We start from the raw sequence: 72,089 nt of genomic DNA, 5'->3' as shown, positions 1-72,089 counted from the left end.
TGCAGTTGATGTGGAAATTGATTTCTGTTTCTTGCTAAACCAAGAAACCAATCTGCCTCCAAGAAATTGGCAGCTTCCACTAGTGCTTTTCCTGTCTATTTTGCATCCTGCAAAATCTGCATCAGAGTAACCTATTAGCTTAAAATATGATTCCCTAGGATACCACAATCCTAGATCAGCTGTACCCTTGAGGTACTTGAAAATTCTTTTCACAGCTATTAGATGAGGTTCTCTTGGATCAGCCTGAAATTTTGTACAAAGACAGGTAGCATACATGATAACAGGTCTACTTGCAGTCAAATATAGAAGTGAGCCAATCATACCTCTGTAGTTAGTAATATCTACTGATGCTTCAGTGTCTTTATTTAACTTTGTGGCTGTGGCCATGGGAGTGGATGCACTTGAACTGTCTTGCATTCCAAATTTCTTGAGTAAATTTCTGGTGTACTTGGATTGATTTATGAAAGTACCTTCTTCAGTTTGCTTGACTTGCAGTCCCAGAAAATAGCTAAGTTCCCCCATCATACTCATTTGATAACTTGACTGCATTAGCTTTGAAAACTTTTCACAGAGTTTGGCATTTGTAGAACCAAAAATGATATCATCAACATAAATTTGGACTAAAAGTAAGTCATTGCCATGGTTAATATAGAACAGAGTTTTATCAATTATTCCTTTGGTAAATCCACTTTCCAGAAGAAATTGTGCCAGAGTTTCATACCATGCTCTTGGAGCTTGCTTTAAGCCATATAGTGTTTTATCAAGTCTGTAGACATGATTAGGAAATTTTGGATCTGCAAATCCTGGAGGTTGTTGAACATATACCTCTTCCTCTAATTCTCCATTTAGAAATACACTCTTTACATCCATTTGAAAGACTTTAAACCTCTTGTGAGCAGCATAATCCAAAAAGATTCTTATGGCTTCCAATCTAGCAACTGGAGCATATGTTTCATCATAATCAATACCCTCCTGTTGAGAGTAACCTTTAGCAACCAGCCTTGCTTTATTCCTTGTTATTATTCCATCACTGTTAGTTTTGTTTCTGAACACCCATTTTGTGCCAACAATGGATCTGTTCTTTGGTCTTGGCACTAGGGTCCAGACTTTATTTCTTTCAAATTCATTTAACTCTTCCTGCATTGCTTGCACCCAATCAACATCTTGATGAGCTTCTTCCACTTTTTTTGGTTCAGTCTGAGATAGAAAGGAATGATAGAGACATTCATTTGTTGTTGCTGTTCTATTTCTAACACCTGCTTTAGGATCTCCAATTATTAGTTAGGTGTGTGTGATTTAGTCCACTTCCTTGCGGATGGAAGTTGATCTCTAGAACTGGATCCTCCCCCATGATCCATGCTATCTCCATCAGTATTTTCTGATGCTCCCCCTGAAGTTATTCTCTCTGAGATTCCAGAATTTGAGTTGGATCCTTCAGGAATTGAAGAATTAGAGTTTCCAGAATTGTCAAAATTTGGCTCATCAGAACTTGATGAATCAGAACTTGACGAGCCAGTGACTGGTTCTGATGCTTCCTGAGAATCTTGAGGTGTGGTATGATCATCAGCTTGCTCCTCCTGAATAGGTGCATTTTCCTTCAGAGCAGTTACCACAGTTTCAATGACATCGGAATTTAACCCGTCAGAACTTACAGGATCAGGATTTAGGTCATCAGAATTTACAGAATCAGAATTTACATCTTCATTTTCAAATCTCAGCTGATCATGATCATTGAATCTTCAAGTCCAGTAATCTTTTTATCATCAAAAGATACATTGATAGATTCCATGACAACCCTTGTTCTTAAATTGTAGACTCTAAAGGCTTTTGTGGAAAGTGGATATCCAAAAAAAATTCCTTCATCAGCTTTTAGATCAAATTTTGACACATGTTCAGGATGAGTCTTAAGAACAAAACACTTGCATCCAAATACATGAAAGTATTTCAGATTTGGCTTCTTTTTCTTCACCATCTCATATGGTGTTTTTCCATGCTTGTTTATGGGTGTAGCATTCTGTGTAAAACAAACAGTCTGCACAGCTCCAGCCCAAAAATAGGTTGGTAGCTTTGCTTCATCAAGCATAGTTCGTGTAGCTTCAATAAGAGTCATGTTCTTTCTTTCTACAACTCCATTCTACTGTGGAGTTCCAGGTGCAGAAAATTCTTGCTTTATTCCATGCTCTTTGCAGAACTCTTCTATGATTGAATTCTTGAACTCAGTGCCATTATCACTTCTTATTACTTTAACAGAATCTTTGACTAACTTATCCAGCTGTCTGACATGATCAGTTAGAGTAGATGCAGTTTCATTCTTTTTGTGCAAGAAATACACCCAAGTGTATCTTGTGAACTCATCCACTATAACCATAGCATATTTCTTCTTTGCAATAGACATGACATTGACTGGACCAAATAGATCAACATGCAGTAAGTGATAAGGCTCAAGTATTGAGGATTCAGTTTTGCTCTTGAATGAAGATTTTCTTTGTTTTTCCTTTTGACATGAGTCACAAAGACCATCAGGAGCAAATATTGATTTTGGCAGTCCTCTCACAAGATCTTTCTTTACTAGCTCATTTATGTTGTTGAAATTTAAATGAGAGAGTCTCTTGTGCCAATTCCAGCTTTCTTCAATTAATGTTCTGCTTAACAGACAGCTTGCAGAACCATCAGAATTTGTTGAAAGTCTGGCTTCATATATGTTACCATGTCTATAACCTTTCAGAACCACTTTGCCTGTAGAATTTCTTACAACTTCACAGTGTTCTTCAAGGAAATCCATATGATAACCTCTGTCACAGATTTAACTCACACTTAGCAGATTGTGTTTAAGTCTTGAGACAAGAGTTACTGATTCAATTATGACATTCCCAAGATTGATATTGCCATATCCCAGAGTCTTTCCCATGTTGCCATCTCCATAAGAAACTCCTGGGCCAGCTTTATCCACAAAGTCTGATAGCAGGGCTTTATTTCCAGTCATATGTCCTGAACATCCACTGTCCAGAACCAGGACGTTTTTCCTGTTACCCTACAATCACAAAGACCACTATTGGTTAGTTTTAAGGACCCGGACTTGCTTGGATCCTTTGGCCTTGTTAAGTTTGTTAGCATTTGCAGCGAATTTAGTTTCAGAGTTTATGCTAACATGCTTTTTATCAGACTTTATATCAGACTTTGCATCAGAATTTACACTAGAAGGAATTACACTAACTTTCTTTAAAGAAGGTTTTATTTCATAAAAATCATAGTATAAACTATGATATTCCTTACAAGTATAAATAGAATGCCATAAACTACCACAATGAAAATAAGGATTTTGTGGTTTAAACCTAATAGACTGACTCTTAACTTCTGATCTAGGAGGTAGAGAGTTTATATCTTTATTTTTCCTGCAAAAAGAAGAAAGATGGTTAGAGTTTCCACAATCATAGCATTTCTTTCTAAGAGCATTAGGAACAGGCATATAATTATTATTTTTATTCACACCTTCCTTTCCATTCCTATTTTTCCTAGCTTTTTTTACCTTGTTCACATTTTTAATCTCTTTCAGCTTATACTTAAGCTGCTTCTTTGTCATTAAGCCAATGTTTACCAAAGCTGCTTTATCTTATTTTAATTTGTCAGAAGTTGACTTTTCTTTGACTTCTGTTTTGGAGTCTTTCATCTCTTCAGAATCAGACACAACAGTTTTTGCAACAAATTTAACAGGATTTACCTTTGGCTTTGCAATCTGTTTGATAGCAATTGGCTTAATTGGTAAAATCCCTTTCTCACTTTTATCATCTTTATAACCTAACCCCTCTTTCCAGTTTCCACTACTTAGAATATTCTGAGTTGTTTTGCCTGAGTTAGTCCAAGTCCTGGTGATTTCTCTTTCTTTTTCTAATTCAGTTTTTAGATAATCATTTTGTTTAAGCAATTCATTCTTAACATACACAGCATTATCTCTCTATGTCTGAATAGTGTTCATCTTGACTAACTCTTCTTCTAGATAGCTATTTCTATTTTTTTACTTTAGATTTTCAGATTTTAATCTTTCATTCTCTAAAGTCTGATCTCTATAGCTAATATAAATGTTTTTCTGAAATAATCTTAACTCAGTAATATCTTTTGTATCAAAAGCAAGAGTTGATAGAGGTACCTTTAGTTCAGCAGCATCAGAACTGCTATCAGCATTTTCCATTAAGGCATAATTCACCTCTTCTTCAGATTCTGAAGTGTCTGCCCAGTTCTTCTTCTTTGTGATAAGTGCCTGGCCTTTATCACCTTTTCCTTTCTTGCAATCAGGAGAGATGTGGCCTTTTCACCATAATTGTAGCATTTGACATTTGAGTTATCTCCTCTGTCAGACTTTCCTCCTTTGCCTTCAGACTTTCTGAACCCTTTCTTGTCAGAACTTCCACCTTTCCTGGAAAACTTCTTACCCTTTCTGAATTTTTTGTAGGCTATCTTTGTGATACCTTTCACCATAAGAGCACACAGTTGCATCATCTCTGTATCAACATCCACTTCAGATAAATTTTCAGGTTCTGAATCATCATCATCAGAATCAGATGACTCTGAATCAGACTGTATGATGAGAGCCTTTCCTTTTGCCTTCCTAGAGATAATTGGCTTTTCTTCAGTCTTTAAAGTAACTGTCTTAGACTTCCCTCCATGTCTCTTCTTTCTTTGCTCCATCTCAAGTTCATGAGTCTTGAGCATCCCATAGATTTCATCAAGAGACATATCAGCAAGTTCATAGTTGTCTCTTATTGTACTAGCTTTCAAATCCCACTTTTCAGGAAGAGCTAGTAGGAATTTCAGATTTGAATCTTCTGGATCATATTCCTTATCCACTAGTGATAGATCATTCAACAGCTTTGTGAATCTGTCATATGTCTCAGTTAGTGACTCATTAGATATTGAGTTAAAGTGCTCATACTCCTGTGTGAGTATTGTCTTCCTGTTCTTTTTGAAGGCATTGGTTCCTTGACATCTCACTTCCAATGCATCCCAGATTTCTTTGCAGTCTTGCATCCAATCACCCTGTTTGACATGACATTGTCAAGTGCACTATGAAGCAAGTGTCTTACTTTTGTATCCTTGCCTAGTGAAGAGATGTCTTTAGTGGTGAATTCTCTCTTTTCTTTGGGAATCATCCTATATGGCTCATTCCCAACTGCAACAGAAAGTTTTGTGGGCTTGTGTGGACCATCATAAATTATGTCTAAATATTCTGGATCTGTAGCTTCCATAAATATGGTCATCTTCACACTCCATACAGGGTACTCAGACACCCTGAGCAAAGGAACCCTGATGGTTTCATATCTACTGGTGTTTTGAATGGGTTGAACCTTTGCAGGTTCTTGAGGGTCTGGTATTTTTGCTTGATCAGACATGATTGATTATTTATTTGGATCTTTACGATTTGTAAGCTTAACAGATTGGCTCTGATACCACTTGTTAGGCCTCAATGATACTATAGAAGGGGGTTGAATATAGTATCTACAATCAATTCGATTATAAACACAAGTATGTAACAGAAAACAAGTTTATTCAATATATCAAAATCTGTTACAGTAGGTTTATTCTACGCTCTCAGTGATGTATGATATCACTAAGAGCTGCTAGGGTTACAATGAATAATATTCTCGTGAATGATAACACATATAGTGTAAACCCTAAGCTATGTTTATATAGTACACAATTATAAGATATCTTCTAATTGATATGAAATATATCTCTTCCTAAAATATATCAATCGGATATTATCTTCTTACAAGTCTTCTGGCCGTCCAACTCCTAAAGCATATCTTCCTTTGTTTAGTCAAGATCCTCTCCTAGAAATCAGCCGCACTTTACTTCTGAAGCATATCCTTCCTTAATTTCTGATATTACAAGTTCTGATACCTTAAGTTCTGATATCTTCTTGTCTTCAGTAAATCCTGATTCCCAGCTAAGTCCTGATAAGTCCTGATATTAAGTTCTGAAACTAAACACATCAGATTAGTCATGACATCATCAAACATATCTAACATACGCACCAAGATAAATATATGTAAGGGTGTAAAGGCTTCTCCGCCTACTAAAAGAGCGAGTTTATTATAAGGGAAAATCCCGAGTCCAGGAGAGGAGCATGGGGACTAGACATAGGGGTGAGCGAATCTATTAGAGGTTGCACCATCGCGAACCAGGATAAAATTGTCGTGTGGTATTTTCTTTCTTTGCACTTTATTTTTCATACATAAAATCTGCATACCCACTCGGCAAAGTTTTAAAAGGGATAAATTATTTTAAAATGCCATGATAATTTTTAAATTTGTAATTAAGCTATTCAACCCCCCTTCTAGCTTAATATAGCCCTTTTACGGGACCTATCAAGATGGAGCGAAATGCACTCATTCAGAATTTGAAAAAAAAAGAAAAAAAATAGAAAAAGAAAGAAAAAGAAAATTAAAAGTATGTGTTTATGCATAATTGATCAAGAGTGAGCTCTTTAATACTCGAGTTATTAAGTTAGGGGACTTTGTGCCTAGTGACCTAAGGATTTTATAGTCTGGGATCCGCTAACCTAACGCTCGCTACATGGATATTATTGTATAAGTCTTTTGGGACCTCATTCATTGCATAGTCAAATAAGCATGTTGTTATGTGTTCAATAATAGTGTGAATCCTTGTTTAACTCTAGTAGAAATAAGGCATTGAGAGTCATTATGTGTTTAACGTCTATTATGTTTATAAACTTGTGATTGTTTTGATGAAAGATAAGTTATGGTTATTGATCTAGTATCGAGAGTATTTTTGTTAAGCATTCCACACACGCACATTGTGGTTTGTGAGTTGATTTGTGAGATTTATTCGAACTCTGTTTTGAGTTATTGCATTCTTAGAGGTGTTGGCTTATTCATTTGGTTATGGTTATTCTTAGGGGATCGATTGCATTATCATTTAGTTGCATTCACGTAGTTGCATTCATGCATTAGGTTTGTTTTATAGATTTGAGTCTGTTTATGCTTGAGGACAAGCATCGATTCAAGTTTGGGGGTGCGATAAGTGGATTTTATATCTACTTGGAACGCTTCATTATAAGTTTAAGTTGGTGTTTTGGACTCAAGTTATTGGTATTTTTGATATATTTTTATGTTATTGCATTTCAAGCATCAGTTTAATGAAGAAATGAGCTTTTTAAGGAAATATGCTGAAAAGAGATCAGAATTGTAAAGCCTAGGCCATTCCCAAATTTTAGATAATCTTGTTATCTTTGCGTGGGCAGTTGAATCGCCTAATTCTGACAAGCACAACTCAAGTTAAGACCAAAAGAAGAATTATCAGAAAATTTCTGGAAGGCCAGCGCGGCCGCGCCAGAACCAGCGCGCTCGCGCTCCAAAAATCAATATACCGGCGCTCCCGCATCCTGATTCTGCACCAGAATTCTGATTTTAGTCAAAATTAAAGATTTGGAGAATCCTGGTCATCCTGGAACCTATATATATATCAATAAAAAGATGTTTTTAACAACAAGGAGCGAGGGGAGAGCAATAAAAAGACCTAGAGAGCACGAGACAGCTACGGAGAAGAAGACTTTTGTATTCTTCATTATAGTTGTACTTCGGATGCTTGTTTTCGATTAGTCCTTGAGCCATAATACTCTTATCTTGTTTTATATCATATTTTTATTGGAACCCATGGTGACGATGAGTTCGGTTATGAACTAATCGTTATCGTGGGGTTCCAACGGATTTACTTACCGATTTCTATAGTTAATTTGTTTCAATATCTTGGTGTGTGGTGATTGATCGATATCCTAGTATTGGTTGTGCTTATTCGTATTATGTGTGTAGCTAACATATAAGATAGTGTGTTAATCTCTATTGAAGCAAAAGTGAATATAGAGGTTTAGAACTTGTCATGCTAGCATAGGTTCATGTATAATTGTTATGCATGATTCGTAGGTAATTTTAACCATCTTACTTGCTCTATATAATCACGATAGATAACTTGCGCATTAAACCTTTATGTTGTCAAATTCTATAGACATATAGGGTCTCAACATAATTGGTGTCTATTCAGCTTCTATCTCTTTTGTGGATGTCTAGTAGTAGGGTATTTCTATAACAGAATTTGGCGTTTACTAGTTTCATGTTATCTGATTAGTTGTCATCACCATTGCATGCTAAGGTTAAGAACAATGACTTTGAATGAAGTAGTAATGAAGTTAGAATCCCATGTTTGTCTCATATAAGTAATTCAACCTCAATTATCTTAGTTAATGTTATTTAGTTTAATCTCTTAGTTAAACCAAACCAAATTATTATTTGTCTTAGCATTGAACGATAGCTATATCATTGTGGCATAAGTGCATAGTTTGAACTTAACCTAAACCAGTCTCTGTGGGAACGAACTATAAAGAATTCTATATTACTTGCGAACGCGTATACTTGCGTGTAATTTTAGCGCGTGTTTTCGTCCTAACAGAATCCAAAGGGAAAGGTAAGCTTTGAGATTTTGGGTCTTCGGGAGAAGATGAAGGGGGAAGTTTATTACCCGAAACAAAATCTATTAACCAAATAATTGATTCAAAAAATCTAATTATAAAATCAACTAAATGAAATTAATAAAGGAAGACTGAGATTAATCAAGTAACTGATTCAGGGTTTGTGCTGGTGATAAGATTTTAACGACTTGGTAATGGTGAAATAGATACTAGGAGTAAACTAATTGAGTGGGAACCATGAGGTAATTGAATTTGAATAGGAAACTCTAAATGGGTAATTAAACTTTATATTAGTTATTTAAATGCCTAATTATTAGAATAATTAATGTTATAGCAACCAAATTACCATTTAGATAGTTTAACAATTTACTAGTTTTGCGTATATATACCACTATTTATTTATTTTTTAATAATAGGATAAGTTGTTGTTCGTAATTTAGTAGTATAAGTAATCTAAGTCTAGTAGTTTAACAATTTAGTAGTTTAGCGGATATATTACATTATTTATTTACTTTTTTAATAACCAAAATTAGGGGATAACCGTTGAACCAAATTATACCCCATTTCGGTTATTATAGTATAGTATAGATACATATTTTGGCGGATATAAGTATTTCGCGAAAGGAAAAAGTTCAGAAAAATTATAGCAAATCAGTAAAAAAAATATTAAAATATATAAACATCTTTAGTCAATTGGTCTCACGGTCATAAAATAAGTCCAATTACTCTCTTCTAGGCGACGCAGGCGCAGATGTGAATATGATGAGCTCGATGAATATGAGAATTGTCAGGAGCATAGAGGGCCAATAACAACGAATCTTACAAAGGATTTCTTAAGAACACATTCGGGAGAGATGGAAACCTCCTCGGAGGTCCATTATCTAGGGGGATCGAAAAGGCCAGGATAAACAGAGATCTCATAGTACCTCCCATTGAACAGTTTGACGGGTCCGCGGACCCCGCCGACTGCATTCAACTTTTTGATGGTCGAATGGCATTCCATGGGCATTCTAACATAGCAAAATGCCATACTTCTCAACATGCTTAAAAGGTCCGGCTCTCATGTGGTATAAAAATCTCCCACTGAGATCTATAGAAATATGGTCCAACTTAAAGAACAAGTTCAAGTCCAGATTCTCCACCAACAAAAAAGGGAGGAAGGTGACAACATCTCTCCTCAACATTCGTCAAAGATCAAACGAAAGTCATAGAGAATACATAACTCGTTTTCGAGCTGAAACCATCTAAATCCTCGACTTGATAGAAAACATTTGTCAAAGATCATCACGAACATCTCCAGCTAAGCAACGAGCATGGCTCCCATGACCCCGAGAAGAGCATGACTTCACTAAACTGAGTATTGACAAAACACAAATACTGGCCATCCTCAAAGCCACATCAGGATACAGACCACCAGGACCAATGAATCCAAACAGACCCCCAAGTAACAAATTCTGCGAGTATCATGAAGACACATGACACACAACTGAAAAATGCTACCAGTTGAAAATTCTAATTGAAGATAAAATCCAGAGCGGAGAGCTCTTGCACATCGCAGTAAAAGAAGATTCCACTCATCAATGGCAGTTTGACTAAGATAGGGTCATTGACTTCATTTCAGACGGCCATTCTGCCGGTGGAAGCTCAAATAGGGCCAGGAAGTCATATGCCAAAGAAATATACATGATTGAATCTAAAAAAACAAAACGAAACCAACCCCAGTCATTTCCTTCTTTGATGATGACTAAGGGGACAGAGTAATCGAAGATCATCAAGGTGTGCTGGTAATCACTACCAAAATTGGAACAAACACAGGGCAGAAAATTTTGATCAACAATGGTAGCTCAGTTGATATTCTCTACCATAGTGCCATTAAAAGAATGAACATAGGAAACATGAAACTCGATGATGCACGAGATCTCCCCCTATATGGTTTTAATGGAAACGAGATCAAAGTGGTTGGAGTAATTGACCTACCGGTGTTGTTTGGTTCTCCCTCATTCCAAATATGGAAGATGGTCAAATTTCATGTAATAAATGCCAATACAGCTACAATGCCATTATAGGCCGAACCACACTAGGTCCCTTGAAAACAATAATCTCAGTTTCCCATCTCAAAAGGAAATTCGTCACAGAGTTCGGAGTAGGAGAGATGAGTGGCGACCAAAAAGCTTTAAGGCGGTGCTACATTGGGTCGGCAATCCCGAAGAGGTCGACCACTTCAAACAGTTCAATCAATAAAGTGGTGGAAGTAGACCCAAGAGACATCATCGAATCTTCAAAGCTCACAAGCTATGAACTTTTTGAACCAATGGAGAATGTACCCTTTAACATCAACGAACCTAAGAGTAAAAATCAGAACACGGATTCTACAAGGACTTCGTGAGGATCTGATACTTCTCCTTGATGAATTAAATTTGTATGGGTACCAAAAGACATGCCAGGCATCCCAACAGAGATAGCCTTACATCGCCTAAACATTAAGGCGGGTGCCAAATCTATTAAGTAAAAAAAATCTTTTAAAAAAAAGCAAGAGGCAATCGAAAATGAAGTAACTAGACTTTTTGAAGCTGATTTTATCAAACCAGTGCAGTTCCCAAGATGAATAGCAAATATTGTCCTAGTCAAAAAGAGCAATGACAAGTGTCGCATGTGCATCGACTATTCCAGCCTCAATAAGGCTTGCCCCAAGTACTTCTACCCACTCCCCAACATTGATCAGCTCATCGATTCCACAGCGGGAGATGAGATGTTGTCATTTATGGATGTTTTCTCTGGATATAACCAGATAATATTAGCCGAGGAGGACCAAGATGACAAGATGTTTATCACTCACAAAGGCGTCTTTGCTTATAAGGTTGTGCCCTTTGGACTTTTAAATGCAGGAGCCACCTTTCAAAGGACAATGGACACAGTGTTCAAACCTCAAATTGGCAGAAATATTCAAGTATATGTGGATGACATCGTAACAATGTAACCCACATCATCAACACATGTAGGAGATCTAAGAGAAATATCTGAAAGAGTAAGAGCTCATAGCATGAGGTTAAATCTAGCTAACATTTTCAGCTTGAGCGGATGATGGTTATTGGGGTTCTTACGCACTCAAAGAGGCATTGAGGCTGATCCCAATCAAATATCTTCCATGCAAAACATAGCAGCACCAAAATGCCTCAAAGAGCTCCAAGCCCTTGCCGGATCCATCGCGGATCTCAGACGCTTCATACCTCATTCATCGAAAAAATGTCTACCAATGTATAAGGTTATAAAACAAGCGTCAAAAGGCACCTCATTCAAGTGGACAAAAGAATGCGAGGAAAGCTTGCAAGAAATAAAAAACTTCCTCATTTCTCCTCCAATCATGGTCAAAGTAGAACCATGTGAACTATTAAAGTTATACATGTCTGCATCAGATCTTACTGTGGTCGCAGTCCTCATCAAGGACGTCAACTCGGATAAAAGGCATGTATACTACACAAGCCACATCTTGAAAGAAGCAAAAATACGCTACTCGAATATCGAGAAGCTCACTTATGTCGTAGTAATCACTTGCAGAAAGTTAAGACAATACTTCCAAGGGTGCCTATTTGTGGTCTTGACAAACCAACCATTACAAAGAGTTCTACACAATCCAGACATGTTCGGAAGACTCGCATCTTGAACAGTGGAATTAAGTTAATTTTATATTGAGTTTCAACCAAAAACAACAATAAAGTCCCAAGCCCTAGCTGATTTCCTCACAGAGTGCACATTCTCCAATATGGAACCAGGAGAGATAATCATAGGTCCAATCAACAAATCATGGATTCTCTTCATAGATATTTTATCGACTTCACAGGCTGGAGGTGCATGAGTCATTATAACTAGTCTTGAAGGTTTTGTCATCAGGCAGGTCGTAAAATTTAAATTCTCCACAACAAACAACGAATCAGAATATAGGGGACTCATAGAAGGCCTCAAGCTGGCTCGAGAAATTGAGGCGTCGATAATCGATATCTTTAATGACTCCCAATTAATGGTAAAACAAAATTTAGGAGAATTCAAGATAATCAGCGAAAAGATGGTTGCTTACATGCAGACCATTACAAAAATCCTGCAAGCATTCACCTCATGGACCATTAACAACATTGACAGGTCTGTGAACCATTGGGCAGATGCCCTATCCAAGTTAGCCACTTCTGATAGCAAATATGTCATAAACCCCATTTACTTCAAAGAAGTATTACATCTTTCCATCCTTCAATATAAAGTTAATTGCGTAATAAATGAGGAAGATTGGAGAACCCCCATAATAAATTATATCCAAGAAATCCTTGACAAAAATGAAAAACATAAATCAAGAAAGATAGAGATGAAAGCGCGACACTACTACCTCATCAATAATAAGTTGTTCATATGAGAACTTCCTGAACCACTCCTCCGGTACATCGACAAAAATGAGTCACAGATGGTCATGACTAGGGCTGTAAATGAACTGAGCAGTTCATTAAACTCGCTCGAGTTCGTTCAAGTTCGAGCTCGATAAGCTCGGTTCGACATCTTACCGAAGTCGAGTTCGGCCCAAGTTTTAGATCTAGACACTAGTTAATGCCCAAACTGAAACTAAATATAAAGCAAGCCATTTCAATGATGCAATACTAAACACATGGAATATAAAAACAAATATACTAAACACCTGGAATTTTTACCCGCCATTGCTGCCAATTTGATTTTACTTGTCACGACATAACACTTGAAGGATACAAATCAATCTCTATGTCTTTCAGAGTTTCCTGGAAATAAAAATAATCAGTATTAGCCGACCAAAGTAGAAATCAAGTATAACAACAGTCAACAGTGCAATTCTTAAACAAACCTGATTTGGTTGATTTACTTTTTTTAGACCATAGAGTTCACGGGCCCAATCTGCTCCACACAACCAGAGGGAGGCTTAGAGCTGGGGAAGCCTACGGGACTGATGCTAGTCACCATCTTATTAATTCATAAGTGATAAGCAAGATGATGCAGAGTTCAGAGGTTTATCTCTGAAAGCAAAGGCACCCTAATTCACAATACTATTGCCCCAAATAATTGGCCAACATGCCATTCTATTACACATAAAAGCAATTATAAGAGACCCAAAATAGTTAACCAATTATCCTTTTTCTATTTTTGGCCAAAAGTATCAATTACAATTTCCTAGTAGTTTCAATTTGAGGACCTTCGTTTTGAAATGGGGATAAATTATTCAATGATCAAGTTATGTACAAATATCAGCTGTCTTAAAGCATCAAGTAGTAGGAGTGATTAATTCGATCTTATTATTTATTTAACACTCACCCTCATTCAAAATCTTTAACAAGCCTTGAATCCTTTCAACTGGAGTATCAACTTGATATTTCGGACATTCTTTTACCCACATCACAAATATGAACGTACACAGAAGCTCAACTCATGATGTCTAAAGTCTGTCAGAGTTTCCTTGCTAATATAGGTACAACATAGATCGTAAACAAAGCTTAAGCAACTAAATTGATCCAGAAAATAGGTATACCGTATACAAGTACAACCCAAAAAGCAACAATCAAACTTAATTTTAAATTTTAAAATCCAAAATCAAAGTGTTTCATACCTAAAACCCTAAAACTTAATTTCAAATCAAAGTATTTCATAATTAGGATTCATACCTAATCCAAACAATCAAAGTGTTCTCACCTCTCAGCCTCTCGAGTCTCGTCTCCGTCACCGTCGTCGGATTTAGGGATTGTAGCGTCCTCTCGTGCCTCGTGCGGTAAGAGCAGTGTGTCTAATACTCTAATATGAATTTTATTATTATTTTGTTATTTCATATGGATCAGTGTTTTATGTTTACATGACTGGGTTATATGGATTGGGCTTCAAACACAAAGGCCCAAAAAATCATATTTATATTAAGTTTTAATGAGTTGTCCATTTTTTGTCCGGGTTCAAGTTCGGTTCGGTTAAGTTCTCGAACAACTCGTGTTCGGTTCGTGAATAAGCGAACTCGAGTTCGGCCCAAAATTTTGTTAGTTAATGTTATCGAACAATGTTCGGTTCATTAATTTTTTGTTCGTATTCGTGAAATGTTCATCCGAGTTTGTCCGAATTCGGTTCGTTTACAGCCCTAGTCATGACTGAAATCTATTCAGGAATCTATGAAAATCACTTAGCTGGGAAGAATATGGTATTAAAATCATAAGACACGGAGTATTTTCGCCCACGATGCGCAGGACTCCGAAGAGTACTCGAGGCGGTGTAAGCCTTGCTAGTTCTACAAATCTATGAACCATAGACCTTCTGTGACCTTCAACCCAATGTCCACACCTTGCCCATTCTACATGTGGGGAATCGGCCTTGTAGGGCCGCTGCCAAAAAGCTCCAAACAATGTCAATACATTATCGAAGCTGTAGACTACTTCACCAAATTGGTGGAAGCAAAACCCTTAGCCGGAATCAGAGAAATAGATGCCATCCACTTCTTCATGAAGAATATTATCTTCATATTTGGAGTTCCTAGAATTATAATCACAGACAAATGATCCCAATTTACAGGAGAAAACTGGAAAAAATGCCCTTGAGGAACTCGAAATTCAACACATCAAGTCCTCAATAGCATATCCACAGGCTGATGGTCAAGTAGAGATCACGAACAAGGCAATTCTCCAAGGCTTGAAAAAGAGATTGATGGACGTATATATAAAAATGGGTTGACGAACTACCGAATGTACTCTGGAGTCTACGAACCGGTCCAAAAGCATCCACAGGTCAAACACCGTTCAGAGTGGCGTATGGCACAGAGACAGTCCTACCAATGGAGATAGAGTCTAAAACTTTGAGAATTGAAAATTTTGATCGAAATAGCTCAGAGGAAGGGTTGTGCCTGGATAACGATCTCTTTAAAGAACTCAGGAACTCCATACAGCTCAAGGTCCTCAAATACCAAAAACATGTCACACGACTCTATAACTCCAAAATTAAACCAAGAGCTTTCAAAGTGAATGACCTAGTGCTAAGGGAAGCAACATCCTCGATTCCTGCGAAAGTCAGTAAAATATCTCCAGCACAGAAAGGTCCCTACCGGGTCACAAAGGTCATCAGCACAGGCACCTATCGCCTAGCTCATCCAGATGCACTCCAATAGCTAATGCTTGGAACGCCATCCATCTCAAAAAATTCTACCCCTAACACCTCCATGACAGAACCTCTAGTTTAAGTTATTAAGTTATGAATCTTGTAAGTTTTTATTTTTAATCAAGTTGCTTTCGCAGTTTGGGTCTCAGGTATAACCCAATTATGAAGTACGTCGACAAGGATGTTATTTTTCAACACGCTATTATGAAAAACCTCCTTTTTATGTCAAAGTTATCTTTCTTATACATCTGCACACACTCACACAATATAGTTTTGTTTTAAAAAAAACTTTTTATACAAGCGCAGGCTTAAAGGCCATTCTCCAATCACCACAAAGAAATTACCACAAGAATCAAGGGATCAAAAGACAAACGAGTACCTCACTAACCAAAGTGGGACGAAAATTATAAATATGAAAAATTGATAAACTACTTGGAAGACTTGCCTCGAAATGAAACTCAAATAAAAAACTAACAAGGTAAGGCCAACGCAAAGCACAAAAGAAGACTCCAACTCCAGGCGAGGTTTAGATTTACGAAATCATCCGTACAAAAAAAAGAAAAAAAGCGCCTAAGGGAAATTAACAATACGACAAAACAATAAAATTCCCAAAAGCATGTAAAAGGAAACTAAATTGAAAAGTAAAAGCTCCAAAATCATAAGATAAACCTCTAAGAGGCAGACAGGATATATTAAGGTAGCCACAAAAGCTCAAAGCAATGACTGGTAAAAAACATTCCAAGTTTAAAACTCCAAACATAAATACGTGTCTGATAACAACCATAAAACCTTAGAAAGTTAGTTACAAAAAGCCTATAGGGGCCTACCCTAGGAATTTAACAAATCAAATAGCTCCAGAATGAGCAGAAGAAGTAACTTTCCTAACTTGAACTTTGTTCTCCACATCCGCGAGATATGAATCAAAGCCATGATCTTTCACGTCCACTCCAGAACCAGCTAAACGATTCAAAAATTCACCATAACCCTCCTCGAATGACTTAAGTGCCTCGGTTTGACAGCAGGAAAGACTAACTCCCATACCATCTAATTTGGTAATCAACTCAGCTTTATCATCAATCCAAAAAGCCTCATTCTCAACAAGATTGTCCATAGAAGCACCCAAAGCAGCATTCAAACCTTCCACCTCAAGCTTAGCATCTCGTAAACCAGTCTCCAGGAAATTTTACTCGGCAAGCAATTTTGACTTCTCAGTTAAAAGAGTGAAAATTTGAGTAGCAGAAGAGTCGTTCTTCTTCATCAACTCCTCCGAAGATTTCTCCAATTTAGACTTTTCAATCTTCAGCTCATTGACCTCGCCTCAAAGACGAGACACCTCGTCAGGATCGGGGACATCACTAAGCTTCACTACCCTTTCCAATTTAGCAGACAACTGCAAACAGAAACTAGGTGAAAAAGATTATAAAAATAAAACAACATTAACCTCCTACCCTCAGATTAATTAAAGTTAACAAGGAGGAATACGATAAAAGCTTACCTTCTCCACATAACCTTTACAAGCTCGCAAACTTTTATCCAGGGGTCGGATGGAGCCATCACTAACAACAGCTGGTCGGACACGGGATCCCCCAACTGGGATCATAAACTGCACCTCATCAAAAATAGGACATTTAGCACACTCCTTAAACCTCTTGGAATGATGATTACGAGAAGAGTGACTGTCACTGTGACGCTTTTTCTCCTTATCTTTATCCTTCATAGTAACATCAGCTCCAACAAGGGTAGTCTTAACGGTACCAGGGGCAGTAGTGACAACCCGTGAATCAACTCCAGGACCCTTTTCATCAGAACCATAAACAGCCATAATAGAAGCGCTAGCAGCCTTACTCTTCACAAGGCGAGCAAGAAACTCCTCAGTGGGTTTTGTCAAAAATCTCCTTGACAAGCGGAACAGATCAGACCCAAGCACTGGACAAAGAATAAAAATATAAACTATGAAGAAGACAAGTAGGAAAGCTATAGAGAAGATAGAGTTATATGACAAGAAAAAAATCTTACAACAGTGACAATTCAGAAACTTATCATCTATGAAGTTATCAAGCTGGTATCTAACAGACGATCCAAGAAAATCATATAGCTCTGTAGGGGTCTTAGACCCCAAATGGTTCAAACACGGCCTCCATGGCCCAACATGATCAAGACCATGCCCCTCATACCAAGCCCATTTACCAAGCCACTCAGAGTTTGAGCCGGGGACTTCAACAAGTTTACAACAAACCTTTTTTTTGTCAAGATACAACTGAGTCCCGGTACTCTTAACTCGGAAAATGGAAAACAAAAGGTCAATAGTGGGAAACCATCCATGTTCATGACATCTCGCAATAAGACCGTTAATTTGCAGAACAACATTTGGAACCAATTGAGACAAACCACACTCAAGAGCCTCGAAAACGAAGAGGTAAAAAGGGTGCATAGGCAACCCAAATCCATCTTCGAAGTAAATATCCGGGATAACATGACGACTAGGATGGAAAGGAGTCCACATCCGGTCAGTGACAGAGGGGGAAAAAACAGCAAAACTATCATAAAAAGAACAATATTTTGATATTTGATCATGATCTATAGACTTCTCAGAATACTCACTACTACAGTTAAAAAATTTATTGGACTCAAACTTAAGACCACGACGAGACCCCGATACATCACTTGCTGAAAGGGTAAAAGACGAGGAACCAACATTAAAAGCAGGCGTATTAGCCGAGCCTTTATCTCCACCAGGAGAACCAGGCTCAACTTTAGGGAAGGGGGGCTACAGAGATGATAACGATGACGAACGACAGAATCAACGCGACCAAGACATTCGTAACTTTCAGTCTCATCATTACAAATACTATTAGTATCGAAGGAAGAAATGACAAGAGGGTCCATACCCGATAAGCTGAAATGACAAATCAAGTAGGATAAAAAGAGGAGAGAAAGAAGAATACCTAAAGAAGAAGAAGAGATGACAACTGAGAAGCCTTGAAACCTGAAAAATAAAAGGGTAAATGCAAAGTTGTCTATAAAAGAGAAGTATAAAAACCTCTAACCTTCCCGGTTCCCAAGGCACGTCTACACGTATCTCTAGAGAGAAAACCAATAGTTGCAATGAAGAGACCACGTGCAAAAAAACAAACAAAAAGAAGAAGAAAAAAACAATCTCAATTTTGCTTGTTTTCCTTGTTTGTTACTTTTTTTTTTCTTTTTTATATTCGGTCTCCAATGTAAAAGCCCATAATTAAAAGATTTAAAGATCTTTTTGGACTAAAGGGGGACTAATTGTTGGGTCTAGACCCATATACTAGAAAGCCCATCTAAAAGGCTATGAATATCCTTGTAATAGCTAATAGGGTTTGTCTAGTGTGTGTCCAATGACACATGTTAAAAAAGTATGATTGATGAGTTGTAAAAAATTTATTGGTGCAATTTTTGTGCATGCATTATTATTAATAAGCTCTCTACAAATATTTTGTGGACACCTTATCAAACATTAATTGTTAGCATATGTCCATGAGCACACACTAGAAAAACCGTAACTAATAAGTCATATTAAAGCATCCCATTTATTGTACTCTAATATCAATGAACTATTTTTAATTTTTTGAAGCACATGATTGATCACTCTATGAATATCAGTCTTTTACTTTGGTACACTCAATAGACAAATTTGAAGAAATCATTAGCTAAACAAACTTAGAAACCTTACTGGCGTCATGCATTTGTACCCCGATGGCCTTAAAGAAGATGATCTAATATGTTCTGTCTCCTCGGTGACAACTTCAGCAGGAGACATATCATCAGTTTTTCTTCTATCCTACCATTCAGAGTGTTCCAATTCCTACTCAATGGGGAACACCATGTTTGCAGTGACAAAGACTACAATTTAACCATGTCTTGATTCAGTGCACATACCACCACAATTCCGTGGTACCGGAACTTGACTTGACTTGCCCTTCTGTTGGTTTTTTTTTCTGCTGCCTGACCACTTTTGACACTAGACAATTACAAATATGTTGAAACCGTATAATTTGTACTATACAGCTTTTGACTTGTACAGAAACTTCCTAGACTGGAGCACTTGAAGAGTAAACTTTACACACTTTTTACTTTATAATAATGTGTGAAACAGACCAATTCAAAATGCGCTTAAGCTCTTTCATTTCAAGTGATTATTGTTCCTAAGATGTTCCTACTAATGTGACCATCGTAAGGAACTAAGCAGGCTTCAAATCCTTAGCCTATATAAGACACACAGCTGAGAACGTGAAACCTTGAGAAAAATCTCTTTAGTATTAGATTGTTGGCTCCCTCTCTTCTCTTTTAGATACATCCCTTCTGAAATATTCACTCACTTCTTTGACGGTTTCTTTACAAGACCAACATCGACTGTGATATGAGCAATACTAATAAATATTTTACCGAGTCGTATTCAATGCTACCTCCAAAACGAGGCCAGGTTAAAGTGAAAATAGTTCGGTATCTTCTGAAGATCGCAACTGGAACAACTGCAAAGGCAGGCAGCAACATGATAAATGTTGAAGAGAAGCAAATGCAACCACCCAAGAAATAACAAGTATGGAGCGAGGGAGGCATCTCATCTACTTGTAGGTGTGGCCTTGTAACACTCCTGCCTGCAACTTGCAATCTTTCATGTAAAGCCAGCTTTTATAAATAACTAATCATGAATAAATGCAGCTTCTGCAAACAAATGTTTAGAACATATGAATTCAAGATCGATCTACCCGGCTCTGTTCAATGTATTTGTTTTTTCTGGCCCCTAGTCCAGTTGCTACGGTTAACTAAATTCGTAATGCTCATGATTATTATTCAAGTTAACCACTTCTCAATCTCATAGATACATCGAATTGTCACGTTTGACAAAAGATAGTACAAAGAAGTACATAGTATTTCGTTCTTGTTCTTTCTTTTTTTCTGTTTTTACATCACATTCTTTACTAAAACTCGGGAGCACAGATTTCAGTAATTCACTCCATTTACTCCCTCTTCTTACAAGCTGCATCAGCTCCAATCATTTCACAAATATCGGGAGCAAAACATCAAGAGAACAACTTATTTTGAATGATATCATCATATCAATTGGCCACTAGTCCACGTTAAGCGATTGTAGGCGGACCATCTGTCCGAGAAAAAATTTGATAGATAGAAAAAAACGCTAAAATAAAAAAACTAAGCGTGAATAGACTAACATGACTCACTACATTCACATCAATTTTCAGTGTTAAATCTTTCCGCTGGGAGATGGTTAAAACCAAGGTATGAATGTGTGGTAGTAAATTAATAAAATTGTATACCTCAGATGATTCAATGATGCATTTACTTAATATGTACAGCAACAACGATGTTACCGGAAGAGTGACGCAGTAAGAAAGAAAGAATCCTCAGAAATCCAAAGTGTTCTTACTAGGAGTGTCATGATCAGGTCTTACATTTTTCTAGTCTCGGAGTATATCCTTTCAATTTCTCCCAGGAGTCTTTCATTTTCAGTAACCAAAGCCTCGTTTGTGACAAGTTGTAGCAGAAATCTGTTCAAGTAGCTTTTGGCCTTTTGTAGTGTTTATAATTTGCCACTCAAGTTGATGTTATTGTGTCTAAATTGTATTTGGCATGTCAGAATTTAAGAACATGTACATGTTTGTGAAGTATGATAATTTATAAATTGAGGATGCCAGGTTAATTAAAGTATTATGGATGAGCATGTATTTTGGTATTTGGTGTAGGTCAATCCTACTTCCTTTTGACGTTGGAGTTTTTGAAGAATGAAGATAATCACATGTTCTTAGCTTATTTCAGTTTTCTTGCCAACCTGCAAGCTCTGCAAATTTTGATTATCCTTAAAGCTTTAGTTGTATTCTCTAACAAGTGTAATACAGAGATTTTAATGTTATGGTTGACCGGTTGTACCGATCCCTAGTTTAATCTGTTTAACTTAACACGTACTTTTAATATTTGATCACTTGTTAGCTAGGTGTGTTATTACTCATTACTAAGTCTAAAAATGTATGCATTTCATTTTATTGGGGGCTGGTGGTGGTACTGACAAAAAGAAACAGGTAGTCGGGTGAATTCTTTTTTAGTTTGTAGCACTCAATTCTATTGTCATAGTTGAATTCTGCCAGTTATTTGCAATCAGGCATCAACAATTAATGGTGAAACACTCTTCTAAAGATTGAGTTTAGCATTGTAATTAAAATTTAAACATAATAATTGTTTTTTTATTATAATTAAGTCACACATTTTACCTTAAAATATGTATAAAAATATATTAATTAAAAATTTTAATGCAAAAGTTTAAAATTTTTATTTAAAAATATTTATGTGATTAATGATAAATTATTATTTTTAATATATATATATATATATATATAAATTCTATCCGAGCCGAGCCGAGTTGCCGAGTTACCGAGTTCGAGTCGATCCCGAGCTAAATGAGCCGAGTCCGAGAAATGTCCGGCCCGGCTCATTTAATTATTCGAGCGAATTTTCATGTGCAAGCTCGACTCGTTAAAAAATACGAACCGAACCGAATTCATTTAAATGAGCCGATCTCAAATTTTATTTACGAACAACTCTATTTATTTGCAACCCTAATTGTCAGGGACGATATCAATTTAGTGCGGTTGATATGATACGTTATAATATTCAGAAAAACGCACGAACGGATATTTAATGGAAAATAACACACGAACTTGAAACCAAAGATTTCCAGAGTTAGGTAGCAGACCAGTGTGTAGTCAGGTTTTGGAATTGTGCCAAACATAAACAGTTTTTGATAGCTACCAAGGGAACAACTGCATTATTGGACACGGGGCTCTTTTGAATTTGTTGCTTTCCCTTACTATGTTGTGGGGACTCGCTTCTTCTATCCATCCACTTTGGCAATGTCTAAAAGCCTCAATGAATGTTTAGTCAATGTCCATCTCTATTAAGTATCATTGCTAAATATTATGTCTGTTTATATATCACTCAATTATTATAAACAAGAAATTGTTTTTTCAAGGGCGAACAAAGAATTTACTTTCTTGTTCAGGAAATGAACCTTGTAGAGATACTTTTTCTTGCTGTTTTACTTCTGTGTTTCTGTATTTTGATCTTTACTAATGTAGAGATTGAGGTTTTTTGAAATCATAATGTATAACAATGGAGGAGATAGGTCTGCTTTATAGTAACATAAAAGTATATTTAATGCACAGAATACTCATTTAGAAAAAAAATGCACAGAATACTCTTGGCACAAATTAAGACTGAATTTGAGTAGATCACTAACCCACCCATGACCAAGTTCTTGGTGATGAATCCATTTGATGATTATTTGCTTTGGCAGGAATGGTCTCGAGTTTCTACCTACATTCGAATTGCAGCATGACTTCAGCTCTTCTAGTAAACCGAATAACTGAGGATATGAGCAGGCGCTGCCTGATGTCCTGGCATTAGTCAAGAGACATAATTGGCTATTACTTGGCTGATGGCTCCTTGCTCGTTAATCTGTCGAGATGTTTTTGATAAGCTTGCTTCTAGTTCATTTAACTCGTCTATGTCGAGGTCATCATCTTCATCATCATCAGCCAAAGTTTCACCAGTAACAGCTAAAGTCGAGGTACTTGACTGATTTGCAGCGGAAGATCTATGATTCTGATGACAAAGAAAAGATCAGCAAAGGGATTTAAATCATCAAAACAAAATAGGAAATAGAACACAAAACAGATGAGTATAAAATTTTCCTACCTTGGCAACAGAGAGAATAAAATTTCACCATACTGCTGCAAATAAAACAGAAAAGACACTTGGTGCAGTGCCGATACACGGCTAAACTGATAGCAGGCAGTCTCATAATTATATTTACTCGCTAGAATGATCAGAACTTCTCAAAGCTAAACGGATAATTGTATTAACTCAATCCCAATTAATTTAGTGTACTTTGGTGTTCAACCTTCCAACAATTTCAGGCAGGAAACTTGCAAAACCAATTCAATATTCTTCTACTGATAAAGAACTCAGATCCACAATCTGAAAAAATGGCTGTCATTATCATATGCATGTGAGCATCGCCCAAAACCATTCCATCGGAAGGCCATTTATTGACGGAACTAATTAGCAATTAGGGTATCACGTCTTGGTGAGTATCCTCAATTTTAAACCATATGCAGCAGAAAACACACAAAACACACGATTAATTTTTAATAAATATCATGTTCTCAATTGGCATGTTAATATTAGCTATTGAGTTGCTAAACACATATAAATGATATCACAACACTGTAGAATCTACTAAGATCATTGCCTTCAATGCTATAACGGAGCAGCTGGCGAGCTTCAATTGCCTTCCAGAAGGCAGTGTAGTTCTTGATTAATATAGAATAGTACAGATTTAATTATCTACTTGACAGGCTTTCATCTATCTAACATAGAATGCAAAATCAAAATCCAATCCATGTACTATCTTAATTTGTCATGTATTTTTGTCAAGATATACTGTTTAACCTGTTGAGAACTTCCCTTTTTTATTTGGACATTTCAGAATACACTCTTGATAATTTAGAGAAGGTGTTTATAAATTCTCTCACAATTTAAACGAAATTTAATCCACATGCAAATGAAACAATGCAAGCCACGTGATAAATTAAGCTATTAAGAAGGAAACATGCCAACAAATTAGCTAATAAATTTGCTGTTCACAGTAATAGAAAATTTAGTACTCTAGTATCTATATTCACACCAACAAATTTATATGAACATATATTACAGCTGAAACCGATACCATCTGTTACCATATCTGCTACTCCACCGTAAGTTATAATAATATAAGTCAATATAAGAGGCATTCATTTTAAGCAAATGTGACACGATCCTGTAGCTCTTCAATATAGTCATATAGAAATCTGTTGTAAAAAACATGCCTGTAGTTTAACAAGACTAAAACAACTTGCCAACCTTTAAGTAAGTTGTATTGTTATCTAAATTTGTATTTTGTACTTGTAACACTTAAAGTCTGTAAAAATGCAAAATAGCAGACTGGAGTCTTTTTCCTAAAACGGTATCAAGCCTAAGGATTCTATCCGGAAGAAGAACAAGAAGATCATGCCTCAGAAGAATTTTGAAGAAGCTTGGAGTTGAATAAATCTGTTTGGAGAAAAATATTCTAAGTCAAGATCTCTAAAAGTCACAGATTTAATGTTATAGAGAAGTCATTCGAGAACTCCAGAATGACTTATCGAGAAGTCATTCAAACTCCAGAGAGTACCGACGGATAAACAATATCTACTCGACGGATGAGCTATATATTTACTCGATGGATGAATAACATCTACTCGACGGATGAACAATATCTACTCGACGGATAAGCTATACATCTACTCGACGGATGAGCAATATCTACTCAACGGATAAGCAATATCTCTAGTTATGAAGACTGGAGATCTCGATGAGCTGAAGACCTCTACAAGCCAAACTCATTATGGAGTACTAGAGATCTCGATAAGCCTTTGTACTTATCGAGATATCAAGTGTTCAAATGAATCAAACTGCAGATCTCGAAGTACAGTCTCAAAGTACAAAATTGCAGATCAGTTTAATATCCAAGATAAACAATCAACAAACAATCCAACGGCTGGATTGACAAGTCTGCAAAAAGCAGCTCGAAGTGTGTGCAAGATCAATGACAAAGATTAACTGACAGAGGAAGATTAAAGTAAACACGGGATACTAAAGATATGCTAAGCCGGAAATGGAAGATTTGCTTTTCAATAAATAGAAATGACAAGTGACAGTTTAGAAAATCTAATAGCATGTTTATTATTCACTGTGTAAACCAGAAGTTAACTGAGCTATAAAGTTAACACTGGTCCTCTAGTTAGAAGTAACAATTTAGATCAAAATTCTTGTAACACTCTCGAGAAGAAGCTGAGCTATTTAACTTCGAAGAGCTTAGAAATTTTGTAGCAAAACATCTTAATTTTTAATACAAAAATTAAGTGAGTTTTGAAGATCTGTGTCCTTTATTTTGTGCAAGTTTAATTTCTGCATGAACACTTTTCTATACAAGATTTAATTTACTTTGTTCAACCATTATCTTTCAAGAAAAGCCTAAATTCAGAAAAACACATTCACCCCCCTCTATGCGTGATTCATTACCTAACAAGTGGTATCAGAGCAAAATCTGAAAGAAAACAGATTCAAGATCTTGGAAGAATGAATACACAGAAAATCAGTAGCATCAAAATTCCTACATTTGAAAAAGCTAACTACACTCTTTGGAAAAAGAAAATGATGTTGTTTATCAGGATGGCAAATCCATTTTACATTCAGATCCTCAAGAATGGACCCTTCATTCCTATGGTAAGGGTTGAGGAATCTACAGATGGAGACATTATCATACCAGCTCATTATGCCCCAAAAGATCCTGCTGAGTATACAGATCCTGAAAAGGAGAAAGTTTCCCTGGATAGCAGCTTGCAAATGATATTGATTGAGTCACTTGACAATGTGATGTACAACAATATTATCAACTGTGACACTGCCAAACAGATATGGGAAAAGATTGAGATACTATGTAAAGGAACTGAGGAGGTTAGATCCAATAAAAGAAGGATACTGATTTCACAGTATGAGGGTTTCATGGCTAAGCCTAAGGAAAGCATTACTGATGTGTTTGAAAGATTCAACAAGCTGATAAATGACTTGCAGCTTCATGACAAATACTATGAAGCTGAAGAAGTGAATCTAAAGTTCTTGCTTACTCTCCCTGACCATTTGGAACAAAAAATCTCAGCAATCAGGGAAGGAAGAGACTTGAGCAGAATAACTCTGGAAGTTCTGTATGGAATTCTTAAAACATATGAATTAGAGATGATTCAAAGGCAATCGCTGAGGTCTGGTCAAGGACATGTTGTGGATGGTTCAAGTGCTTTAATTGTTAATGAAAGCCACTCATTCAATAATGAACTAAGATACCAAACTTCAGATGCCTTATCAAGTGAGCAGAAAACAAATGATTCACAGTAGCAAGTCATCTTAGAGTTGGAAAAGGATGAGTTTTACACTCTTGAAGAACTGGATGAGCTAGATCAGTCTATGGCCCATCTAGCTATAAAATTTTCTAACATTAGAGTAAAGAAGCCAAGGTACTTCAGGAATAAAGGACAATCCTTCAACAAAGACAACAGCTGGAAAAAGAAAGGGAAGTACAATTCTGACAGCAAGAGTGGTTACAAAACTGGATCTGTTGACAGATCTAATATAAGGTGCTTCAATTGTGATAAACTAGGCCACTTTGCTACAGAATGCAGGAAACCCAAAAAGGCAAAGAAAGACAAAGCTTATCTCGAACTGGAAGCAAAATATGAAGCTTTTCTGAAAAAGCAACAGAGCAAAGCTTACATTGCAGAGGGAAAGAGTTGGGATGATTCAGATAATGATGAAGATGAGGAAGTTGGAAACTATGCTCTAATGGCCTTGGAGCAAGGTGAATCATCCTCATCAAAAGCACAGACACCAACTCTTACCACTATTGATTTAAACATGAATCAATACAAGGAAACTGTTGAAAAGATGAGCACAGAAATGTTTCACATTCACACAAGCATGGTTGCTGCTAATGAAGAAGTTAGCAGATTAACAAAGATAAATAAGAAGCTCGAGAGTGAGAAGCAAGAAACTGAATTGTTGTTGGTTGAGCTTGAAGCTTTAAAACAAGAAAATGCTTATCTTAAGAACAAGCTCAAGTGTGCAAATGAAATTGAAGCAGTGTTAAGGGAGAAACTAGAAAATAATGAAGTAAAGATGAAATCTTTCAGAAATGCATCTGAACTGGCTGAATAGTATCATGAGAAGAATAAGTCATGTGCAAACATTGTTATTGGCCTTGACTATGAAGACATGAGTGACAAAAAGATGACTGTAGGTGACAAAGGGAAAGCCAAGAAGACTGAGAAAGCTCCAACCTTTTTGAAAGAGGTTAATGCACCTACATTCAAAGCATGTGTAGTCAACTTCAGTGAAGAAGAGTTGATAATCAAGCAAGAAATTGTTGATGTAGATAAAGAAAAGAAAACTGAAGAATCAGTTCAGTCTTCAAAAACTGAAGAGAAGATCATGAACAAACACAGTCCCAAGACTCCTATACAAGAAACCAAAGTTGAAGATGCAAGAAAGAAAAAGAGAAATAGAAATGGAAAAATAGGGATAAACAAAAGCAACAATTTTGCTTATGTTGCAAATGCTCCTAGAAAGAAGTGTGAAAAATGTGGCTCTTCAAATCATCTAACTCACCTTTGTAAAAAGGTTGTTAGCAAGCCAGCTGAAGGAGCTTGCAAATACAATGAAGCTAATTTTAACGATCCCTATTCATTCTGTGACAAGTTTGACTGCATTCCTTGCAACATGAAGGTAATGAAGAGTTGTCATAAACTGAGAGTAGACCTTAAAGAATCAAGAAATGAGTCTACATCAGAAGGAAAACATGCACAACAATCACTAAATTCCGTTTCTTCTAAAATTACTCATTCTACTTCTCCTGAAAAAGTTACCAAGAATAAACTACCCAACACTGTTTGGGTTTCCAAACACACTTAAGACTCATTGTGTGCAGGGCAAGTGAAGAAAGTCATCTGGATCATAGACAGTGGATGTTCCAGGCATATGACTGGTGGTGGTAAAGCCCTGCTATCACAATTTGAGGAGAAAGCTGGCTCATTTGTGACCTTTGGAGACAACAGCAAAGGATTCAAAATGGGATATGGCAAGAATATAATGAAAATGTTGTTGTTGATTAATGTAGCACTGGTAGCTGAGCTTGAAGTGAGTCTTTTCAGAATTAGCATATTGTAGACAATGGTCTCAAGTCTTATTCTATAAGGAGAATGCACTATTATCAGCAAGAAAACTGGTGAAGTTGCTCTTAAGGGAGCAAGGAAAGGAAGCTTGTCTGTTGAAGATTTTGACTCAACAAATAAGAATGGTATTTGTTGCTTCTACACCAAGGTATCAGGAGAAAGAAACAAGCTTGCTCCAGTTGAAGATTGTAAAGTTTGTCAGACTAAGGAAATGAAGAAACTACCCAACAAGAGAATCATGGCAAATGGAAGCTCATCTCATACACCTGAGTTTGATTGCACAGCCTCAGGGGGAGAAAGAGGATCTTCAGATACTAGAAGGAAGCTCAACTTGGGATTATGACATTCCAAGGGAATCAGTTTTGGAGCTGTTGGTTTCATAGATACATATTCTGTCTTTCTAAGACCTGTATCCTGATTTAGCATTAAAACTTCTTGCACCAACGGAAAAACAGCTAGCTGACATTTTTACTAAACCTTTGGATGAAGCAACTTTCACTAGACTTGCAGGTGAAATTGGAATGCTCAATTCTTCATCATAAGGCAAGAACTCAGCAAATGTTGTGCAGCAGATTAATCTCCAGTAAATCAAAATTAATTTCATTAAATTAAAAATTGACTGAAATATGAATTATAAATATTTCAGAAATCTCTGTATATTTGTCTTTCAAATTTAATTAACTTGGAATTTTTCAAATTCCGAGTAAACTACTTAGTTGTTAATTTACATCCTTAATATGTAAAATTAACTCAAAGCAGAATTACAATAACCAAAAGTATCTAGAGAACTGAGTCCTCGATAAGTATAAAGTGACTTCTCGGCAAGTCATTTTAGGACTTCTCGAGTGAGTCTTCGATAAGTCAACTTACTGACTTCTCGAGTGACTTCTCGATAGGCTCAAAATGACTTATCGATAAGTCCTTGTAGAGTTCTCTAGTAGTATTCATTCACAGAGTTCTCTATAAGTACAAACTTTAACTTATCAATAACTCAGAACTGAAATAATTTAAATTGATAAATTATTTTGGTAAACTCGACAAGTCATTCTTGAGTTCTCTATAAGAGTAATTTAAAATGACTTCTCGATAGACAAACTCCAAATGTCTATTTTTGAGTTCGCGACAAGTCATCTACTTTTACTATAAATACCCAGACTTCTCGATACACACTTACTTACAGCTTTCGAGATCTAAAGTGACCTAGCTTTCAATCCATAACCGTTTTCCCTCTCGTTTTTCATCTTTTCTCAGAGATCTTTCCTACCCATTCATTCTCATCAATCAACTATGGCTCAAAATGTTGCTAGGGCATCTATCCCGTAGAAAGGAACTAACTATCTTGCTTTCACTGATGCAAACCAAGCTCCTGATAGTTTCATGGGATTTGTAAAATGCTGTCTGAATCCTATCTTGCAGGTGCTTTGACTGCAAATCCAGTACTGTATCCGAACTCTGGTGGACTCCCATAAGCATCTTCAAATGCAAAATTCCATAGCTTTAGGAGCCATCATGGGTAAACTCAACACACCACTACCTTCTTTGCCTGAACAAGTAAGACCTGAAATCCCTACTCCCCTTCTCATGCCTGTCAACAAGACTAAGGGGGAGATAGAGGTTAGGTTGGCACAGTCAAGGTCATCTCAACAACAAGTCCAAAGTGTTGAAGAGAGTTTAAATCGAAAAACTGATATTGGAATGAAGAGACTTTTTAAAGCAGTTGAGGGTCCCAATCAAAGCAGAGAATTTGATGAACTACTTAACGCACTCAGAGTTTCTCTCAATAACAATTGCTTCACCTACAAGAATGCATTGGACAGGACAATAAACTCAATAAGAGTGATCTTGGTAACTAAAGACAATTTCAAGGAAAGAAGGATAGTGGTCAACATCAATGACTCAGGTGTAGACAGATGTATGCAGGTGTCCCGTAACTATCTTATCTCTAGGAGGGCATCTGAATTAGATGTTTTGATAAGTAAAGTCAAAATTGTGATTCATGAAGATACTCTCTTTCTAACGGAATTGAAGAATGCACAAGTAGCTGCTTTCCCAGAAGCTTATCTACAGCCTAGCAAGGGAGTGACATACATTTGTTCTACTACCAAACATTTCAAATATTTTCAAGTTCCTAAACAGTGTGTCATGGCAAACAAAAGGCTCATTATGACTCTTGAAACTGAGCTGAAAGTAAAAAGGAACAAAACTATTGAAGATGAGGAAATGATAAAACTGTTGAGAAGATATCAGGATAATGCAGAAGCAAACTTGCCCAAAAACAAAAATCAACAAAGATGATTTGGATGATGACGAACAGAAGAAAGATGATCAAAATCCTTCTGGCTTAAATTCAAGTCAGTCTACTAAGCCATCTGGAAGCAGGGGTGGAGAGAAGAAGGATGATGACAAGAAAGATGAAGACACGAGGAGAAAAAGGGAAAGGAAGAGCAGAAAACCTCATGATGATTCAGGAACTCAAACAACCCTAAATATCCAAACACAACCACCTCAAACCTCAGGTCAACTCACAACATCAACTATCTCTAACATCAAATCTTCCCAAACACCTAAGCCAAAATTTCTTCACAGACAAACTGCCAACTCCTTCCTAAAAATTTCAATCACCTCAAGCCTCACAAATTTCAAGAAAGTAACAACCCTACTTTTAGCCAAACCTTCACTAAAATTCAATCTCAAATATGTGGGAAGAAAGCCTAAGAAAGTCAAGCCTATAAAGGAAGTGGAAGTCACTGAAAGGGCCATCTATAATTGCTTTAAAGAATCTGACTTTCTACCTCTAAATTGGTGCATCACATATGAAGACCTTTTCCAAAATTCAGCTGAGGAAATTGTCAAAGTCTGGGTTGTATCACTGAGAAAAGTTAGAGTCTATTTTAAGGATGGTACATTCACTCTTCTAAACAAAGACTTAATGGATTCTTTGACTCCTGCAGAAATTAAGAGGGTGCTAAGTTTGTTAAAAGGCAAGGACACTGTTACAAGAACTTGGAGATCATCTTTGGCTGAATGGTTGATTGAAAGGGAGAAAACAAAGAAAAGAGATAAGGCTGAAGCTGAAGAAAGAAGAAGGAAACATGATGAAGAAATAGATATGTTTATAAAAAGATCAGAAGAGTTGAAAGCAAAAGGATTGAGCAGAATTTCTAAAGATGGTAGATTTCTAAACATTAAAGTTGGTGGATTCTCAAGATTCAGTTTAGAGTATCTGGACCAAGGGTACCCTAAGACAGCAAGGCAAAAACTTGTGGAAGCTCTAAGTGGAACACTCATCATAGAAGAACTTGAAATTCTTGATCACTTGAAGGATAAACTTAGAGAAGAAGCAGATGTAAAAACTGTCTTTACCTGATTCCTGTAATCCTCGAACTTGGTGAATCTTATGTTGTACAAGTTGTAATTTTATCAAGCTTTATGTTTTAATCTTATCATCCATCGGTTTTAAACTTGAGGTTAGTCTTGTTAACAGGCATGAATTTGTGTGAAGCAATCTTCTCACAAATTGGGGGAAATTGTTGTAAAAGACATGCCTGTACTTTAACAAGACTAAGACAACTTGTCAACCTTAGGTAAGTTGTATTGTTATCTAAATTTGTATTTTGTACTTGTAACACTTAAAGTCTGTAAAAATGCAAAGGAGCAGACTGGAGTCTTTTTCCTAAGACAGTATCAAACCTAAGGATTCTATCTGGAAGAAGAACAAGAAGATCATGCCTCAGAAGAATTTTGAAGAAACTTAGAGTTGAATAAATCTGTTTGGAGAAAAATGTTCTAAGTCAAGATCTCTACAAGTCACAGATTTAATGTTATAGAGAAGTCATTTGAGAACTCGAGAATGACTTATCGAGAAGTCATTCAAACTCCAGAGAATACCGATGGATAAGCAATATCTACTCGACGGATGAGCTATATATCTACTCGTTGGATGAATAACATCTACTCGACGGATGAACAATATCTACTCGACGGATAAGCTATACATCTACTCGATGGATGAGCAATATCTACTCAACGGATAAGCAATATCCACCGGTAGTAGAGAAGTCAGGAAAGCTACTCGAAAACTCAAAAAGATATCGACAAGTCATTCTTTCACTAGAGAACTCAGAGTTATCGACTAGTCTATATCCATTCGAGAACTCAGAGATATTTACATGTCAAGTGAAGTTATGAAGACTAGAGATCTCGATGAGCTGAAGACCTCTACAAGCCAAACTCATTATGGAGTACTAGAGATCTCGATAAGCCTTTGTACTTATCGAGATATCAAGTGTTCAAATGAATCAAACTGGAGATCTCGAAGTACAGTCTCAAAGTAAAAAATTGCAGATCAGTTTAATATCCAAGATAAACAATCAACGTACAATCCAGCAGCTGGATTGACAAGTTTACAAAAAGCAGCTTGAAGTGTGTGTGCAAGATCAATGACAAAGATTAACTGACAGAGGAAGATTAAAGTAAACACGGGATACTAAAAATATGCTAAGCCAGAAATGGAAGATTTGCTTTTCTATAAATAGAAATGACAAGTGACAGTTTAGAAAAGCTAATAGCATGTTTATTATCCACTGTGTAAACCAAAATTTAATTGAGCTATAAAGTTAACACCGGTCCTCTAGTTAGAAGTAACAATTTAGATCAAAATTCTTGTAACACTCTCGAGAAGAAGCTGAGCTCTTTAACTTCGAAGAGCTTAGAAATTTTGTAGCAAAACATCTTAATTTTTAATACAAAAATTAAGTGAGTTTTGAAGATCTGTGTTATTTATTTTGTGCAAGTTTAATTTCTGCATGAACACTTTTCTATACAAGATTTAATTTACTTTGTTCAACCATTATCTTTCAAGAAAAGCCTAAAATCAGAAAAACACATTCACCCCTCTGTGCGTGATTCATTACCTAACAAAATCTAAGTCAATGAACATTCACTTGTCGTCGTGTATAAGGTTCAAATCAGTACACATCTGATACAAGGTCATTTGTTTTCCTAAATGTTAAAATTTTGATCAAACCTCTTTTCATCTTTTCAGGGAACAAAGGTAATAACAAGAAAGAGAAAAACTACATCCTAATCAAGGATTAAACATCTTACTTTCAATCTATCATATAATCATAGCACCTCATACCATGCAACTAGAACTTGTTACTTGTTACTTGTACTGCTGTACATTATCTTTATTTCTTTGGTTGAGTGGTTTGCATTTTCAAGGTGCTATTTTTCAAACTATGTGCATGGCTAAGTCGACTCAGACTGGCCTAGTGCCCAGGTGATTAGGCAACACTGGGCCAAGAATGTTTGGTGATGGGAGCGGGCTTCCAAGGAATATAAATAACCTCTTTATTTTTTTCATGTTTCGGCAAGCATATGGAATAAATTATTGAATCACCCAGCTATATTTTACCACGATTGGTATGTACAATGAACTATGCAGCGTTAATGCATTTTGCTGGTTCTTTTGTAGTCATAAAGCTGCTCCAAAATAGGTTTGTTTTGTAGATGTAAAGTGAAATTTAAAAGTACCAAGCAGTTAGAGCACATGCATATATAGGGAAACATGCTTACCTTCTCTTCAGTAGCATTAGATTCGTCCTCCCTTTGGTATTTGTCGTAGGCCTCAGCATCATCCACAAACAAGCTTGAATCAGAAAGGAACAGCTCACGGCCACTGTACATGAAAATAAATATATTAGATCCGTTCAATAGATCACAATATAATACAAACCTAACTAAAAAAGATTCATATGGAAGTAATACATTGGCAGATAAAACATTAAATTAATACCTCATACGATCATTCTTTGCTCTCTCTGCCATCTCGGCAGCCAAGCCAGCGTCCCGTGCTGCCATCTTCTTATTCTTCCATTCCAAGAATAACTCGGGAGTCATGGGAGTTGTAGTAGTTACCTTAGCGCGCTGAAAATGAAGGATCATTCTTGTCAGAAATCATCAAATGGGGAAATTGGGGAAAAAGGATTCTACCTCATTTGTTAGTAGATGTGATATTATGGAATATGATAAGGATATTATAGGGATGCAGATACATTTGTAAATGAATATCAAAAAATCATAAACAGGTCAACTCACCTGGTTTTCAATATCTTCTTCCATAGATATTTTCTCCACCTCTTCCTCTAACAGAGCCTTCATTTGGGATTTTAATATATATCCTGGTGGAAGTGCATGCCTATAATGACAGTTTTTACCACCATTTGGACAGACCCAAAACCAACCATATTGCTTCTTCTCCACTGCATCCAGGAAGTGCTTACAAACCTGCATGCCGCACAGATTAAAGTCGAACACATTAATACCGTATACATAATGAAGCGATGTTTGGTATGAATGTATTGCAATAGCCAGCATCCAGACCGCAATGTATTATAAGGAAACTTTCAATGTAAGTGATAGCTAATTACGTGTTTTACAAATAACATTTTGTCCATTTATTGTTCAACAGTGGTCGTGGAAAAACATTCCAACAGGGCTATGCGTATCAACAAGTTTTTCAAGGATGTAGAACTCGTACATTGAATTTATGACTATTCCCTCTTAGTATTATTCAGACCAGACTTTCATGTGCATGAGAACTGAAAAGGATCGTATAGATACACCACTGGTTATTATAAAATTAGAGGAACACTTGAAAGGAGGAAATAATTCAAATTTGAGTACTGAGACAGATAGCCATTGCTAGTAATAACTAAATGCCTCGTACTCTTGAGCATTTTCACATTTAAACACAGTGAATAAAGAAAAGCATATAGATAACATAAAACTTGGATTTGGAAGTCAAAGACTCACAATATCAGTTGGTTTGTTCTGGTTATACTCCTTCGCTTTGGATTCAACAACCTTCTCCAGAGTCTCTTGATCCCAATCCTCCATAGTCTCTTTCCCTATCGACAAGACAATCAGGTTACACAATTTAAAAAAAAGAAGAGGAAACACTTACCTTTGTTTCCCTGTAACTAGTTAATTATGTCCACTAACAATGAATAGATGATCTCCACAAATAAAAAATAAATAATCTGAACCTTCATCACGCTTATCACTGTAGATATCAATTTTCTCTCCTTTCCGCTGAACATTGAGATCATGAGAGAACTTGCACTTGAAACCCTTAGCACATTGCCCAACTTTATAAAACTCGCACAATATCGATTTCGGATCAACACCTGAAAAATTACTCAGCTTTGTGATCAACAATACATGCACATTTCAGCAAAACAGAAAATTGATTTTTTTAAAAAAAAATACACAGAAAACAAAAAATAAAAAGATTAGATTTTTTTTGAGTACAACATGAATTTATATTTATTTAGTGCAAGTAAAGACACATGATGGATAGAAAACATACCAACAGGAACCTTGGGCTGACTGACAGCAACCTTAAACAAATCATTTAGTTCTTTCTCTCTTGCCTTGTCTTCCTCTTTCTTTTTCTACATAACATAAAAACTTTGAATTTGAATGAAAAACACGAAAAAACTTTGACAAGAAGAATTAATAAACAGAATATGGGATGTAGGGGGTGAACCTTGGAAGCGATTTTGGAAGGATCGGGCTTGGGCTGAACAGATTGTTGAAGGGTCTGAACATATTTCTGGACATTCTTGGATTTGTTCTTGTTTTTTAAACCGAATGTCTTGTCTTCTACCATCTTCTGCTTCTTGCTTATATCTGCTTTCGATCGCTGCTTCGGTGGCATCCTTTATTTTCATCCAATTTCTTCTAACTCTTTTTCCCCTTTGATCTGTCGATCACGATGTATCAACTTTGTTTATCTGTTGTGTGTTATATGTATGTATGTATGTTGGTGACTATTAAATCAAATCATCATAGCTGACAGATGTCAATATTTTATGCTAGCATGGAAAAGTAGAGTCGTACGAGTCTAAAATGATGCTACACTTCTGTTTATTTTTCACTTAAATATGATGCTATAGTTTCAAGTTTTGGTCTATCAAGACAATTTAAAATGTGCTTCTCTTTTATCTGAAAAAAAGAAAAATGTGCTTCTCTTTTGGGGTGTACCACGTAGATAAAAAAAAATGTTCAATGTTACAAATGTAACATAATTGATGTGTTACTTCATAATAATTTGGTTATTGGAAGGATATATAAAATATATAATATTTGTTCAAATTAAATGTATTTTATTGGACAACAAAACAATTTGTTTGGTATTTTTTGTGTCTGTAACCTCTATTCCTCTTGGATTTCAGAAACTGCCCTTCCTATGCTTGAGAATTGACATAATTAACCTTTTGTCTATACTACTACTTTATGCCCTTCCTCTTGGATTTCAATGAAATCTGCCGCCATATAAGGAATGACATGATGCTTTACGGCTTTACCCCTCTAGCTCTGCAAGTTGAAAATGTTTTTAGAGGAATTGTACCAGAATAAAATGGCTTTCAGAAGTAAAATTTACCAAGATATATTACGTTTCTTCTCGTTACATATATAATGTACAAATCGTATATGCGAAGAGCTGATGAGCGGCAGGAATCCGGCACAAAACACCTATCTTGTTTTTCAGCATATACATATGCTGAGCAGCTGAAACCCAATATGATTGATTATTACATTGCAACAAAAATGTTAGGCAGCTACAACCATACAACACAGAACCTTAATCTCCTAGTACATGACTTTAGACCAAATTCGTACAACAAACTTCATACTTGTGCCTTCCTTTCGTCAACTATGATAGCTATTATCTGTATGTATGCATACAAGTTAACCTTGCAGCAACAAACTCATGCTATATTTAACTATTTTTTTAGCTTCTCAAAAATTAAAAAACTTCAAATCTTTTCAGTTTTTTCTTGGCATAATTGTTCCATCCACGCAGCCCCCCTACTATAACAAGCTTTTCGGAAGTACATAAAATAATATAAAAAGAACAGGCCTCAACATCTAACAAAAGGAAGAAGATATCACAATTTGTAAATTGGCCTCGATATCTAAGATTTAGAAGATATCACAAATATAATAGGACGATGTACAAAAACTTTTAACATACTGTTTCTACAATTACTGAAGGATGATATCTGCAAGATAGATACTGAAATATATGTGATGCCCTTGGTACGTACCAATAAATATAACAATTCAAATTTTAAACTTCAAAATTTACAGGGCAGGGCAGAAGTTTGAAATATAACTGTACAAGCATGGCTCATTGTTTAATTATATGTACAAGTTTAGAAAAAAGTTCACCCCAAATAGATAGACTACAAAGGACTTAAACATTCAAGTAGGTTCAGTTGCTGTTATGACAAACTTGAACTTGGGGGACAATTTGGGCTTCCGCCAGTTTCCCTATAACCAGTTTCTATGTATTTATCAAGCAAAATTAAAAGAGATGTACACAACAAGATGAACACATTTGGGTTGCCAGCAGCATGACTAAAATTTCTAATCAGTCGGAAATTTCATTGTACAATTAGTCATACAAAAAAAAGATACTTCTTATCACTTCAAGTTTTCCGATACAGGAGCATTTATATGATAACAGAGCGCAATAAACAATTACAAGTAGTTCAGAATTTTGTGTTTCCGGTTTCCACTACCCCAAGCTATAATATTGATTCCTCATTTTTACCCAATATTTGACCACAAGAATTCAGAACTTAAGTGGTGCACAAGAGAGATCAAAACACGCAAGGGTCATCATACAAAAACAGCATACTAAAGGATAATTATTCTGTTAACCCGAACCTTACTTGCACTTCACTAATTCAAATGAAAGAAGATTCTTCAAATCAACATAAAATGCTCCATCCTGCCAATACACATCAAGTCATAACAGCCCCATATCAAATATAAGAACCAACGATTATCTATGTGTCAAGTCATGAGAAAGGAAGATTAAATTCCAAGATATCACTGACATATGAAAGTACATCTCAGACATTTTTGCATTAGTAAAAAACAACACAGCACTCAGATGTAGTAAACAAATTGCTTGTTCTGCTAATACATGTGACAAGAAGGCAAACAAATTGCTTGTTCTGCTAATACATGTGAAAAGAAGGCAAACATGCTTAAGTCATTACCAGTGCCAGCCTCCTCAAAGCCAATCTTTCTGCTGCAACTTCAGTGGCAAATAAACCTCGGACAGATACTGAAACCCAAAAGAACTCAAAGCCTGAATTTCCGCCTTCTGCTTCGTCTTCACCATTATATTCAACTCCTCAACCCACCCAGGATTCTTCTTCACAAAATCCTCCTCCAACAAATCCTTCCCAGTCTTAATATCCTGCTCAGTCATCGGCAACCTACATTGCTCAGGTATCTTATACTTATCCAAATCACTCGGCCTAATCCCCAACCACTTAATATCCGGAGTAGTCAAATTTGCACTATCATAAGACATATTCTTCGACCCACACCCATAAACCGACAGAATCTTTAAACCATAAGGATCACTATCCACAAGCGCCAACACAGGCAACTTCAACTCCAACTTCATCTTCCTCAAAAACAACCTAGTAGCCACATCCGGCTGCCCTTTAGCCGTCACAATAATACACGGAAACCTATTATAAAACCTATCCTCCGCTAACCTCATATAAGCAGCATCCTTCTCAACCAACAAAATAAACAAAGCATCACTCTGCATATCCCCAACTCTATCAATATTAGGCGGAATAGCCTTCCCACCCATCCCCATTTTCGTACAATCAATCATATCACCATTATCACTAAAAATAAGTCTCCCTACAACAACCCCTTTCTCCGCAGCCACAACATTCAAACTCGACCTCGTACACCCCAAAATCGTACTGACATCATCCAACACCGCATCAGACTGCGTCTGATCCTGAAACAACTTAACATCAGTATAAAACAAGTCACGTTTCGTAACGTGTATATTCTTAAGACACAATTGGTGAATCAGCTGCATAATGCGAGTAGTTATAGTGGTTTTTCGAACCGTAGCAACATTAGCATAAGGCCTGGTGGATGTTTTATGTTTCAAGACGATGCGATCGAGCTCGGGGACGTATAATTGATTAGTGGAGGCGCGAGAGGGGACGGAGAAGGAGAAGCCATTGCCAGCCAGGATTGAATGAGCGAGAGAGAGAGCGAGAGTTTCGATGTGGGATTGGACGGAGGAGAGAGGGAGGTCGGTGACTTCGCGACACGTGGAGGAGAGAGAGAGGGAGGAGAGAGTGATGGGGTTGGCGGCGGAGGAGGTGCCGGCGGTGGCGGAAGCGGTGGCTAGGGTTTTGAGAGTGGAGAGGATTGTGGAGTCGGATTTTAGGAGCTTTTTAAACGGGAGGGCTTCGGATTCCGAGTCGGAGTCTGGGTCTGTTTGCCGTCGCTTTTTCTTCTTGTCCGCCATTGTGTGTGTGTGAGACAGAGATGGAAATTAGAAAAAGAGAGAGAGATGAGTGAGAGTGTGTGAGAGAAATGAAATTAGGGCTTGTAATTTCTCTCTCTCGGTGTCAAATTAGGCCTACGTCCCCCATTTCAAGTGATATTTGGACTTTTTCATGTATTTCAAATTTGTTTTTTAAAAAAAATATATATTATATATTTTTTATTTTATATTTTATATACAAATATAAGATTTTTAATTTTAAATAAGACTAAAAGGGTAGTTTATAGTTTTATTAATATTATTTATAATTTTAATAAAAAAACTTAATATATGTAATACAATATCAAAATTAGTTAACTTTATTCAGAAAAATTTAATTTGAACGTGTACAGTTTTTTGTTAAGAGTTTTCGGTTAAGTTCAAATAGTAAAAATAGTATATTTGATAAGATTCAAACCATTAACCTTACTTGTATCTTTATAAATATTAATTTTAATGTTTTTTGTTGGTAAGATTCGATCATGACAGTTTATTTGTATTTTTATCAAATAAATAATAGTATAAATGTTTGTTGTTGACCAGATTCGAAACTGGGAAACTTGATAGTGTATAAATAATGATATAAATGTTTTTTTATCGCGGGATTCGAACCAGGGAGCTTTGGTTATTTATGTGTTTAGTATTTTAATCTAACGGTACTAATAATTTGATTTTTAGGGACTAACGGATTGTAAAGATAAAACCAAACTACAAATTATACCTCATTCCGGGTGTTAGATATTAAGTGCAATGCATAGAGGGGTGAATGTGTTTTCTTGATTTTTAATTAACCGTGAAAAGTGTTTGGATATTTGGAACAAAACAAATATATGAACTTGTAGTGATAAAATGTTTAACTGTTAACACACAGGTAAATTATCAAAAAATCACTTGATTGTATTAATCAAATTTGTTTTGCTACGAATATGTGTTCTTAAAGATAAGAACTCAGCTACAATTCTTGAGAGAGAATTCAAAATTTTTCCTAGATCTGTTTGTTGCTTCTAAATAAAGAATGTTGTGCAAAACAACATAACAAGACTAAGTAATATTGACAACCCTTATAAGGATAAGTTGTATGATAATCTAAATTTGTATTTTGTAATTGTATTCCTTGAGTCTGTAAAAATGTTAAGTAGATTAGACTGAAGGATTTTTATGTGAACAACCTTCAAGCTAAGGAATAAACTCTGGAAGTAGATCAAATCCTGATCATGCCTCAGAGAGATATGTAGCAGCTTGGATTTGAATAATTTTGTTATAGGAAAAATATTCTAAGTCAGATATCAACAAGTCACAGACCAAGAAATATCGAGAAGTCTGCCGAGAAATCCAAAATGGCTTGTAAAGTAGTCCCAAGAGATATCGACAAGTCAATATGCATGTAGAGATCTCAGATATCGACAAGTCAAAAAGTCTATGTAGAGAACTGGAGATATCGACAAGTCATTTTTTCATGTAGAGATATAGAGATATCAACAAGCCAAATCTTCATGTAGAGAACTAGAGATATCGACTGTCAAAAGCCTATGTAGAGAACTGGAGATATTGACAAGTCATTCTATATGTAGAGAACTGGAGACTTCGAAAAGTCAAAGACACATGTTGAGAACTCAAGATATCGATAAGTCATTATATTTATCGATATGTGACATCTCTACAGAACAAAGAGATATCGACAAACTATCTCATAATTCGGAATGCAGACAAATTGAATATTTGAGATTATCAGTCAACAAACAATTCTATCACTGAAATTAAAGAACTACAAATGCAGCTTGAAGAATTCAAGATCAAGGGCCAAGATTCACGGGACAAAGGAAGGTCACAAACCTACAAGATTCTGCACAAATTTGCTAACACTGGAAATGGAAATAAATAATATAGCTTTAGAAACTGTGTTAGTACATTTTAGTGCAAGTTTTGTAAACCTGTGTTGTTGGTCTTTAAAGCATGCACGGGTCCTTAGTTTAGGAATATCAAACTGATCTAGAAAATTATCTTGAATTCTCTCTCAAGATTTGTAGCTGAGTTCTTATTTTTAAGAACACAGATTTGTAGAAAAAAATTGATTAATACAATCAGATGAGTTTTTTTGATAATTTGTTTGTGTGCTTGCAGTTAAACATTTTATCACTACAAGTTCATATCTCTTTTGTTCAATTATAAGACAAACACTTTCAAAGTTAATTAAAATCCAAAAAAACACATTCACCCCCCCCCCCGTGTTATATTTCACTACACTTAATATCTAACAAGTGGTATCAGAGCAAAAACTGAAAGTAAACAAATAAAGATCTTTAAAGTATGACTGCACAGAAAATAAGCAGTATCAAGATACATGTCTTTGATAAGATAAACTACATCTTATGGAAAAAGAAAATGATGATGTTCATAAGGATGGCCAATCCAATGTACATTGAGATTCTCAGGCATGGACCCTTTATTCCTATGAAAAGGGTGTCCGAAGCAACAGATGGAGACATGGTCATACCTGCACACTTTGCACCTAAAGATCCCTCTACCTACACAAAACCAGAGAAATAGAAGGTTGCACTGGATAATGACTTATAAATTATATTAATTGAGTCTCTTGATAATGTAATGTACAATAACATTATTAATTGTGAGTCAGTTAAACAAATCTGGGAGAAGATAGAGATCTAATGTGAAGGAATAGAAGAGATTAGATCTAATCAAAGAAGGATCTTAGTTTCACAGTATGAGAGTTTTATGGCTAAACTAAAGGAAGGCATAACTGAGGTTTTTGAGAGGTTTAACAAACTGATAAATGATTTGCAGCTTCATGACAAGTATTATGAAGTTGAGGAGGTTAACCTAAAATTTTTGCTCACTCTTTATGATCACCTGGAACAAAAGATATATGCAATAAGAGAGGGAAGAGATTTAGGCAATATAACTTTGGAGGTCTTATATGGTATTCTCAAGACCTATGAGCTAGAAATGTTACAGAGGAAATCATTGAAAGCCCGTCAATGGCATGTTGTGGATGTGTCAAGTGCCTTGGTAGCAAATGATAATAAAATGTCTGAAGATACTGGAACCCCGGACTCAAGTTGTTCAAGAAAATAAGGAACCATAAAACCAAGTCATTTTAGATCTGGAAGAGGATGAGTTTTACACTCTTGATGAACTGGATATAAGATCAGTCAATGTCTTATCTTGCAAGAAAAATTTTAAACATTAGAGTTAAAAAGCCTAAGTAAGGACCACACATCCAACAACAGCAACTGAAAAGAAAAAACTCAGTTTAATGCAACTAGAAAAGGTGGCTACACATCGGGATCTGTGGACAGATCAAAGATAAGGTGCTACAACTTATCTTGCACTCTTGATGAACTGGATGTAAGATCAGTCAATGTCTTATCTTGCAAGAAAAGTTTTAAACATCAGAGTTAAAAAGCCTAAGTAAGGACCACACATCCAACAACAGCAACTGAAAAGAAAAAACTCAGTTTAATGCAACTAGAAAAGGTGGCTACACGTCAGGATCTGTGGACAGATCAAAGATAAGGTGCTACAACTGTGATGAACTTGGTCACTTTGCCACAGAGTGCAGAAATCCAAATAAGGTGAAAAAAGACTAGGCTTATTTAGAATTGGAAGAAAATTATGAAGCACTCTTGAGAAAGGAACAGGGAAAAGCTTATATTCCAGATGGAAAGATTTAGGATGATACAAATGATGAGGATGACTATGAAGAATATGGAAATTATGCTCACATGGTTTTGGAGTAAGGAGAATCATCTGCATCTAAATCGGAGGTATCTATCCTAACTACAATTGATTTAAATGTCACTCAATATAAAGAAACTGTTATGAAAATGAGTGTAGAAATATTTTATATTCATACAAGCATGATGGCAGCTACTGAGGAAGTAAGTAGGCTATAAAAAATCAATCAAAAACTTGAGATTGAGAAACAGGAGCTAGAACTACAGCTTGTTGGTCTTGAAACAGTTAAGCAAGAAAATGAGTACATCAAGAACAAGCTTAAGTGTGCTGGAGAAGTAGAAGCAGTGTTGAGAGAAAGGATTAAGAAAAGTTATTTGAAGCTTAAATCATTCAAAAATGCATCTCAGTTGATTGGTCAGTATCATGAGAAAAACAAACCATGTGCTAACATAGCTATTGGTTTGGACTATAAGGCCTTGAATTCGCACAAGAAAGTTGGAGCTGACAAAGGAAAAGACAGTGTGAACCAAGATGTTCCTGTGATGTTAAGAATGTAAATGTACCTTTGTTTAAAGCTTGTGAAGTAAATTTCAGTAAAGTAGAGTTGGTCATCAAGCAAAAAATTGCAGATGAAAACAAAGAGAAGAAATATGCATAAACCACTCCTATCACTGAATGTGAGAAGAATCCTGTAGTAAGCCAAGCTGCTAAGACACCAACAGAGGAGATCAAGACTAAGAAAACTGGAAAGAAGAAGAAGAACGGGAATGGAAAAATAGGTGTAAACAAAAGCAACAATTATGTCTATATTGCATATGCTTCAAGAAAGCAATGTCAGAAATGTGGCTCAACAAATCATCTAACTCACCTTTGTAAAAAGGTTGTTAGTGAGCCAAAATATGGAGCATGCAAGTACAATGAGGCACAAACTGAAGATCCCTATTTTTTCTGTGATAAGTTTTGACTGTATTTCTTGCAACATGAAAGTTATGACCATTTGTCATAAGTTGAGAAAAGATCTTAAAGAAGTCAACTTTAGATCTGTGATAAAAGATAAAAATGCTGATCAAACTAAGAATGTTGTTTTACTTGAATGTTCCAGTTCTACTTCTGCAAATTCTGTGAAAAAAAAGAAAGTTCCCAACGCTGCTTGGGTAGCTAAACACACTTAAAACTCATTGTGTGCAGGGCAAGAAGAATAAAGTCATATGGATCATTGACATGGGATGTTCCAGACATATGACAGGTGATAAAGATCTGCTATTATAGTTTGAGGAGATGGTTGGCCCATTGGTGACTTTTGGAGACAATAACAAAGGATTCACAATGGGATATGGCAAGTTGATCTCTGTAATGTTGTCATTGATGATGTAGCACTAGTTGCTGGTCTTGAAGTGAATCTTTTCAGTTCCAGCCAATTTATAGACAAAGGTTTCAAATTAATATTGACAAAGAAGATTGTTCAATCACTAGCAAGAAAACTGGTGAAGTTTCTCTTAAAGGAGTAAGGAAAGGAAGCTTGTTTGTTGCAGATTTAAATTCAGCAAACAAGGATGAAATTTGTTGCTTCTACATCAAGGCATCCAATGAGCAAAGCAGACTCTGGCACAAGAAACTCTCTCACCTGAATTACAAAGTAATCAACACCTTGGTGAAAAAGGAACTAGTGAGAGATATGCCAAATCCGGAATTTGCTCAAGATGAAGTTTGGGAAGCTTGTCAAAAAAGGAAAATGAAGAGGTCCAATCACAAGAACAAAGTTGTGAATTCAATAAGTGCTCCATTACAGCTTATTCACATGGACCTATTTGGACCAGTTAATGTCATGTCTATATCCAGAAAGAAATATGCATTGGTGATGGTGGATGACTACTCAAGATATGTTAGTGTTTGTGCCCTAAAGACAACACTATGATGTTTTAGTTTAAGAATTAGGATTATTAATGTTTATGTTCAATCGATTATTCCCTTTATAATTTATTAATTCTTAATTTATTATGATATAAATGTTAGATTAATAAATGTCCTTGAAATATGATATGCAATTCTATATATCTAAGTACGTGACTTAGAAATTAGATTATGAGAATAGTATCAATATTTCTAAATGTCCCTAGTCGAATATTATTATTAAGGGACAATAATAATGCCTTAAGACTGGTGTATTTGTTGACTGATGATCACATCTCATTGATCATAGGTATGATGATACTAAAGTAAAAAATACAGGCAGATGTATATGTACATGGTGTTGGACAGACCCGATGTGAGATTCTACATGTATGTTGTATCATAAGTAATTCTCACAGTTATAATGATGTAATGGTCCTTAGACCTGAAGTCATTATATTTCTATATGAGAATTAATATACATTGATTCCATTAAAAGTTATCCTTGACCGGGTAATGATAAAAGTGGACATTGGGTATATTATAAATCGTATGAGAAATATGAATGATCTAGATGGGATTTAACCCTCCTATTTTTGGAGTTATATTATTGGCCTCTTGTGTGAGCTAGACTATGAAATGCATGGCCATGCTCAAATGTTGATTTGATATGATAGTCTACTCATTGATCAAGAAAACTTGGATTAAACTATGATGAGGATGACACATAACATGCCTCTAGTTTAATCTATAATATTTGGTTAAAGGGATTATATTACATTGTACATTATTCACGAAAAGTTTAATCGATCACCGATTCAATTATTATTACTTGGGTAGCAATGATGTATTACTAGATGCCGCTCATTGTTTACGATTTTAAGTTAGATTTAAAATTCATTGCCAATGTAATAATAACCTATAGGGTCACACACAAAGAATGCTTGAAGGATTATTTAATTTAAATTAGATTTAAATTATATTAAAGTAATTTGAATTATTTATAATATTAATTAAGTATGACTTAATTAATTAGATAAATATTGATATTCAAATTTACTAATATTAATTATGAAATTCATTTGTTAAATAATTAAGTGTGACTTAATTATTATACAAATAGGAATTTCGAGTTAGTAATAACTCATAATTAGTTAAGAGTTATAATTCTTATTATACTCTCTATATAATATCTCTTGTGTGGCTGATTTTGGATGCAAGACTTTTACAAAAACTCTGGCCACCAAGTGAGAAGATGGAGAGAGCAAGAAGAAACGAGTTTGTGCTAGTACACATCCAATCCATGAGTTCAAGCATTCGTGTGGATACCGATAGAACGTAGATCACGAGAGCGGGATGCGTGGTGATTGAACAAGCTTTGGAACTCCTTTAGTCAACCAATTTGTAAAGCTTCTTAAGGTAAACAATTTGATCTATGAATTAAATATCTATTTTTTGCATGGATCCTGCGGTGGGTTTCGAAAATTCTAATTTTTCACGTTTTTAATTACTATTTCCGTTGCGTTTATGTGCTCGAAACCCTTCAATGGTATCAGAGCTACTTGCGAAAAGTGTTTAATTCATTTATGTATTTAATGGTTTTATGATGATAACATGTATACAATATTCCATGACTGTTATGTATGCGATTTTGTATGTTTTACATGTTGTTATGTTTATAAATGCGTATGTATGTATATGTTTTGAATATATGATATTCATGAGAGTTGTATAATCATATGATAATTATGTAATCTGTAAATGTAATGATATATACCTATTTTGTGTTTGTTCTTATTATAAGAATCGTATTTGATACGATTCTGAATCAGATACAACGAATTTGATAAAATCTGGGTCTGGTGTTAGATTTTCGCAAACGAATACCCTACTTGATAGGCAATCGAGCGTTTGAACAAAACTGATAAATAAAGCCATCATCGACTTGTCTGTAAGGCGTTTGATGCCATTTAGACCCTGTAATCTGTGATTTAATGTTATCAAATTTAATTTCGAATTTTCTGATTTTTGTCATATTTGATTTTTATGATTAGACCATGATGGGTTTGACATGCTAAGATCAGATTATGTGTTCAAACATGTTCTTATGTGTTAATTGAGCATGGTGGATGGTTATGGCTTATGACCTTAGGTTAATGGGTTTGGTTTTTTAAATATGGCTCGCATGTCATTTGATCTTGTAATTATTAAATCTCGAATGTAACTCGAGTTCTTCTTTTAAGTTCATTAGATTAGTTTTATATTTCATTCTCGTAATGTACACAAAGACATGAATATTTGACGATGAGGAAGGGTAATCTCACATGGAGGCCATCCAAGGAAGCAAATACAAGAAAGAAGACATGTCATAGTTAGCTTGTATTTATTTTTCACCTTAGATTGACCTAGATCTTTGTCATTATCTTGATGAAGATCACATAGGATGAAGCCATAACCAACCACGTTTATTTATTGCACTTTACGTATATATGCGCATATGATGAATGTATGTGTAGAGTAGTTTATAAAGATGCATGCTTAATTAGATTAAGAATGTATGTATTATATACGACACTCATGCCATGCTTGCTAAACAAGATAAAATCTGTAACGACTCAAGATTTTAAAATGAACAAACGATTATGAGATTCTCGTGTTTATGAAACACGGAATAAAATTCAAATATTATTTGTTTCTGATATGAGGCGATTTTGTCAAAAGCGAGTTCATTGAACTTGTAAGGTTGTGGGTTTTAAGCGAGACCGTTGTGACTCCCTCACTACCTGGAAATCAAATCATTGACGAATATTGATTTGAAGTATTTTATTCAAGGAAAAATTGGGAATCTCTTTATGATGGGATCATATGTTATTCCCAGTGGACTAACAATGAGATTTACAGAAGGGGGGTTGAATGTAAATCTCAAAACTTTTTCAAGTTTTGGGCAGTTTCTAAGGCTAAGTGTTTGAGTGATCAAATGTGTATGAATTGCTTGAAGCTGATGCAGACAGATATATATTCAAATACAAATGTAATGAACACAAAGAACTAAAAAAACTTTTCTGGTGGATTTGTTATTCCACTAGAGATGTGTTATTTCAGAAAATCTATGATTCAAATAATTAAATCACAGTTGCTTCCTAGTACAAACTAGATGATTTTCTCTTTTGATATTTCTAAACAGCTCAAGGAAAATTCATATCTAATTACTAGCTGCTACTTGGTTTATATATCACCAAGTTTACAAGTGAAGACAAACTGTAAAATACAATTGAAAAGATTCTTCACATGTTTCTTCTTCATTTCTTTATCCAATGCAATCTAGGATAATCTGTAAATCTTTGAATACTTCCTTGTTTGCATCAGAATGGAAATGCTGCATTTTCTTGATTCCTCCTAGAGGCTTCCACATTCCAGTATGTCTCTGTCAATCCATGTGCTTCTGTCAGCTTGTGAATTGTCACTATCAACTGCTAATTAACTAAGCATCCGTTGAAGCTTTCATCCGTTGATGCCTTATTCGTTGAGGCTTTATCCGTTGAAGCTTTATCCGTTGATGCATTATCAGTTGAAGTCTTTATCCGTTGAAGCACTTATCCGTTGATGGATATTATCCGTTGAAGCATTTATCCGTTGATGGATATTATCCGTTGAAGCATTAGTGACATCCGTTGAATCTTTGTTTCTTATCCGTTGAAGGTCTTCAATATCCGTTGACACTTCTTCACTTATACAAAATTACAAGGCATGAAATATTTACAATTAGCCCTCCTATTTGTACATCCATTAGTAGTCAACATGACTGATTATTTCCTAACAACATCTAAGAATTACAGCTTGATACCAGAGAGTGAAATGTGCTACAATACTAAACTTATTGCTAAGTAAAGCTACTCCTTCAACGGATAGCCAAGATGGTCTTATCCGTTGAGGCTACAAACACTAGATTTCTACTTAAGTGTTTTGCTTAACTTATCATCAAACTAATACACATATTCCTAACAATCTCCCCCTATTTATGTCTACTAGAACTGTAGGCATAAATTTGGGTTTAGCTTGATGATAACAAAACACTTAACAAATATATAAACTGTAACAAAGTAGAAATTCAAAAGTGCTACAAAAATGTATATGCTGAGATGGAATTGAAGAATTACATTGTTTCCAAGGGTGCTCCTTTAGCCTGAGCAAATTACTTTCTTTTCCTTTGATCCCTGGTTTTCTTTCCTAGCCTCCTGTCATTCTCCTCTATTTGAAGTTGAAGTTGTCTGTAGAATTCAGCTTCATCTTCTTCATTGATATCTAACTTAGATTGCATATCCTTGAGAGTTTCATTACTGGCAATCTTTAGCTGATCTTCAATTCTGAAAAATCTTCTGACTCCTTTGTTGTCTCTGAACTCCATCAACTAATGAGGTAATTTGTGAATTGTAATTCCTCTTTCTTGAATGAGTAAAGTTCTAGGCAAGGCATTGGGCTCCCTCCAAGTTTTCCTTATGTTGGCAATCTTGTTGAGAATCTCAGTCTTGGCAGTCCTGGTAAAGCCAGAATCCTTTTGTATGGCTGAGTAGACTCTAATCAAGGTAGGGTAGCCTTCATTCAGAATTCTGTGAAGAGGCCATGTTCTTTCCCCAGCTCCTTTGTATTTGAACACAAGTCTTTCTGGTAGTTATCTGTAGGCAGTTATTCCCCTTACATCCTCCAGCTCATCCAGATAGAGTTCAATGCCTGAAAATTCTTTTATGTCACAGATGTGAACATAATCATCTTTAGAGGTTTGAGGTTTAGGCTTAGGCTTCTATGTGAATTTGATTGAGGCTTTAGAGGGTGTTGATTTGATTCTTCTTTTCTGCTTCTTTGATGGTGGAGAAGAGGTTAGGAAGGTGGGCAATTTGATGGTGTCCCAATCAATTGGTTCCTACTTGGAAATGATTGTTTCACCATGAATGTTCATGAAGGGGTCAGGTACAATTGGTTCAGGAATAGAGGGTAGTGGTTTGGATATTGATTGGGTTTCTTCAGTCTTATCTACCTTCTTTCTCTTTGCATTGACCTTCTTTCTTTTCCCTTTCTGCCATTCTTCCTTACTTCTTTCCTCCATCTCAGTACCAACCATATCCCCCATAGCTTCATCTTCACCTTTGTCTTCAATTTCTTTCTGTTCTTCAGCCTGACTTGACTTTAGCTGTTTTTCAAGCTTTGCTTGTGGTCTTTTGTCAGCCTTTAGCTGTTTGGCTTCTTCCTTCAACCTTCTGGTTTCTTCCCTCTTGGCTATTGAGAATTTGGGATGTCCTTGCATCACACATATGCTCTTTCCCTCTATGAAGATAATAGCCATGTTTCTCCTTACAGCCTCATCCATGGTCTCTTTGAGATATGCAATACTTCTACCTAAAAGCTTGTCCTCATCAGCTTTTGGAAGAGGAAAATCCACCTCTTTTAGAGGATTCTTTGTAGAGTCCTTATTGGATCTGTTGTTGGGCTTGAGAACCATAGGTTGCAAATCTTTGGAAGAAGTTTCTCCATCCTTATGCCTCCCTACTGGCTTGAGTTCCATAATAATTGATTCCACTTTTGTGCTATGCTTCACAGATTGTGATTGAGAAGTTGTAGAACCAAATATTAGTTGCATCTTTTCATCAATCTTCTTCCTTTGCTCTTTCACTTGCAATTCAGCTGCTGCTATCTGGATTAGATCAATTCCATCTAGCTTTCCTTTGACTTGAATAGTTGGAGAAGTTGTGATGACAGGAACTAGCACTTGAGAAATCTGAACTGTTGTAGATGGCTCTCCTTCCCCTTCCCTTTTATTCTCCCCCTTTTTGTTATCATCAAGGGTAGGGGTCAAGCCTTGTGCTTGTGCCAGCTGCATGAGTAGATTTGTTTGAGTTTGTTAATTCTGAAGAATGGTGAGCATATAGTCTTCAATGATTTGAACCCTATCTTCCAATTTGGCCAGCCTCTTGTCAGCATCAGATGCTTTCCTCAGTCTCCCCAACAAATCTTGCATAGTACCATAGGGTATAAGTGAATCCAATTTCTCAGCATTGTAGGATTTTAGATCGGCAATGTCCAGCTTGAGCTCATCCACACTTAGATTTTGCTGGTAATGCTGCAACTGCAAGAGATGCAGAGATTCCAGATGAGCTTGAAGAATTGCCTTGGTACCAGCATCCTGAGTCTCCTGAAGGGCCTGCTGAATTGTCATGACTTGTCAGACCAAAGTGACACCAAACTCTCCTGGTGTTGATGGTTTTGCCCATGCCCATGCAGGAAGATCAGGAACAGAACTTGGGCCTGCTACTCCCCCTAAGTTCATGCTCTCATTCAAAGAATTAGAGTCATCATCATTAGAATTTACTCCAAATTCTTCAGATGGCTCACCAGCTTGAGAAGGCAGCCTGTTGACAGCAGCTTTGTCTCTGAGAAGAGATTCTGAAGTATGTACAATGTGTAGTGTATGTTCTGCCTCCACATTGCCTAGTGCAGCCAATAATTGATAGGCTGAAATAGGGTGAGTAAAAGTGTCAGCATCCAAGGAAATGTTATCAATGACAGCTTTGTAATGTTGTTGAAATTGGCTTCCCTTGTCTGCATCATCCACTTTCATTAACTCACTAGCAATGGCTGGATCCACCCTTTTAGCTTCTGTACCTGCCTTTCTCTCAATTTATCTCTGTTCTTGCATCAGGGGCTCCCCCTGGCTCACACACACCCTCACAACCTCACCTTCACCGTCTAAGGTGGCACTCCTCTCACTCACTTTTGCCATGCTGGAAGAAATAGCATGCATTTGGTGACTCTCAGCCTCTCCTTTTGCCTGGGAGCAACCCAGCCTCTCACTCAAAAGATCACTCCCTTCCCTCAAACCTAAAAATGATTTTACAGTTGCCATGTCCTCTACAGTTGGAATTGTGTCTGTTAAGTGTGTAGAGACCATCAACGGATAGGGAGTATCCGTTGAAGTAGAAACTGATGGTATCAACGGATAACTGCTGTTAAGCTTATCCGTTGAAGAACAACCACTTGTTAACGGATGAGAGATATCCGTTGAGGAAGGAAAAGATGTAGATATAGAAAGTGACATAATTGTTGAATCTATGTGGATTGATTTTAAGTGAGGTAACACAGATTCTTCAACTACATTTGAAAGAATTGGCTGATGATCCAACAAATCATCTAAAAGATGATGATCATCAGGTTTTGAGTGGGGCTCCTCCCTAAGTTTTAATGAGGGAGAATCAGGAATTGATGTGAATATCATATCCACATCCAGAGAGGGTGTTGGAGAGTTTGATGAATGGTGTGTTTCTATATTGAGAGAATGGGGTTGTGATTCCACATTTGCTGGAATCACATCAAGCTGAAATTGAGAAGGCACAGATACTGGTGGATGTATCTGTGCTGTGTGTGTCCCTTGTGTGGAAACTAGGGTTTTGGCCTTCTTCTTCCTTGAAAAGGCTTTAAATGGTGAATGTGTGGCTTCAGTGTCCCTCCCTCTTTTGTTCTGTGTCCCTGGTTGGGGACTATTTTCAATAGTTACATCCTTTTGGGAGGATGCAACTAGGGATGTGCTGGACTCCTTTTGAACCACCACAGTTTTTTGAGAGACTGTGGCTTGGCTGGTTTGGGTACCACTCACCTCTCCCACCTTATCCTGGGGGGATTTTTGATGTTCACCCCTCCCCTCACTACTCACACCCTGTTCACTCCCTTCAGGGTTTATGGTAGTTGTTACAACTGTTGTCTTTTGAGAAACAACAGAGGTAGGTTTCTTTGACTTGACTTTGGAAACTTTAGATTTGGTGGCTTTGGTAGGAGCCTGTTTGGACAAAGACACAGGTTCCATAGCCACACTAGAAGGCAAAGAAACATTGGGGTTTGAAATAGTAGGAGTTATAGAAGTATTTACCTCACTTACCTGTGGTGTATTCATGTTTAGAAAGCTGAGAGAGATCAGTAGTAATTACCTGGTTGCTTGATGAACTAGTTTCATTTTCATCAGAATTAGCCATCAGGGCTAGGTTGACATATTCCACATCATCATCTTCATTTACCCCATCTGCTGCCCAATCATCTTGAGTGAGAAAAGCTCTTTCCTTTTGTTTGAGCAAATCAAAATACTTCTTTTTGTAATCAACTTGCTCAAATTTCTTTTTCTGAGAATTTGGCTTCCTACACTCACTTGCAAAGTGTCTACTAATGCCACAGTTGTAACATTTGAACTTTGATTTGTCCACCATGTTTTTGTTTGGCTTAGTGAACTTTGTGTTTTTCCTGAACTTCATTTTTACAAACCTCCTGGACAGAAAGGCCAAATGTTCTTCAATATCATCAGATTCATCCTGACTGGAATTGTCTTCATCCTCAACAACTTGCTCTTTACCCTTGCTTGATTCTGATTTGCTTGTGCCAATTTTGAGACTTGGCATTGTCTTCTCCTCATTCCTGGCTTCCATCTTCTCACTGTCAGCTACAAGAGCAACTGTTCCTCCTTTTCTCTTTCCCTTTTCCAACAGCTCATCCTGCTCCATTTCAATTTCATAAGTCTTTAGAATTCCATATAATCTTTCAATTGTAAAGTTCTTATAATCTTGAGAATTTCTCAAAGAGACAGTCATGGGCTTCCACTCCTTTGGCAGAGACCTAAGAAATTTTAAGTTGGAATCCTTGACTTGGTACACTCTACCATACAGCTTCAATCCATTCAACAGTTTCTGAAACCTGTTGAAGGTATCATTTAATGATTCACCTTCTTCAAAGTGAAAATATTCATACTGTTGAATAAGAAGCTGCATCTTGTTCTCTCTGACCTGCTCAGTACCTTCACAGATGATTTGTACAGTATCCCAAACTTCCTTTGCAGTTTGGCTATTGATGACATTGTCAAACATATCTTGATCTAAGCCATTAAACAAAATGTTCATGGCTCTCTTATCCTTGCGGATTTCTTCCATGTCTTCAATAGTCCATTCTGCTTTTGGCTTGGGAATGGACTGTCCAACAGCAACTGTTGCAGTAGCAGCTGTGGCTACTTTGTGAGGGATGTGAGGACCATTTTCAATACAGTTGATGTAGCTTTCATCTTGAGAAAAAAGATGTAAATGCATCTTCACTTTCCAGTGATGATAATTATCTTTTTCCAGGACTGGGATCTTTACACCAATATCCTTCCTATTCATGATGTTAGCAGGAGGATTCTTCTGTACACTCATGATGTTAGCAGAATAGATCTTTAAACTCTTTGTATGTTAAGAGCTTGCTCTGATACCAATTGTTATTCCCAGTGGACTAACAATGAGATTTACAGAAGGGGGGTTGAATGTAAATCTCAAAACTTTTTCAAGTTTTGAGCAGTTTCTAAGGCTAAGTGTTTGAGTGATCAAATGTGTATGAATTGCTTGAAGCTGATGCAGACAGATATATATTCAAACACAAATGTAATGAACACAAAGAACTAAAAAAACTTTTCTGGTGGATTTGTTGTTCCACCAGAGATGTGTTATTTCAGAAAATCTGTGATTCAAAGAATTAAATCACAGCTGCTTCCTAGTACAAACTAGATGATTTTCTCTTTTGATATTTCTAAACAGCTCAAGGAAAATTCATATCTAATTACTAGCTGCTACTTGGTTTATATATCACCAAGTTTACAAGTGAAGACAAACTGTAAAATACAAATGAAAAGATTCTTCACATGTTTCTTCTTCATTTCTCTATCCAATGCAATCTAGGATAATCTGTAAATCTTTGAATACTTCCTTGTTTGCATCAGAATGGAAATGCTGCATTTTCTTGATTCCTCCTAGAGGCTTCCACATTCCAGTATGTCTCTGTCAATCCATGTGCTTCTGTCAGCTTGTGAATTGTCACTATCAACTGCTAATTAACTAAGCATCCGTTGAAGCTTTCATCCGTTGATGCCGTATTCGTTGAGGCTTTATCCGTTGAAGCTTTATCCGTTGATGCATTATCAGTTGAAGTCTTTATCCGTTGAAGCACTTATCCGTTGATGGATATTATCCGTTGAAGCATTTATCCGTTGATGGATATTATCCGTTGAAGCATTAGTGACATCCGTTGAAGCTTTGTTTCTTATCCGTTGAAGGTCTTCAATATCCGTTGACACTTCTTCACTTATACAAAATTACAAGGCATGAAATATTTACAATTAGCCCTCCTATTTGTACATCCATTAGTAGTCAACATGACTGATTATTTCCTAACAACATCTAAGAATTACAGCTTGAAACCAGAGAGTGAAATGTGCTACAATACTAAACTTATTGCTAAGTACAGCTACTCCTTCAACGGATAGCCAAGATTGTCTTATTCGTTGAGGCTACAAACACTAGATTTCTACTTAAGTGTTTTGCTTAACTTATCATCAAACTAATACACATATTCCTAACATCATGATCGTTTTAAAATTTACAAAACTCTAAAGTTAATATTAAGTTGATCGGATGCCTTTCAATGAGTCCAATGCGTTAACCCCTAGATCGATAAGGAGTGTGAGATGTGTTGAAGTATATTAATACTTTTTGACTATTGGGTTTGACTTAAATAAGTTACCACAATAGGATTGTGAACTTGGAGGCATAGAGTTTGGCGAGATTTATAAGATAATATGAACAGATGTTGTTCCACCAAGCTATCCAAGAGTTATATAGTTGATATAATTGACAAATGTTGTCTACCTAAATAATCATGTTTTAGGAGAAAAGCCAAAGCTGACCTAACGCATGGTGAAATATGGATCTTGACTCACTAGATAGGATATAAAAGATATTCTTTCTGAATTAATAGTTAGGGCTATTGATTTTATAAAAATAGCGGGAGATATATATAGTGAACATATATATGAATAATCACTTGAACATAATTTAATGATCATCTGTAGACTAAGTCATTTTATGGACTTTAATATTATAGATATCAAATGTCAAATAACACAAATAACTTCTCTATGTAATAGTCCTTGAGAAGGACAAGCTGAAATGAAATAATTTCCTCAACTGACATGGGAACTTAAGGATTGCCCTCAAGTTCAAGGATGTCACTCAAACCCCTCCCTTATTTCTTCTAGCTGAGAATGAAACATGTGCTGAACAAAATGCTTACCAGAAGTAAATTGATTATGCAACTGATGTTTCATGTCTCATACTTGTAATTATAAGTGCTGAGCTTTAGAAGAAACAAGAGCATAATGATACTTATGATGTGATTGAGCAACTTCAAAGGATGTTTGAAGGATAAGCTCGTTAAAAATATTTGACAATAATAAGGCACTATACTTTTGTATTAATAGGAGAATAAGATCCAGTTGGACCATATGTTCTAAAGATGATAGGTATATGTACCTTGATATTTTGGGTTTCAAGAATGGTCTGGAGACTCAGCTTGATTTGATCAAACAATCTTTGGACAACTTTTATTCTCAGTTTCTTAAGTACAAAAGGAATAAGATAGACATAACACTCACCGAGTTGTTAAGCATGTTTCGAACTGCTGAAAATAACACGGTAAAGGCATGAATTATGTCCATATTGATGATGTACACATGGAATGCAAATGGGAAAGGAAAGTGGACAATCAAGGTGAAGATTTGATCTTATTCAGTGCCAAACCAAAGTCCAATCCCAAAGGGCTTTTGAAGCCTGGTAGTGGTTGTAATAACCCTAATTTTTGGAATTTTTGAAACACTGATGAATAGTAACTTTTACTGATGATGCTGATTAAGGAAAATTATCAGACCACGCTATATAGGAGTACTGTTATGGAAATTCTAAGATCGTATTATTATTCTATAAAGTAAATAAGTGTATGTAAAGGTCATCAGAATCCAAATTCGAACACTTTGATTTTTCCCAAAAATCCACCAGATACCGAAAGAATCGAGTATAAGGTAACATGATTAAAAGAATTTAAATTCAAGGATTATAAGAGAGGATCATAAAAGGAATATAAAATATTGATAAAGGTTTAGGGGAAACCCAAGTAATAAGATCCCAGATATGATCCCCCAAACGATTAACGGGAACGAAGGTTAAGCGAACCGTAAAACAAATAAACGCTCAAGAAACAAGCTTGTAAAAGAAGCAAGGGAGATTAATCAAGTGGAGTAGAAACTAGGTGACATCATCACATGACACGTGGCTTGGGGATGAGGTCATCAAGATGATGCAAGCACTTTATTAAAATGAAGATGAGATCAATCAAGTAACCACTTGGTTAATTCACAACCAAGTAAATTTTGGCACAAATCTCAAGGTCAACCAAGGAAAAAGGAAAGCAAAAGATCATTTCTTCATTTTTGAAGTAAAAAACCCGAGAGGAAAGGGGATAAAAAATGGAGAAGAAAGAAATGCTTGTAACTTGAGTTTCCCTTGGCCGATTCGCGCGTGCTACCAGTCAAATCGAAGCCCTCGAGAAGCTCTACGGAGATAGGATAACCACTCTCCTCACCTCCTTGATTACCATACTCGTTTTTCACGATTTATGGCTAGATGAATAGTAACCATGTTTATGTTCTGGAATTCTTTGAAAAGAGCAAGGTTGTTTAAGGTTAGATCAAGGTTCCTAGAGGCGATACAAGCTCTTTTCTTGTGTTAAGAAGCTCCAAGGAAGGTATGAATCTCTTGAACCTTTATACATCAGTAGGGTTAATAATGTTTAAGCTTTTATGATTTGGATTAGTAAATAAGAAGTTTGATCCATGTTTGTTAGTTATTTTGGTTGATTTGAATAAGTTATGGTTAATGAATCTTTGGTTATAATTAATGGATCTTGATTGTGGTTGAATGAGTTAAAAATCTTGAGAATGTGGACTGAGATGGTGTTGTATAGATGAAATATTGATGGATTGATGATGGTTGATGAATTGGTGAGGTTTTGGTATAGTGAAAATTTTGGAAAACTCGTAAACATAGCCGTCGTAATGCCCGTTTGCATATAGACTGTTTGTGCTTAGAATCAGGATCCTAACACTCACTGCTTAAACTGTAATATTGCCATTTTTAGCTAGAGCGTGTCATAAGCTTCGTTTTGATATGTGGATCGTTTGGTTCCGATGTACGGTTTAGGAGAAACGACCGTTTTAAGTAACGGCGTTTCGCGAACGAACATTTCCCCTCGCCTTACTTTGAAACCTTGGTTAAGGTCCTTAAATGACTAATTGGAGTATGAAACAATTATATAAAGTGGATTAGGCAGTTGGTAGAGTACTCGGGAAAGAATTGCCTTAAAATTCTTAATAGTTAATTTATTAAAAATGGTGGAGTCGAGGGTACTCGAACGACTTATGTGATTCGTTAAGCGTAGAAGTGACCATAAGCGAACGTTAGGGTTCAATTGGTTAAAGTCTAGTTTCTTAAGCGACCGGGGTTTAATTCCGACTTATGTTGTTGTTCATAGGTTACCGGATCCACTCTAAGCTTAAGTCTATCCGGGAACACTCAGGCAAGTTTTCTACCCGTTATACTGTTGTTGTGATGTATTTATGTATATGCATTATCTTGGGATAAGTGCATGGTTATTATTAGCAAAGTCTTGCCATATATTGGAGCATATGATATGATATTTATATGCATGCATATTTCTTAATCTTGATATCTAATTGTTGATTCAAATGCTTATAAGTTGCATAATACCTATGCTAGAAATAAGCAGTTGTTGCGTATACCCTTAATATAGGGGACCCGAAGGTGAACATTTTTCTAAACCGGGAGTCGATGTTCCCGAGTATATATATATATATATATATATATAAATATAGTTTTCAAAACTATTAATCGAATAAGGTTTATTCGATAACTTTATTTTATTTAATGAATATTATTTTGAATATTCATTCGAGGACTTATGACTCCCCTTATTTTATTAAATAATATTCTTTATTTTATTAAAGAATAATGTTTCGATAATCAAACTTATTTTCGACTATTCAAATAAAGATCGTACTTTCGTATAAGTATATCTTTGGTTATTTATTATTCATTTCAAGTATGACTTTTAAAACTTCTACTTCAATTATTTTTGTTATTCCCAGTGGACTAACAATGAGATTTACAGAAGGGGGGTTGAATGTAAATCTCAAAACTTTTTCAAGTTTTGAGCAGTTTCTAAGGCTAGGTGTTTGAGTGATCAAGTGTGTGTGAATTGCTTGAAGCTGATGCAGACAGATATATATTCAAACACAAATGTAATGAGCACAAAGAACTTAAAAACTTTTCTGGTGGATTTGTTGTTCCACCAGAGATGTGTTATTTCAGAAAATCTGTGATTCAAAGAATTAAATCACAGCTGCTTCCTAGTACAAACTAGATGATTTTCTCTTTTGATATTTCTAAACAGCTCAGGAAAATTCATATCTAATTACTAGATGCTACTTGGTTTATATATCACCAAGTTTACAAGTGAAGACAAACTGTAAAATACAATTGAAAAGATTCTTCACATGTTTCTTCTTCAATTCTCTATCCAATGCAATCTAGGATAATCTGTAAATCTTTGAATACTTCCTTGTTTGCATCAGAATGGAAATGCTGCATTTTCTTGATTCCTCCTAGAGGCTTCCACATTCCAGTATGTCTCTGTCAACCCATGTGCCTCTGTCAGCTTGTGAATTATCACTATCAACTGCTAATGAACTAAGCATCCGTTGAAGCTTTCATCCGTTGATGCCTTATCCGTTGAGGCTTTATCCGTTGAAGCTTTATCCGTTGATGCATTATCAGTTGAAGTCTTTATCCGTTGAAGCACTTATCCGTTGATGGATATTATCCGTTGAAGCATTAGAGACATCCGTTGAAGCTTTGTTTCTTATCCGTTGAAGGTCTTCAATATCCATTGACACTTCTTCACTTATACAAAATTACAAGGCATGAAATATTTACAATTAGCCCTCCTATTTGTACATCCATTAGTAGTCAACATGACTGATTATTTCCTAACAACATCTAAGAATTACAGCTTGAAACCAGAGAGTGAAATGTGCTACAATACTAAACTTATTGCTAAGTACAGCTACTCCTTCAACGGATAGCCAAGATTGTCTTATCCGTTGAGGCTACAAACACTAGATTTCTACTTAAGTATTTTGCTTAACTTATCATCAAACTAATACACATATTCCTAACAGTCTCCCCCTATTTATGTCTACTAGAACTGTAGGCATAAATTTGGGTTTAGCTTGATGATAACAAAACACTTAACAAATTTATAAACTGTAATAAAGCAGAAATTAAAAAGTGCTACAAAAGTGTATATGCTGAGATGGAATTGAAGAATTACATTGTTTCCAAGGGTGCTCCTTTAGCCTGAGCAAATTACTTTCTTTTCCTTTGATCCCTGGTTTTCTTTCCTAGCCTCCTGTCATTCTCCTCTATTTGAAGTTGAAGTTGTCTGTAGAATTCAACTTCATCTTCTTCGTTGATATCTAACTTAGATTGCATATCCTTGAGAGTTTTATTACTGGCAATATTTAGCTGATCTTCAATTCTGAAAAATCTTCTGACTCCTTTGTTGTCTCTGAACTCCATCAACCAATGAGGTGATTTGTGAATTGTAATTCCTCTTTCTTGAATGAGTAAAGTTCTAGGCAAAGCATTGGGCTCCCTCCAAGTTTTCCTTTTGTTGGCAATCTTGTTGAGAATCTCAGTCTTGGCAGTCCTGGTAAAACCAGAATCCCTTTGTATGGCTGAGTAGACTCTGATCAAGGTAGAGTAGCCTTCATTCAGAATTCTGTGAAGAGGCCATGTTCTTTCCCCAGCTCCTTTGTATTTGAACACTAGTCTTTCTGGTAGCTGTCTGTAGGCAGCTATTCCCCTTACATCCTCCAGTTCATCCAGATAGAGTTCAATGTCTGAAAATTCTTTTATGTCACAGATGTGAACATAATCATCTTTAGAGGTTTGAGGTTTAGGCTTAGGCTTCTGAGTGAATTTGATTGAGGCTTTAGAGGGTGTTGATTTGATTCTTCTTTTCTGCTTCTTTGATGGTGGAGAAGAGGTTAGGAAGGTGGGCAATTTGATGGTGTCCCAATCAATTGGTTCCTCCTTGAGAATGATTATTTTACCATGAATGTTCATGAAGGGGTCAGGTACAATGGGTTCAGGAATAGAGGGTAGTGGTTTGGATATTAATTGGGTTTCTTCATTCTTATCTACCTTCTTTCTCTTTGCATTGACCTTCTTTCTTTTCCCTTTCTGCCATTCTTCCTTACTTCTTTCCTCCATCTCAGTACCAACCATGTCCCTCATAGCTTCATCTTCACCTTTGTCTTCAATTTCTTTCTGTTCTTTAGCCTGACTTGATTTTAGCTGTTTTTCAAGCTTTGCTTGTGCTCTTTTGTCAGCCTTTAGCTGTTTGGCTTCTTCCTTCAACCTTTTGGTTTCTTCCCTCTTGGCTATTGAGAATTTGGGTTGTCCTTGCATCACACATATGCTCTTTCCCTCTCTGAAGATAATAGTCATGTTTCTCCTTACAGCCTCATCCATGGTCTCTTTGAGATATGCAATACTTCTACCTAAAAGCTTGTCCTCATCAGCTTTTGGAAGAGGAAAATCCACCTCTTTTAGAGAATTCTTTGTAGAGTCCTTATTGGATCTGTTGTTGGGCTTGAGAACCATAGGTTGCAGATCTTTGGAAGAAGTTTCTCCATCCTTATGCCTCCCTACTGGCTTGAGTTCCATAATAATTGATTCCATTTTTGTGCTATGCTTCACAGATTGTGATTGAGAAGTTGTAGAACCAAATATTAGTTGTATCTTTTCATCAATCTTCTTCCTTTGCTCTTTGACTTGCAATTCAGCTGCTGCTATCTGGATTAGATCAATTCCATCTAGCTTTCCTTTGACTTGAATAGCTGGAGAAGTTGTGATGACAGGAACTAGCACTTGAGAAATCTGAACTGTTGTAGATGGCTCTCCTTCCCCTTCCCCTTTATTCTCCCCCTTTTTGTTATCATCAAGGGTATGGGTCAAGCCTTGTGCTTGTGCCAGCTGCATGAGTAGATTTGTTTGAGTTTGTTGATTCTGAAGAATGGTGACCATAGAGTCTTCAATGATTTGAACCCTATCTTCCAATCTAGCCAGCCTCTTGTCAGCATCAGATGCTTTCTTCAGTCTCCCCAACAAATCTTGCATAGTACCATAGGGTATAACTGAATCCAATTTCTCAGCATTGTAGGATTTCAGATCAGCAATGTCCTGCTTGAGCTCATCCACACTTAGATTTTGCTGGTAATGCTGCAGCTGCAAGAGATGCAGAGATTCCAGATGAGCTTGAAGAATTGCCTTGGTACCAGCATCTTGAGTCTCCTGAAGGGCCTTCTGAATTGTCATGACTTGTCTGACCAAAGTGACACCAAACTCTCCTGGTGTTGATGGTTTTGCCCATACCCATTCAAAAAGATCAGGAACAGAACTTGGGCCTGCTACTCCCCCTAAGTTCATGATCTCATTCAAAGAATTAGAGTCATCATCATTAGAATTTACTCCAAATTCTTCAGATGGCTCACCAGCTTGAGAAGGCAGCCTGTTGACAGCAGCTTTGTCTCTGAGAAGAGATTCTGAAGTGTGTACAATATGTAGTGTCTGTTCTGCCTCCACATTGCCCTGTGCAGCCAATAATTGATAGGCTGAAACAGGGTGAGTAAAAGTATCAACATCCAAGGAAATGTTATCAATGACAGCTTTGTAATGTTGCTGAAATTGTCTTCCTTTTTCTGCATCATCCACTTTCATTAACTCACTAGCAATGGCTGGATCCACCCTTATAACTTCTGTACCTGCCTTTCTCTCAATTTCTCTTTGTTCTTGCATCAGGGGCTCCCCCTGGCTCACACACACCCTCACACCCTCACCCTCACCTTCTAAGGTGGCACTCCTCTCACTCACTTTTGCCATGCTGGAAGAAATACAGTAAAACCTCTATAAATTAATATAGTTGGGACCGAAGAATTCTATTAATTTAGAGAGGTATTAATTAATCGATAAATTAATAATTATTAATTTATAGAGAATTTTCGGTAGCAAACAAAATTAACTTTTGATTAAATTTTTATTCACATAAATTTAAATAAAATGAATTGTACAATTTATATTTTATACTTAATTCAATTAATTTAATGTATATGAATTTAGAAAGTCAATGTAATGTACAATATATTAGATTCAAAGTCCATGTAGTGTATAAGTTAAATTCATTGTATTTTACATAGAAAATATTCAATGTATATTAGGAAAATTCAAAGTACATGAATTAATTTAATTCATTATATTTTACATAGAAAGTATTCAATGTATGTGTAGTCATAAAATATATTATATATACTGTATATACTAGATTGGGGGAAAAATTATACAAACAAAACAATGGCTTCTCATCTAAAAGGTGTCACAAAATCAACAATGACGGATGAAGCAAGAAAAGCATTATGTGAGTATAGAAGAGATTGCAAACACCATCCTTGAAAATAGTGTTGAAGATGATCTTGAAGACGATACAACACCGTTGGAGCCGGTTACACGTAAAGAAGCACTCAAGGCATCAAAAATGCTTAATAACTTTTTGATGCAACATGAAAGCACCACACCCGAGCTTTTGGATGCAATAAGGAAGATTAGGGATGAGCTTCATGTTGATTTAAATTATATGAAAAAGAAAACTACAATTGAATCATATTTTACAAAGATGTAATAGCTATATTTTTATGAATATAAGGGAATTATTAATTTATAGTTTTATTGGGACCATATTTTTATACAGGGTTTTCAAAAAAATTATTATCTTATTATCTTATCGAAATTGATCATTTTTTGAACTGGCCCAAGTCGGGACCGGATAAAATTATTAATTTAGAGAGATTATTAATTAATCGAGTATTAATTTACAGAGGTTTTACTGTAGCATGCATATGGTGACTCTCAACCTCTCCTTTTGCCTGGGAGCAACCCAGCCTCTCACTCAAAAGATCACTCCCTTCCCTCAAACCTAAAAGTGATTGTACAATTGCCATGTCCTCTACAGTTGGAATTATTTCTGTGAAGTGTGTAGAGACCATCAACGGATAGGGAATATCCATTGAAGTGGAAACTGATGGTATCAACGGATAACTGCTGTTAAGCTTATCCGTTGAAGAACAACCACTTGTCAACGGATGAGAGATATCCGTTGAAGAAGGAAAAGATGTAGATATAGAAAAAGACATAATTGTTGAATTTGTGTGGATTGATTTTAAGTGTGGTGACACAGATTCTGTAAATACATCTGAAATAATTGGCTGATGATCCAACAAATCATCTAAAAGATGATGATCACCAGGTTTTGAGTGGGGCTCCTCCCTGAGTTTTAATGAGGGAGAATCAGGAATTGATGTGAATATCATATCCACATCCAGAGAGGGTGTTGGAGAGTTTGATGAATGGTGTGTTTCTATATTGAGAGAATGGGGCTGTGATTCCACATTTGCTGGAATCACATCAAGCTGAATTTGAGAAGGCACAGATACAGGTGGATGTATCTGTGCTGTGTGTGTCCCTTGTGTGGAAACTAGGGTCTTGGCCTTCTTCTTCCTTGAAAAGGCTTTAAATGGTGAATGTGCGGCTTCAGTGTCCCTCCCTCTTTTGTTCTGTGTCCCTGGTTGGGGACTATTTTCAATAGTTACATCTTTTTGGGAGGATGCAACTAGGGATGTGTTGGACTCCTTTTGAACCACCACAGTCTTTTGAGAGACTGTGGCTTGGCTGGTTTGGGTACCACTCACCTCTCACACCTTATCCTGGGGGGCTTTTTGATGTTCACCCCTCCCCTCACCACTCACACCCTGTTCACTCCCTTCAGGATTTATGGTAGTTGTTACAACTGTTGTCTTTTGAGAAACAACAGAGGTAGGTTTCTTTGACTTGACTTTGGAAACTTTAGATTTGGTGGCTTTGGTAGGAGCCTGTTTGGACAAAGATACAGGTTCCATAGCCACACTAGAAGGCAAAGAAACATTGGGGTTGGAAATAGTAGGAGTTATAGAAGTATTTACCTCACTTACCTGTGGTGCATTCATGATTGGCAAGTATACCAATGGCACGTGGCTGTTGAGGTTCATTCTCAAAAGGTCTGCAAGGACCCTTTTCTCTTGTGCCCAACATTTGAGTTTATTATTCTTATTGGATATAACCAAACCTTCAGCAACATGGTTAGCCAATAACATAAAGAATCTAGCATAGTATATGTTATGTGGTCTATTAGCTTTGTTACCTAATCTGGAACCTAATTCTAGCATAACACAGTTGCTAAAATTAAAGTACCTATCAGAAACTAGCATATAGAGCATATTAACAAGAGATGAAGTGATAGCATCAAAATTGTTAATCTTCCCAGAGAAAACCTTAATAAAGGCATCTCCAAGAAAACTCCATTCTTTCCTAAGGCCTTTCCTTCTAATACTACCTAAACTAGCAGGATTAAAAGCATAGCCTATGGAATCTAGCATAGCAGAGACATCTTTATCAGTGTGTGGTGTCATGGCATTATTCTCAGGCAACTTAAAGCAAGATTGTATATCATCACAATTAATGCAATAGTCCTTACCTTTGAGAGAGAAGGCAATAGTCATATCTGTGGAGTTGAACTCTGCAGTTGTCCAAATCTCCTCAATCACCTCACAGTAGATGGTTGGGGCTTCCAGCATTGCATAGCTTAGTTTGCAGTTCTTGATGAAGTCCATCATCTTGTGATAATCAGAATGGGCTTCATTCTTTTCAACCAAGGCTATGAAATTATTCTTTTCATAAACAAATCCTGTTTGAGACATAATTTTGACTACTGGTGCCATTGTTGTGAGTAGAGGTTACAGAGAAAAAAAACTTGAGAATTGAGAGAGAAAGAGAATAAGAATTGCAAGAAAGCGTAAAGTGAGAATAAGAGTTCAATTGGGCTTTTATACTTTCTTGAATTAAAACGTAAATAAAATGATTAAATGATACTTTTAAGTAAGTTACAGCCGTTCAAGAATAAATAAAACTGTAGAAATTCTGAAAACTACCTTAAATATAAATACATACAACACTGTATATCTGTATCAACGGTTGAGTAAAAGAATCAACGGCTGTGACTCACTTATAGTAACTGACGTGACACTTCAACGGATAAGGAAAATAGTTATCCATTGATGAACAACACCATTTTATCCGTTGAAGGATAAAATTACCAGAAATGTATTTATCTTTCAACGGATAATGAACATCCATTGATAGAACAATTTTGGCTTTCAACGGATAGAGAATATCCGTTGATAGGATAAGTCTTAATTAAAGCAGGTTTGTTCTTTCAGCAAATTCATTTCAGGCTTCAAGACAGATTATATAGATGACATAGATTATGAATAATTAAGCATACCTAACTCACTTACTAATCTTATGAATGTTGATTCATCAAGTGGCTTGGTAAATATGTCTGCAATCTGCTTTTCACTTGGAACAAAATGAAGTTCCACTGTACCTTTCATCACATGTTCCCTAATGAAGTGGTACTTGATATCAATGTGCTTGGTTCTTGAGTGCTGCACTGGATTTTCAGTAATGGCAATGGCACTTGTGTTGTCACAGAATATTGGAATTTTGTCAACAGTCGGACCATAGTCAAATAGTTGATTCCTCATCCATAGTATCTGTGCACAGCAACTACCAGCAGCAATATACTCAGCTTTAGCTGTTGATGTGGAAACAGATGTCTGCTTCTTGCTGAACCATGATACAAGCTTGTTCCCTAGAAATTGACAGGTGCCTGTTGTGCTTTTCCTGTCTATTTTACAACCTGCATAATCTGCATCTGAGTAGCCAATTAGATCAAAACCAGACTCTCTAGGGTACCAAATTCCTAAATTTGGAGTCCCCTTGACATATCTGAAAATTCTTTTAATAGCCACTAAGTGAGATTCTTTAGGGTCAGCTTGAAATCTAGCACATAGACATGTAGAAAACATTATATCAGGTCTACTAGCAGTTAAATATAAAAGTGAGCCAACCATGCCTCTATAACTTGTAATATCCACAGACTTTTCAGCCTTGTTTAATTCAAGCTTAGTGGCAGTGGCCATGGGAGTTTTTGCAGGTGAACAATCCATTAAGTCAAACTTCTTTAAAAGATCATAAATATATTTAGTTTGACTAATGAAAATTCCACCACTAACTTGTTTAACTTGTAAACCAAGAAAGTAAGTTAGCTCTCCCATCATGCTCATTTCATATTTACTTTGCATTAATTTAGCAAACTTTTTACAAAGCTTATCATCTGTAGATACAAATATAATATCATCTACATAAATTTGTACAAGTATCTTAGAGCCATTAACATTTCTAAAGAAGAGAGTTTTGTCAACAGTACCTCTTGTGAAGTGATTATCTAGAAGGAACTTTGACAAAGTCTCATACCAGGCTCTAGGTGCTTGCTTTAGTCCATAGAGTGCTTTCAACAGATAATACACATAGTCTGGAAAATTTGGATCTTCAAAACCTAGAGGTTGGCTTACATAAACTTCTTCCTCCAATTCCCCATTTAGAAATGCACTCTTGACATCCATTTGATAGACTTTGAAATTGGCATTAGCTGCATAGGCTAGAAAGATTCTGATGGCTTCAAGTCTGGCAACTGGAGCAAATGTTTCATCAAAATCTATCCCCTCTTGTTGAGAATAGCCTTTAGCAACCAATCTTGCTTTATTCCTTATGACAATGCCATTTTCATCCATCTTGTTTCTGAATACCCATTTTGTGTCAATAGAACTCTTGTTCTTTGGCTTGGGTACCGGCTTCCATACTTTGTTCCTCTCAAATTGGTTTAGCTCCTCTTGCATTGCTAAAATCCAATCTGGATCCAATAGAGCTTCTTTCACTCTCTTAGGTTCCTCCTGTGATAGAAAGCTACTATACAGACATTCATCTTGAGTAGCCCTTCTAGTTTGTACTTTTGATGTAGCATCACCAATGATCAGTTCAAAAGGGTGATTCTTGGTCCATTTCCTTTGAGGTGGTAGATTAGCCCTAGATGAGGTTGCCTCAGTATTGTCATGATGTGAGATAGAATGTTGATTTGTTGAAACTCCCCCTGAGTTGCTGATCCTTTGAAATGAATTGGGAGCTCTATCAACTGATGAAGTGAATTGACTATCCGTTGACAGACTGTGATCAACGGATGCTTCATTATGAACTTCAACGGATGATGCACTTTGTCTTTCAACGGATGCTGCATTGCTTCTTTCAACGGAAGCTGAATTATGACTTTCAACGGATGCAGCATTTTGTGCATTATCCAAAGGCAGATTCTGAATTCTTCTTGAGATGCCTTCTTTATCATTCTCATCTTCACTATCATCACAGTATATCTCAATGTTGTCAAATTTGAATCCTTCATGATGTCCCTCATCTGTTAGTTCATCAATCTTTTTATCATCAAACACAACATGTACAGATTCCATGACAATGTTGGTTCTTAGATTGTAGACCCTATATGATTTTCCAGTAGAATAACCAACAAATATTCCTTCATCAGCCTTTGCATTAAACTTCCCTTTGTGATCAGATTGATTCATTAATATGTAGCATTTGCAACCAAAGACATGTAGAAAGTTTAAAGTTGGTTTTCTTCTCTTGAATAATTGATAGGGAGTCATGCATTTTGCCTGATTGATTAGAGAAATATTCTGAGTGTAACATGCACAGTTAACAGCCTCAGCCCAAAAATAAGTTGGGAGTTTTAATTCTTCAAGCATTGTCCTTACAGCTTCAATTAGTGATCTGTTCTTCCTTTCCACCACACCATTTTGTTGTGGAGTTCTTGGAGCTGAGAACTCATGCATGATCCCACTTTCTTCACAGAACAACTTCATGGTTGAATTCTTGAACTCAGTTCCATTGTCACTCCTAATATTCCTTACTTTGAAATCAGGATGATTGTTGACTTGCTTGATATGATTGATGATGATTTCACTAGCTTCATCCTTTGATCCAAGAAAATAAACCCATGAAAACTTTGAGAAATCATCTACAATCACTAGGCAGTATCTTTTCCTTGAAATTGACAATACATTGACTGGTCCAAAAAGATCCATGTGTAGAAGTTGTAGTGGTTCATCAATTGCAGATTCAAGCTTCTTACTGAATGATACTTTCTTTTGCTTTCCTTTCTGACAAGCATCACACAGTCCATCCCTTGTGAATTCCACTAGAGGCATTCCTCTGACTAAGTCCTTTTTGACTAGATCATTCATTGTCTTGAAATTCAAATGGGACAGCTTCTTGTGCCATAGCCAACTTTCAACTGGACTTGCTTTGCTGAGAAGACAAGTAATGGATTCTGCATCTGTAGAGTTGAAATCAGCTAAGTACACATTCCCTTTTCTAACTCCAGTTAGAACCACTTTATTGTCCTTTTTACTTGTGACAATACAGGCTTCAGAATTGAAGGAAACAGTATTCCCTCTGTCACATAGTTGATTGATGCTTAATAAATTGTGTTTGAGACCATCAACCAATGCAACTTCATCAATGATGACATTTTCTTTTGAAATCAAGCCATATCCCATAGTGAATCCTTTGCTGTCATCTCCAAAGGTTATGCTAGGGCCAGCTCTCTCCTTAAACTCTGTGAGCAGGGTAAAATCTCCTGTCATGTGTCTTGAACAACCACTGTCCAAGTACCATAGATTCCTTCTTTGTCCCTGCACATAACAAAATCAATCAAGTTGATTTTGGTACCCAAGTTTCCTTGGGTCCAGCCTTGTTAGTCTTTTTCCTAGACTTCATTCCTCCTGCATCTTTTGACTTAGGTAACTTTGGGTCAACCTTGGTCTCAGATGTGGTTGGTTGAAGTGTAGGGTTAGTCACAGAATCATTTAACACATTTGATTGAATTTGATAAGGCATAGGTTGTGCAAACATGTTATTCCACATAGGCATATTGTATGGCATTTGAGGCATACTAAATGCAGTAAAATAAGGATTGTTAATATATGGCATGTTTGCAAAATGTGCATGGGGATTCTGGTGAGACATAACCGGCATAGTATGCAGAGGTGACATAGACATGTTAGGCATGGAGGGATTTGAAGGAATGGGAGCATTTTTAACAGATTTGCAATTATCAGATAGGTGATTAACACTTTTACAACACACACAGCTTTTTCTAGGAGCATACCTATCAGGTGTGTAATTGTTATGTTTATTAATCCCTACCTTCCCATTTCTTTTAGATTTTCTTTTAGTTTCCTTCTTATCCTCAACCAACTTAAGCCTATCTTTTAGCTGATCTAAAGTCATGTGTCCTATATTCACCTTACTGACATCTCTGGATGTGCTAGCTCCTTCTTTGACAAAGTTCTTGAGAGTTGAATCATTCTTTTTATTGAGATTTTTATTTTTAAAAGAACTTTCCTGTTTTAATTGATGAGCCTTCAACGGATGCTCCTTTTCTTCCTTCAACGGATAACTTTCATCATCCGTTGATTCCACATCCGTTGACAATCCATCAATTAATTCTAACTCCTTTTTGTTTTTCTTCCAGGCATCCTCATAGAATGATTCAATTTCCTGAACCTTTACAATCTGAACACTAACATCCCTAGATGTTTTCCAGGCCTTGATTACCTCTTGCTCACTTTCTAACTGTGTAGAAAGAATTTCTACTTTCTTAATAGCTTCTGCTAGTTCACTCTCAACAGTCAAGCATTTAAGTTTTATCTTTTCAAGCTCAATTACCTGATCCTCTAACACAACATTCCTATCACTTAAAAACACATTATTCTCCTTGATCCTAGTGTTTTCTTTTGCTAGTGATTTAAGGGAAACACGCAAATGATATAATTCATTGGTCATATCATTTATGGCTTCATTGCATTCATGTTTAGAAAGCTGAGAGAGATCAGTAGTAATTACCTGGTTGCTTGATGAACTAGTTTCATTTTCATCAGAATTAGCCATCAGGGCTAGGTTGACATATTCCACATCATCATCTTCATTTACCCCATCTGCTGCCCAATCATCTTGATTGAGAAAAGCTCTTTCCTTTTGTTTGAGCAAATCAAAATACTTCTTTTTGTAATCAACTTGCTCAAATTTCTTTTTCTCAGAATTTGGCTTCCTACACTCACTTGCAAAGTGTCCACTAATGCCACAGTTGTAACATTTGAACTTTGATTTGTCCACCATGTTTTTGTTTGGCTTAGTGAACTTTGTGTTTTTTTTTAACTTCATTTTTACAAACCTCCTGGATAGAAAGGCCAAATGTTCTTCAATATCATCAGATTCATCCTGACTGGTATTGTCTTCATCCTCAGCAACTTGCTCTTTACCCTTGCTTGATTCTGATTTGCTTGTGCCAATTTTGAGACTTGGCATTGTCTTCTCCTCATTCCTGGCTTCCATCTTCTCACTGTCAGCTACAAGAGCAACTGTTCCTCCTTTTCTCTTTCCCTTTTCCAACAGCTCATCCTGCTCCATTTCAAGTTCATAAGTCTTCAGAATTCCATATAATCTTTCAAGTGTGAAGTTCTTATAATCTTGAGAATTTCTCAAAGAGACAGTCATGGGCTTCCATTCCTTTGGCAGAGACCTAAGAAATTTTAAGTTGGAATCTTTGACTTGGTACACTCTACCATACAGCTTCA

General features: G+C 36.2%; 2 protein-coding genes across 4 annotated transcripts; both read right to left on the bottom strand.

Annotated features, from left to right (window-relative positions):
- Positions 1 to 22,758: 22,758 nt before the first annotated feature.
- Positions 22,759 to 36,386, bottom strand: LOC141720633 (zinc finger CCCH domain-containing protein 11-like). The gene is made up of 8 exons (XM_074523150.1): positions 36,008 to 36,386; positions 35,828 to 35,912; positions 35,505 to 35,645; positions 35,272 to 35,366; positions 34,555 to 34,743; positions 34,253 to 34,383; positions 34,033 to 34,135; positions 22,759 to 23,257 (listed from the first exon to the last, which is right to left on the bottom strand). The coding sequence occupies exons 1-8, from the start codon at positions 36,176 to 36,178 to the stop codon at positions 23,060 to 23,062; spliced, it is 1,113 nt and encodes a 370-aa protein (XP_074379251.1). The 5' UTR covers positions 36,179 to 36,386; the 3' UTR covers positions 22,759 to 23,059.
- A 199-nt stretch (positions 36,387 to 36,585) lies between these two features.
- On the bottom strand, positions 36,586 to 39,936 carry LOC141720632 (DNA topoisomerase 6 subunit A). Of its 3 annotated transcripts, XR_012574471.1 has the most exons (4): positions 38,535 to 39,936; positions 38,197 to 38,260; positions 36,918 to 37,032; positions 36,586 to 36,837 (listed from the first exon to the last, which is right to left on the bottom strand). XR_012574471.1 is itself a non-coding variant. In XM_074523149.1 (2 exons), exon 1 carries the CDS (start codon positions 39,824 to 39,826, stop codon positions 38,549 to 38,551), a length of 1,278 nt encoding a protein of 425 aa, XP_074379250.1. In that variant the 5' UTR covers positions 39,827 to 39,936; the 3' UTR covers positions 37,856 to 38,260; positions 38,535 to 38,548. The 3 variants fall into 3 exon arrangements, 1 of the variants encoding a protein (XP_074379250.1); XR_012574470.1 differs by lacking the exon at positions 36,918 to 37,032; XM_074523149.1 differs by lacking the exons at positions 36,586 to 36,837; positions 36,918 to 37,032 and having other exon boundaries at positions 37,856 to 38,260.
- Positions 39,937 to 72,089: the final 32,153 nt, after the last annotated feature.

This window comes from Apium graveolens, chromosome 4 (genome assembly GCF_009905375.1).
Source record: "Apium graveolens cultivar Ventura chromosome 4, ASM990537v1, whole genome shotgun sequence".
In the NCBI taxonomy this organism is placed as follows: domain Eukaryota; kingdom Viridiplantae; phylum Streptophyta; class Magnoliopsida; order Apiales; family Apiaceae; genus Apium; species Apium graveolens.
This window is presented reverse-complemented; position numbering and strand designations above follow the sequence as displayed.

What these genes read in the sequence shown, in the direction of transcription:
- LOC141720633 (XM_074523150.1), bottom strand. Translation starts at nt 36,178, where the DNA reads ATGCCACCGAAGCAGCGATCGAAAGCAGATATAAGCAAGAAGCAGAAG. An exon ending in CTTCCAAAATCGCTTCCAAG is followed by an intron (nt 35,913 to 36,007) that starts GTTCACCCCCTA and finishes TATGTTATGTAG; the next exon opens with AAAAAGAAAGAGGAAGACAA. An exon ending in AGAACAAACCAACTGATATT is followed by an intron (nt 34,744 to 35,271) that starts GTGAGTCTTTGA and finishes TGCGGCATGCAG; the next exon opens with GTTTGTAAGCACTTCCTGGA.
- LOC141720632 (XM_074523149.1), bottom strand. Translation starts at nt 39,826, where the DNA reads ATGGCGGACAAGAAGAAAAAGCGACGGCAAACAGACCCAGACTCCGAC.